Source organism: Artibeus jamaicensis, unplaced genomic scaffold, assembly GCF_021234435.1.
Source record: "Artibeus jamaicensis isolate MK-2021 breed Jamaican fruit bat unplaced genomic scaffold, CSHL_Jam_final contig_387, whole genome shotgun sequence".
Lineage (NCBI taxonomy): Eukaryota > Metazoa > Chordata > Mammalia > Chiroptera > Phyllostomidae > Artibeus > Artibeus jamaicensis.
In genome coordinates, this window is record NW_026521812.1 from 14,369,998 (window position 1) to 14,432,691 (window position 62,694).

Genomic DNA, 62,694 nt, shown 5'->3' on the forward strand with positions numbered 1-62,694 from the left:
TGGCATGAATCATTTAAAAACTAAAAAAAAATGCTATAAACTCCACTTTCAATTTTATAAGGGTATTTACTTATTTTATTAAGATGACTCATTAGCAATTTAAGTAATATTAAAAGTGTTATATATATAACCACTCTCCATATAATAAATGTAGGCATGCCTTTTTAATGTGGATATTATTAATATAAATTGACCAATAAAAGGTTTTATTTCTTAATATAAATTTTTTATGGTTTCAAAACTGTACTGCCATGACACAAAAATTTAAAAAATATTAATTGAGGAAAGTAAGATAATCATGAATATTAAAGTAAATACTTATAAAATACTGATAATAGATTATTCACCATTTATTAATATTGTTATGTGTACACAGTGTTTTCATTTATTGTCTTGTTTATTCTCCATAAGAGTGTGAAAGAATCACAGTGATATGGAACCTCATAAAATCACACCTGAAAGCCATCTTATCTATCACCGAAATTTTCATTTACTTAAATCAAAAAATTATCTTTCTTCTTTGAACCATTAGAATTAGCTCTCCTGTTACTGCAATTGAACCACCTAAAGGAGAGAAAAAAAATCAAGAAAATCATAAAATTGTAAAGACTTTCTAGATGTTCCTAATGCTTTTCCCTTGGAGTTCCCTGGGAAGCAATTCACATCCTAGAATATGGTCAATCACAAAATTCTTATTTCCACTATCAGATTAAAAGTTCCTTGAGCAAAAGTTTTATTTTATTTTTTTAAAGATTTTATTTATTTAGTTTTAGAGAGAAGGGAAGGGAAAGAGAAAGAGAGTGACAAAAACATTGACATGTGAGAGATGCATCCATCAGTTGCCTCTCACATGCCCCCAACCGGGGACCCGGCCCACAACCCAGGCATGTGCCCTGACCGGGAATCGAACTAGCAACCTTCGGGTCGGAGTCCAGGACTCAACCCACTAAGCCACACGAGCCAGGGCCTTGAGTAGAAGTTTTAGATCTTATTCTTTACATCTTTCAGTTGGTCTAGAACTGTATCTTGGGTAGATCCACTGCTCAAGAAATGATTTGCCAATTACTAATTTTCACTTTCACATAAATGATTCTTAGCTGAAAAGATAAAAGAGCTTTTGCTTATTCTTGTCCATGATGCACTGCATCTCCTCTGAGGATTCATGTTTGTCAACCAACTTGCCAACATAAAAGTCCCTGTGTGTTCAGTTTCCTCTGAATCTGCCTCCCTAGACAGGGTAGCCAGGATATGTGACCACAGCACCCACTCAGCCCAGCCGGACCTCTAACAGGTGCCGCCCTACACTTCTCAGCCAGGTAACCCAAACGGAAATGAGTACATCAAAGACACACTGTGTCAGGAAAAGTCCAGGTGCCATAACAGATCCATGACAGCCACATCTGACTAATGCTGATGGGAGAGCAGTTCTAGGGGTGTCAGAAAACCTCAGCTTCATACTTGCAGGAAAATGACAACAGAAAATCTTTTTTTTTTAGATTTTATTTCTTTATCTTTAGAGAGAAAGGAAAGGAGAGAGGGAGAGAAATATCAGTGTATGGTTGCCTCTCGTGCGTCCCCTGCTGGGAACTGGCCTGCAACCCAGGCATGTGCCCTGACTGGGAATCGAATGGCAATCCTCTGGTTCACAGGCCTGTGCTCAATCCACTGAGCTACACTAGCCAGGGCAGAAAATCTTTTATTGAAAGTAGAGAAATAAAAGTCAAACTCAGTAAAATTAAAGTAATTCAAGTGTTACCTCTGAATTAAAAATAAAAACTCTACATTTATTGACTCTTTTTATACATAAGCAGTGAGCACATTTTTTCCCATCCTTTTTCTGCCAACATATAGAAACAAAGACTTGCATGTGATTTATCAAGAGGACACACTGGAAAAGCACTAATGGAAGCTACACCTTGTCACGGTGCGCTTGCTCACTCAAGCAGAGTTATTTGTTTTGGTGGTTGATTTTTCCTCTTAGCTGTCACTAAAGATTTAAACGTCTAAAGAGAATTTAATAAACATTCTTTTTCTTTATGATGCCTATATTTCTGGAGTATAAATGAAACATATCTTTTTTCTTGGAAATACAAAATAACTCTGGGTACATTGACAGTCCGACAAATTATAATACATTGGGGAAAAAAGCAAGTGCCTACTCGCTGCCCCTCAAGCCACCCCCAACACACACAGTTGTTTTCAAAATGCTCTCCCAGTCATAAAGGATTTCCCTATAGTTGGAGTGATTCCCCCTGAAATAAGGGGATTCACAACTTGATAACTTCCATTCCTCCACTTTATTCTTAACATTCTCAACACACACAATATGAAAATCACAAATTAAAGCAAAGCTGTAATTTTTGCCCCTATGCTTATGATGGATAAAGAAATTTTGCAGTAGAATTCACCTCTTCTTCAAAGACTGTACAGTTGGAAAATATTTGTTTTACAATGGTCTTTCTTGACATTTATTTTTCTAGTAGCATCCTTATAGTACTACTTAAAGAATATCTCAATTATTTAAAATGTGCCTTGGGTTAAATATAATTGATATCAATGACAAATCTGGTCAACATTTGCCCAGATAACACATATAAACATTTCTGTATAGATGAATGCAAGTCCAATGATATATTTAGAAATGAAAGATAATTTATTCTATTAGAAAAAATTTGAAACATAATAAAGTCTTACTGCAGGTAGCATTGTAGATGTTTTTCTAGGTAGCACTGAGGTGAATGAACTATCACCAGCTGCCTAGATTAGTTTAAAATTTACAAATACTCATTTCAAATGTTAATCATGCAATTTTCCTTTACAAATTCACAATATTCTCAAGCATCTCACCTAGGAATGCAAACAATTGCCTGTTGTACCATAAGAAGAAGAGGCAAACATTTTAGTTCTGGAAGTCAGAAATCTGGTTTTAACCAGCATAGATATTGTTGAAAAGTCACTACAATAAGGAAAGAAAGTCAAATTAGAGACATCAAAGAAATGGAGATCATGCAAATTTATGAAGGACTCACTACTTAAAGATAGTGACTGAAATTTGGTGCTGCATTTAATCAAATTTAATATTCAATAAATCCAATATTTCTGACACAATGATGAAACTAAAAACAAACAAAAACTAATCTTACCTTACCTAATAAGGGTAAAAAACACTGAGAAACATACATGAAGTTCATAGTCCAGAGACATAAGCTCACTGAAAACTAAGAACTAATCAATCATGAGATAAGAGAGCTCTTCCCCTGGCCCCACAGTGTACCACCATATTGCTAACTACCTACTTACAGCAGTTTCTTTTACCTGGTATATAATGTCTGATGATCAAAAAAATTATAAGAAGTAGTAAAAGACAAAAAACACAAACAACATGATAGTGTTTTCAAACACTATTTGAAAAGATAGAGCAAGTTTCAAAACCAAACTTGGAAGGGATGTTGGAATTACTGGACAAAAATGTAAAACAACTATAACTAATATGTTAAGTGCTCTAATGAGTAACAAAGACAGCAGGAAAGATCAGATGGACAATGTAACCAGAGTTATGGAAATCCTAAGAAAGGAATAAAAAACATGCTGAAGATCCAAAACTGTAACAGAATTGAAGAATGTCTTTCATGGGTTTATCCATAGACTGAACAAAACTAAGAAAATAATCTCTGACCTAAGCATATATTGAAAAAAAAACCCTCCAAAACTGAAAAGCAAAGAGAACAATAGAACCACATAAATATAAGTCGATGTGATCTTTGTAAAGGAGCAAAGACAACACAATGGAGCAAAGATAAGCTTTTCAGAAAATGATGCAAAAAAAAGACACATACCTTACACCTTTCGCAAAAATTGACTCAAAACTTATCAAAGACCTAAACGTAAAATTCAAAACTATAAAACTCCTGCAAGATAACACAGGAGAGAACCTAGATGAGCCTGGGTGTAATAATGACTTTTTAAATATCACACCAATGGAATGATTCACGAAAGATGTAATTAGTAAGCTGGATTCCATCAAGATTAAATACTGCTCTTTGAATGCCAATTTCAAGAGAATGAGAAGATAAGCGACAGATTAGGAAATAATATTGACAAAAGAAACATCTGCTAAAAGACTGTTATCCAAAATATACAAAGAACTCAAAATTCAACAATAAGAAAACAAGCAACCCGATTAAAACATGGGCCAAAGACCTTACCAGACCTTTCACCAAGGAAGATACACAGATGGTAAATAAGCACAAGAAAAGATGCTCCATATCATGTGTTCTCAGAGAAATGCAAATTAAAATAGGAAGGAAATATTACCACGTACTTATCAGAATGGTCAGAAATATGGAATACTGACAACACCATCAAATGCTGGTGAGGATGGGCAGCAATGGAAATTCTCATTCATTGCTAATGGAAATGCAAAACAGTGCAGTCTGTACAGAACAGTCTGGTGAGTTCCTACCAAACTAAAAATGCTCTTACCATGCAATTCAGCAGTCGTGTTTCTTGGTGTTTACCCAAGGAACTGAAAATTCTATATCCACACAACAGCCTGCACGCAGACGTTTAACTGCTAAAATGTGGAAGCAACCAATATGCCTTTCAGTAGGTAAACAGCTAAATAAACTGTGATAAATTCATATAATGGAATATTTTTCAGCACCAAAAAAAATGATTTATCAAGCTATGAAAACACCAGAAAGAACTTAAAGTGCATATTATTAGGTGGGGAGGGCCAAAATGAAAGGAACATATACTGTATGATTTCAACTATGATATTCTGGAAAAGGCAAAACTATGAGGACATTAAAAGTCAGTGGTGCCCAGGGATTGGAGTTATGAGGAGGCATGAAAAGGTAGAGCAATGAGAGTTTTTAGGGTATTTAAAACACTTTATATGATAATATAATGATGAATACATGTTATTTATACATCTGTCCAAACCCACAGAATATACAAGGCCAAGAGTGAGTCCTATAGTAAATTATGGAGTTTAGATGACTGTGATTGTCCATCAGTGATAACAAATGTATCACTCTGGCAGGTGATGTTAATAATGGGAGAGGCTATGCATATATTATGGTAGAGAGGTACAGAAAAGCTCTGTACCTTTCTCTCAATTTTGTGGTGAGCATTAAACTGCTCTAAAGAGGATGAGACTTTTCTTAAAAAAATAAAGTTATAGTTAAAATCGCAAAGCCTTTATTTGTATTTATTGCTGTTCTTTTATACTATGCTGTGACATGAAATTCCCATAAATTTCTGGTGTTCCTTTAGAGGAAACAAAGATATCATTCTCTCATCAGTCATTTGATGTTCGGGTCATCCTGACAAGCAGGGGCATGTTCTCTCTGAAGCTAACTCCAAAACCCTTGGGCAATAGATGAAATTGCAAGAAAGATGGAATGAAGACTTCTTAATTTAGGAATAGTGCTGCTATTGGACACCTGCTTTGATATGAGAGTTCAGTGTAGCACTGAAAAAAAGGAAGGTCATCTTAGCAGTATAAGAATAAAAGACAGTTGAATTAGAAATATCAATGCAAATATGGCTTTTGTATTTTAGAAAAGGTTACATTCTCACAAGACATAAAGGAGACAAATAGCTTTTGTGTCATCCTCTTCTATGTCAAATGCTCATATAAAGTAACATATCCAGTACTTGCTCAGTGGCACCCAGATTCAATCCTTTGGCTACAGTAGAGAAGGCCATATCTTCTTGGAGACCAAATGATTCAATCGATGTAGGGAAAACAATTCAAAATGAACCTGAAATACCTGTTGTCAAAGCAAGCACAAGTTCAGCATAATACACAGGTAATTTTAAAAGTGACAAAGAGCTGTCTGAAAAAAGTTACTAATGGCCAAATTATATCCATAATCTCTTCAAGAGAATCCTCTCTTTACTCTGGACTTTATATAAAATATAAAACTGTAGGATAATATGCTAAAGAATCTTAGAAGCTTTGTTGTTTGATTTAAAGGTTCTGTGAAGCATGGTCTTATGATACTTAAACATCATGGTGTCTGGCTAAAAGTTTCTGATGTTGCTCTACCTTAAATCACTCTAAGGTCTTAGCAATGGTTCTTATCATTTCACTTTGGATTTGATCTTTGGGTTTCCTTTACCTCGAGAAGCTTTTACTGTCTGAAAAAAACAAATCCTTTTTACTTTTTATATTTTCTTCTAAATTCTACTTTTAAAATTGAACAATTAGTTCTTTACTACATCTCCCTCGCTCCTCATTTGATTATTGCTCTCTATAAAAAGCTAGGTGGAACCTGTGGACTATGCCTAGAAATATCTTTAGCTATATCTTGAAGGTCATTTAGAGCATTTTCTTCTTTTTTTCTATGCTAATATAGGCAACAGTTTTGTTAACTTTCTCTCATTATATGACTAGGGTTTCCTTTTCTCCAGCATTCAGAAACATCTTCCTCACTTTTCCTTAGCCCTCTCTGACAGCCTCCTTAAGTCCCTTTGTTCCACTCTCCTCTTGTCCCTTACAAGCCCCCCTCCCCCAGACCCTGCTGATATCTACTTCACCTAAAATCTTTTGCCACTACTTTTGGTGTTTTGTTTAAGCAAAGGCCCACTTCCAAATCCAAAATTCTGTTTCAGTTAGTACTGCTGCATAATAAATGCTCCAAACATTTTAAACAGCAAAAATCAATCTATCGTCTGCCATGTTTTCTGTGGGTCAAGAATTTGGAAGAGGCTCAACTAGGTAGTTATGACTTGGGTTCTTTCAGGTTATCAAAATTAATATCTTCTATAGTTGGAACACTGGAAGCTAGAGCATTCAGGAACTAACCAAGCATTTTTTCTTCATGTTGTCTGAGGGTTTATGCATGCCATCTCTGCTTATGAACTAGTTTTGGCTTCTTCACAGCATAACATCCTTGGGGCAATTGAGACTATTTATATGGCATCTTGAAGGTCCAAACGTAATGTTCCAATGAGAAATATGGAAACTTACATTGTGCTTAATGATGTAGCCTTAGGAATCATGTATTGTCACTCTTATGGCATTTCTTCTGTTACAAGCAAATGAAAAACACATTCAGATTCCAGAGGAGGGAACTTAGACTCTAGTTCTAGTGAAGAGGTCCTATAAATTCAAATGGGGAAGAGATACTTTTGCAATCATCTTTGGAAAATAGAAATTGGGATATGGCCTGACTATGGAGAGCTTCATTTGCAAGGCCTACAAGCTTGACAACTTTTCTGTATAGGCTAGTTCTAACTTTCAATGTTAAGATCAGTAGAAAGGTATATTACAAGTAATTTACTTAAATGGTGGTTGAAACTATAAAAACTGAGATTAAAGTACTTAAAAATGAAATAGAACTCATATAAGTTTATCACTGTTATCACACTCATTCACTTAGACATGTAAGAGAACGGGGAGAAATTACAGTTACCTACTATGCAGTTTTACATATTATAAAGCTAGTTTTGTGTATGCCAGAGGCAGATACAATTATGTTTAGAGTGTGGATATTGCCCCTCACAGGTTTCATCATGAAAACATATTGAAAACTGTTGTTGTGGCCAATGAGAAGCCATTGAAAACTTGAATGTCAATATCAAGCCATTTTCCAAATTTGAAGTGACTTCTTTGAGGCTAAATATGATTTTATTCCTTTTTTGCTACCATTACTACAATTTCTTTCAACTAGAGAGGCTATTCCAAACCTTTTCTACTTTCCTCATACCCTTAAATCACCATTAGCCACTTCATTTTTCAACAGATATTTTCAACTTATTCAAGTTAACATTATCACCATTAACCAGTAAACCAAGCTAGACACTTCACAGTTTCCCTCAATTTCTCCCACTCTTCCGCCTCTAACTGTCTGTTCTTAACTCGTACATAGTCTATATCTAAAACATTTCTTTGATCCTCATAGCTTGGATTTAGCCATTTATAAACCTTCACTTGAATTAATTCAATGAATATTCAACTTGTCCTCTTAAGTCAAGTATCTGTTAGTCAATTATTTTTGCTTCTTTGAACTCAATTCACATTGTTTTCTTGAATGTTTTCCAATCATTCAGTGGATAAAGAAGACCTTCCTTTACATGACACCAATAAATTACAAAAGCCATTCACTTCTTCTCAGATTTGCCAACCAATGAAATTCAGCAGTCCAACTGCTGGATAGAAATTAGTGCAGATTCTATTCTAAGGTTCAAAGAGAGTATGTTTGTTGTGGGGAAAAGGAATAGGAGTTGAAGTCATCATATTATATTTAGATACAAAATATGCATATTAATTATGTACAGAAATCAGAGGAAATAAATATGTTTATTTATCTAGTTTATGAAGCTAGTTTATGAAGCTAGTGATATTTTTAAAACCTCCCCCACTAGCAATCAACTTTACCAGTCTTCTTTAAATATCTATTTTTAAATTTTTTGTTCAAATGTCTAGTGACTCATTTTCTCATTTCTAGCATTCCATCATAATCTTTGCTAATATTTTTTTAAGATTTTATTTATTTATCTTTAGAGGGGAAAGGAAGGAGAGAGGGAGAGAACTGGCCTGCAACCCAGGCATGTGCCCTGACTGGGAATCACCCGCCCGCCTCAATCCACTACTACACCAGCCAGGGCGCTAATATTTGTGTTTATATGTTGAAAAATTATCTTTGTCGGGTAACATTTAATAACTAAAATTTAAAATATCATCACAACATTAAGCCCTTAATATCAAAATAATCAGATCCCTCCTCAGCTAATTATTTTGCTTGAGACAGAAAGAATCCTATGCTGTTATTGTAAAGGACTTTTCACTATTTCCTACATAGAACACTCCATAGAAATTTTTCTTCTGTCTATATTTGCCTATACTGTTCTCTTCTTAGAATGTACTTTTACCCCAGCTGTGACTGACAACCTCATACCTGCAAGAGCTAGCTATAATATAGAGACTTTGGTGATAAGCCAAACATAATTAATTTCACCTTTCTGGGCAACCGGTATGTTTTAGCTATTCTAGTAGCATGACATTTAGACCAAGAACACAGGGAACATTAAACATAATGTTCAGGGACTGTCCTTGGGATATTTCTAGTCTATACTAAAAGCCTCCTAGGTCAGGAGAACCAATTAGTATTAAGGATTAGTAAAACTAACCCTCATGGATGTATTCTCCAGGACGAACTGGTAGGGCAGGGGCAATGACCATTCGACCAAGGCAGTGTTTAGGTCCGTTGCCAAGGCATTGATAGCAAAACAAAAATGGTTTCTGAGACTCAAAATGGCACAGGGAGAAATACATTGGCTCATCTGAGATAAAGCACATTATCTTTGAAGTGAAACTAAAAAATAGAACAAAATACAAATAAAATAAAATATATATCATACACAAAATATATAAACATATAAGATGTAATGTTAAATACATAATACATAATTCATAATACATCATTAAATTATATTTATATACAATTATATATAATATAATATAATAATATAATATATAAATATCTTTATATTATTCTTCAATTAACCACATTTTATTATTGAAATCACTGAAGCTCAGAGAGAGTCAGCACCATGACCAACATCAAACATGTAATCATTGGTAGACCCAACACCCAAGTCAAACTTTCTGACACCCATTTTTTAAATGTTGTTATTTTATTTTTTTGATATTTTCAAGAGAGTGCAGGGGAACAAGAAAGAGAGGGAGGGAAACATCAATGTGAGAAACATCAGTTGATTGCCTTCTGTACACGCCCCCAGAACTCAGGAATGTGCCTTGTTGGGAATTGAACTTGCGACCTTTCAGGTGGCAGGACAGTATCCAACCAACTCAACCACAGTGACTGGGGCCCGACACCAAATTTTTATTGTTCCCCTCATCCCACTACACTTTTGCCAATGTGAATTAGGCAATAAAAATTGACACGTGGATACATTTTCAAAAGTAGTCCAAGTTGAGAGAAAGAATTGCAGCAATTCAATGCAAAGTAAGAAAGAGCTTGAGCATTACATGACAACATGATTAAAGTACACGACTGATCCCTGATGTGTTGAAATAATTGGTTTCCCCAGCTCTTTATCTAAACCAAGCAAAATTACCAGTGACTATATGATAAGAGATAGATGCTTGTCAGAAAGAGAAGTCGCTTGAGTAAATAGCTTACATGGAGGTTACCTCTGATATTCAGAACACTAGTTTTGAAGTAAAACATGATCGAGCTTCATATCTATGCTACAAACTTGAACAAAAAGGTTTAGAAGACAGCTACTGTCAAGGAGAAAAGGATATGCTTTTTTTCCTCCCTGCAAAAGAAAACATCAGATGTTATTACAGCAAATAAATAAATAAAATGTAAATCTGTACAAAAGTCAAAATTGTTCTGCAAGACATGACGGATTTTGATACTTTCTAGTTAGCATGGTTCTGCATCTATGCACAACTCAACAGAGCAGACAAGATAACAAGTGGCTCAGAATGATTTTTTTAGACACAAATAATTCTGACCCTTTGGGGTTTAACCTAATCTTTAAGGTACAATAATCATGATTTAACTGTCAACACATTATATAGCTAATTTTGGAATTACTATAATAAAAATAAGAGAGTGAAGACAAGAAAAAGAAAGCATACATACAATTTAGGGAGCATTAATTGTGCAGAGTTAAATACAATGAAACACATGAACTGGTGAAAAATTAAAAGAAGAATTTTTGTGACTGTAAAATCTACCATGGTATTTACACCATAAAAATAGAAATATCATGTGAGTTGGTAGACACTAATTGAGGTATTCTAAAACAAAAAGCCAGATCCCCACTTGACAATGGCTAGAAAAAAACTAAAAATAAAGAATTTTCATATTTACTTTCCTAAAGTTTTCTATGAGAAAGTTGGCATTATCCTATTCATTTGTATAACATTTCTACATATTTTAACCTACAAGTAGTAATTTTAACCTATAAAACTAATGTAAGTATATGCCTCCCATCTGACAAACATAGCACTTGACATCCAGAAGTGAGATAATAACTCTGCGGAAGAAGACTGTGTGAGAGAACAGCAGGGTAGGCAATTTACACACAGAGAGAATCTAGCCTTGCTCCAGGCAGACAACAGGGTGAGCCTCTACTGCATCTTCGAATGTCGTGATAAATCATAGCTCCGGAACAGAATCTTCCTGCTCTCTAATAGGCTGGTGAGAACTAGTCACACTCAGTTTTATAAAGAGGAGACAAAGCTTGTAATAAAGAATAAGCCTGAGCATATAAATTCACACATTTTAATATTTTACAAGTCACTAAGGTTACAGCTAAATGGAACATTTGTCCTTCCACACCGTTTCTCACTTCTCGGCATACTCCATTCATTTCACTGGTCAGAAAATGACTGTTGAAAATGGCATAAAACATTGAAGATGCAACTTAACTACTATGTAGTTATTTTGTTAGGGTTCATGGCCACTGCAAGAGACAGGCATAATTTACACAGCCATTGTCCTGGCAGAGGGAGTTAACAACTACACCAAGACCCAAGAGGAAGTTGGCTAATTAAGCTGGTATCTAATAAGTCAGCCTCCATAAAATGAAGGCATTCTATTGTTGTAACAAGATGTTCCACACATGTACTTTCTTCAACACTCCTTTCTCTTGTAGTCTGTCCCTCTTTTAAATATGTCTTTGATGGCTATTCCCACAACTTTGGAGCATAATGATGCAGTGGTTGGTCAAGCGAGTAAGCTCTGAAGTGAGAATGGCTTGGTTTGAACCAGGGCTCAAACGTTCCACTTCAGAGTTACAATATTGCCCTATCCCTCTAACTCTCAGTTTCCTTATTGCTTTGGGGTTTTCTTTGTTATTTTGTTTTATTTTGTTTCAAAATCTGAAACAGGAATAATAATATTGATTTTTTAGGGTTAGTTTAACAATGAATTTTTAAAGATCTATGTGGAATACTGAGCATCTTATCTGAAATAATTATTTGGCACACACTATTTTTATTACTCTCATTCACAAGAAGACTCCAGCTCTCAAAATATATTTGACCTAAAATCCACCACCATTACCAAGTATTACCGAATGTTTACCATATGTTAAGTTAAGCACTCTATTGGACTCAAGCTCTTCTCATGCATTTCTACATAGAACAATGTAAAAACTTCTCTTAGACATATTTGGAGCCTAGTACACTACCTGTTCAATGTCACTCCGTGACCCTAGGAACAAAACAAAACAAAAAAGTTTCAAGAACATGTCAGCTAACCCATTTCTGTGCATGAATATTGACATTTACCTAGTTAAAAAAATAAAAACTTTTGTACTTAAGACATCAGTTTATTCAAACATACCATAAGTCTTCTTTCCTGTGACTTACAACTATTATACAAAACATACAAACAATCCTTCTAGGATGTGAGATACATTCTACCTCCTAAGCCATTGACTTTTAATGTTTGCTTCTTTTCTGATTAGATCATTAAAAATTTTTCAATGCCTGTTTTATATTTGATATGTCTTATCAAATCTGCTAGTTTAAGAATTTCATGTGTTACTGAACTACAGGTCACTCACTGTCTCTCTACTTTTACTATACATATCTAGTACATGTTAAAATCTAACATCAAAAACAATGTAATTACCAATCAGTCACTTGGTATTCTATGTATCGAACCACAACATAATGCTTCATCTTATAATTTTGCCTTCCTGGAAATCAGTTGAAATAATCTCATCTCTCTCATACTTCTTTGTCCAATGATTACATTCATTTTTCTGGCCAGAGAAAAATAGATTTAGCCATTCAACCCCCAGAGTCATTACTTAGCTTCTACTGTCTGCTAATTATATGGAGAAGGAACACACATACAGAAAAAAAAAATCATTAGTATGAATGAAAATTCCAAATGAGAAATGAAGCAGTAACTCCTATAGAGATTTTGAGGATGGCAAGATCTCAGAAAATGTTAGGGGGAAAAATTGTATGTCAGGGGGTAAACTCAATCTCTTCTTAGCTTGTTTGGGCAGCTCATCGACTCTAAAGACACTCTGAATTCTTATGATTCAAGAAAACCCATAGAAATGTTTTCTGGCATCTAAAGCTATAACAGATGGCACACCTATCTATATGCGCATTAATGTGAGCTGATATATGCTTTCAGGAAATGAGGATTATGAAGTGGTGTATGCATTAAAGGGCCTTCCAATATTGTAATGCTCACTTAAACTCTTATTTCTTCTGTAAATAAAACATAGGTTTTCTATATTTTCTATGAAGCAGAAACAATCTTTCCACAAAATTTAAGATAAGAACTTAGCCATCTTTCAGATGAAAATATATATAAATTGATTCATCAAAAATATAAACATTATATCTTGGATATTTATTTTTCTCTCCAAATATTCCTTAAGCTTAGGTTTTCATTCTGCCATTCCTCAACTGATCATCCACAAAAGGAAATCTCTCTTCCTAAAAAGCAATTGGACATTCATGTTCATATCATTTTCTCTCCCTTAAGAAGTCAGATATGTTTATAGGCATTTCATCTAAGGAACATTCTGACATTATGTAGAAGGAATTATAAATGAAGAAAATTGATCTGATTTAATTTGGTGGAACATAAGCCAAGAGGTTTATTATAGACAAATTCCCTCAACAGTGAGCTGTTGCCCACTAAAAGCAGTTTCATATAAATGATTACATCGATGGGGAGATGTAAAAGTCTGGCAGACCCAGCCACCACAGTATTATTATTTTTTCCATAAACAGTATTCTGTGCCCCTCCAACCAGCTGCATCCAGGAGAAGTCACTCAAATGCAGATTACAAAAAAATATTCTTATATGTGATAGGTTAACTACCCCATCTAGAGATTTGTGGGAAGATAAGTAGTCAAACTCCAAAAGATATCGACCACAGGAACCTATCAACGTCCAGTCATCTGCTCTATGGATTGAAATCTCCTCTGTCATAAACACTGAGCCATAATCTCCAAAATGCCTCAGTTAAATTGTACAAGAAATGAAAGGAGTAAAGACAGTTCCCACCAAAGACATGGCTTCTCCAGTTTTCACCAGTTTAGATGATAGAGTTGCCACTTTGAAATCTTTACAAGGCACATGAATATATTTATTGACTTTAACAGCAAATTATGTTAGCATGGTGGTCAGTAGTCCTGAACAAATGGGAGAAGCTCCAGACATGGGGTTAGGTCAGATACTTACAGTGGGAATCACGGACATGTGTGGTCCAGGTAAAGTAAGTTTAGAAAGTGACAGTAAATTAAAACCCTTTTTCTTTTTTTTTTAATATTTTCTTAATCTATTTTTCGAGAGAGGGGAAGGGAAGGAGAAAGAGTGGGAGAGAAACATCAATGTGTGGTTGCCTCTCATGCGTCCCCTGCCGGGAACTGGCCTGCAACCCAGGCATGTGCCCTGACTGGGAATCAAACCGCGATACTCTGGTTCGCAGGCCCGCGCTCAGTCCACTGAGCTACGCCAGCCAGGGCTAAAACCCTTTTTCAAAGTTGGATACTACCAGCATATTTTATTGTACATACTTTACAGTGGAGTTCATCCTCAAAAATATTGTAAATTTAAAATAATATTGGTAATGATGATGATGATGATGAAAATTTAGTTAAAATGCCCCTCTCCTACCAATGTCCTGGCCAGAGATATAATGAGGACAATATGAAGTCACAGTAAAGATGATTTGCCCTTTCTCTAAAGTTTGATCTATCATCATCTTGAGAATGATGTTTTTCCGGATTAAGATCACAGGCACAGGAGACAGAAAGATTCGGACTGGAATCCTTACTAGCTGTGTAACTTTGGGGCAAGGTCTTCCTTCAACCCAGCAAGCAGGGCTCCTGCCCTGGGCCCATGCTTAAAAGGCCTTAAATTTCAGAGTCCTGTCCTTAGCATTGTCTAAGACTGCCACAGAGTATCCGGAAGTAAAGCTTTCCAGAAAGGGTGTTCCACACCCAGACCAGTTCTGGGCCCTATTCACCAGATTCTCTCACCTCAAAATTTCCCACACCATTACTCACTACCAGCATGTTTTTCCCCTTCAGAGATCTTTCCAATTTTTTACCTCCACCCCTATTTCATTGCCCACATGTAGGGTGGGCCAAATGCCCCACTGAGCTACAGCACTCAACCTATTGTTTCCTTCCAGGGCCACAGGCCCAGCCTGGCTAGTGGTTTGCTTTCAACTGATTCCAGCTGTCTCAAAATTTTTTATATAAAAAGGGCCCCAGAAAATAACTGTTTGCCCCTACACACACACACACACACACACACACACACACACACACACACACAGAGATACATTTTAGGGGACCACCCAAACTTTGAGCAAATTCCTTAAATTTTGTAAACCTCCATTTCCTTGCTGGTTAAAGGGGAAAAATAATATGTACACCACTATGTTTTTCTGAGAATACAATTGTGTAAAATATGTACAGAACCCACTACAGTACCTGACTTAGTATACTCAGTCACTCTCACTCCCCCTTAAATGACAGCCTAGGGTCACAGATTTGCAGCACATGTCCAGAGCTGCTACAAGCCACTTGGCTTGCAGAGCTCACTTCATTTCATTTACACCCATTTGCATGCCTCCAGAGAAACAGGTACTCTCAAGTTGGTGGCCCGCTTTAATCACCTTATACTGGTCACATTCACAGAAGTATGTATTTCGTCACACCCCCGTAGGACTTTTAGTTTATGATTTACATACAACTCCTTCAGTTTTTATTCTTATTTACTATTGAGGAATATAAGGGCAAACAGTTTAACTTTTTGTCTCGTGACAGACAAAGGTCCTTTGTTTAGATAAACATTTGCGACCCCCAACCCATGGCTTTCTTGGCATCTGGTCCTCTGCTGCCTGCAATGTCCTCTGCTCATTTTACCTACTTGCCTTGATTATACGTTATTCAAAACCATTAAGAATCCTTGTTCTGACTTTACTGTGTAGAACACAGTGCATGGAATATATGCAGGTATAATTACAGAGTTTCATATTGTAAAGCAGCAGTCCCCAACCTTTTTGGCAGCAGAGGCTGGTTCCATGGAAGACGGGGGAAGGGGAGGCAGGAGACAGAGCTTAGGGGAGCTTCGTTGGCTTGCTGCCCAGTACCGAACGGGCCACAGACCCTTACTGGACCACCACCAAGAGATGGGGTCCCTGTTGTAAAGGGTAATAAACATATATTCCCCACCTGAAAGTGCTCCTTTCGTGAGGTCCTTTCCATAGCACTAATCCCACTGCCTTGCAAATGTATCATTAATGTCTATTTATAGTCCTCACTAAATGGACAGCACATTCAGAGCTACATAATCCAGCCTGGGCCTTAGGTAAGGCCTCCCACAGAAATGATACCATAATAAGATAACACTACACACTCATTACAATGGCAAATTTAAAAAAAACTGACAATGCCATGACTTGGCAATGGGGTGGAACACTGGAAATCTCTTACATTGCTTAAAAATATGTATGAAATGGCAGTCTGTTTGGAAAACACATGCCATATAAAATAACAATTCTACTTCCAGATACTTAACCAAGAGAAGTTAAAATCTGTGTCCATACAAAAGACCTATAAACAAACTTTAAAATAGAGTTATTTGAAAAGGCCAAACCAACTCAAATGTCCTATAATAGGTAAATTGTAGTTATTTACATGACAAAACACTCATCATCAATAAAAAGAAATGAACTATTGAAACACAAAATAACTTACATGGATATTAAAATCCCTTCACTAAGCAAAAGGTGCTACAAACAAAAGCATACATACTGCATGAGTCCATTTAACATGAAACTCTAAAAATGACAAATCTAACATATAGGAAACAGATCAGTGGTTACCCAGGCTAAGGTGAGCTGGACTGAATGGGAAGGGACATAACGAAACTTCTGAAGATGATATACACGTTCTATATCTTCACTGTGATGACACTTACACAGGAATTTACATTTGCCAAAACCCATTCACACATACTTGAAAAGGTGCATTTTATTGTTTAAGTCAATAAAGTTGACAATACGAATAGATAGATAAATCCTTGGTCATTTAAAAGGCCATAACTGACCACTCATGAGCTCCACATGATGAAGTTTCTTTGGTTTACCTCTTTGGGGTCCCTTCTAATTGATGTCTAACAGCAAAACACAATGACATATTTTAACAGTATCATGGACAACAAAAATCAATTTTCAAATTTTTTTAACTAACGTGTGATACAAAGCATTAGTGTCCCTCTACCTAAAAAAATATTTAGTTCTGTTCAATTCATTGTATTTTCACTCAGTGAACATTGATGCAGATATCATCCTTTCTAATTAAGAACCTAGTGGAGTCATCTCAAAAGTGAAAACAATAACAAATTAATGTGGCAGGATGAAAAAGAGGCTGTACTAATGGTAATTGTTAACGCAACCACTAAACAGCTGCTCAGCTCTTTCCAGAATCAGCCTTACCCCCGATTACATCTTGAGCCTTTCTCTCCTGGCTTTGGACCATCTGTCATTTGGCAGATAAGCCATATTCTGAGACATCTATATTCAACCACCATTCTCAAACCCTGCAAGTTTGTACTGATTCTAGGCAAGACCATAATTATCTATTTTAACATTTTATTTTCCTTAGATTCACTTAAATCCCTATCACGCAAGGGGAAATTTTAGAAAATTTCAGTAGCAAATGCACTCTAATTGCCTCTGGGAAGGTTTCCTCACCTTCTGGAAGCTTTTAGTAGCAATTCAATAAATTTTCAAACCTTGCAAAGAAGAATACCATGTAATTTCCTCTAGTCAATAATGAGAATTCACTGGGGATTCAGCTAATTCAGAAGCCTCACAGATTTGGAGCATCTGTAGAATTTTTCTCTTTAGCTACATTTTCCTCTCTGTCTTGAATATAATATTTTAATTAATCATGGCTATATTCATTTATCATTCTCTTGCTTTCCACATTTTATATTTCATTTATGAGAAATGGAAACAAAATTCTCTTTCTTGATCTTTGAAATAGCCCCAAGTACCCAGTTAATTTCCAAATCTATTTTCTCAGTTGAGTAGGGGAAAAAAATGAAATAGAACCAGCTTGCTGAACTAAATAGAAAAAAGTTCAGAACTTAGATGAAGAGCTAAATTTATCATTTCTAATACATCAAATCAACAAGTTTATGGACAGCCTAGAAAATTCTACACTCTAATCTTTTCTCCTAAACACCCACTGAATTTGTCATCCAAGGCGAGTTGAGGAACATGGAGGCAAAGTAATCTTCATATACGACTATTCTTGGGGACCCTGTAACAGGGGATCCATTTTGCTTAACACAAGCACATCAAGTTATTACTTTCTTGACAAGCTATCTAATTTGTACTCAGAACAGTCAAAATACTTGATTTAAAAAATAAAAATAAAAAGCAGTTTTTACATGTGATAAAAACCAACTTCGTTTTGATTTAGAGATAAAAACAGACACTATTGCATGCAACCCACTGTTCTCTTCCACCTGCCCATGTTTTGACATTCCGGGGGAGAGAGACACTTCTCTCTGCACAAGTGCAAACATTTGAAATGACCACAGAACAGCAGGTTCTCAAAACAGGATGATTACCTTCTTTCTTCAACTGTGTGTATCCTTTCCCATTTTCAATTGAGCATTGACTGGTCACTTATTCTTATGCCTAGGAATCATTGGCCATAACTATCCTAGGGGATAAGAGTTGCGCTGTAAAAAAGATCACATAAGAGGCAGAGGGCTGGTGCTCCCATCACTAGAGACCAGTCCCCACTTTGATTTATTTGCAGCCCCTGGCACACAAACCTGCTCACTGCAGTTAGTAAACAGAACAACTAGACAAAGAGCAAGGCAGCTCACATGTTAGAATGCTTTGCTTACCAAGAAAGCACCTACTATATTTCAAAGAACTCTTACACTAATCACACAGCCATAAACAATGCATACTTTAATTATACTTCCTCTGAAGAAAAACACTATTCTCACTAAGCATTCAAGCAGATTCATATTACTTTGAGTACTTGGCAGACCTACAGTGGCAGGTGCCGCAGGCCTCAGCATAAGAAAAATATAAAGGCTAACATATATAGCCCGACCCTGGCCCTTCCTGCTACTCCTTTCACTCCTTCCTCTTTTAAAAACCAAGTCAGGAAAAGTCAAAATAAGGATGATATTATTCCTTACTGATGAAAATTGAGTTTTACAAATATGCAGTTCTATTTTTTCCCCAAAATAAGTTTTTGGGATACTTTTATTAAATAAAACAACTCACCATTTCAGTTTTCAATATTGCCACTATTGAACAAACATACACACATGCCAAAAATGTATACACAATTTTCAGGGAATCTCAGGTACCCAGAGTGCACATTCTGTTCAGTTCGCATTTGGGTGCAAGCATGTGTTTGGCCTCTCAAAGTGAGTTCACCTTAGAAAACAGTTATGATACACCTAAGTTATACTTACATCTGAGCTTTTGACCTTGCTCATCACAAACCTCACAAATGAAGCACAGATGACTCCTACGTTTCTCACTGTCCATGATAAGTCCTAAATATTCTAGAATGAAGCTGGAGAATCTGTGGTCCTCATGTTGGCAACCAAACCAATTTTAAAAATGCTTGGCTGACTAGTGCTAGAGTACAGAGTGGCTTTTGGTGCCAACTTCAACACACAGAATCAGCACCCTAAGAGAAATGCCACACTAAAATTAGTGCTATCAATTCTTTTTGATAAGATATCCTTATTTCCTGCATGAGTTTTAAGGAACAAAATTTGCTAAAGAGCCTAAAATTAGTTAGAATCAAATTAGGTTTCACAGACAAAGCTGCAGAGGATATTTTTCTGTGGTTGTGTGTGTGCTCACCGATGTGGTTTTGTGCTCGTCTTCCTAACCTATGACTAAGAGAATAATAACTGCACGTATTTTTCAAGGAATAATTAAAACTGATAACACCTTTCTCTTCAATGAGTGGAAAAACAAACAAGGGGCAAAATTTCAAAGCCGTTGCTGATGCATTAATGGTTGGGATTTTGTTTTCTGTTTCAGATTTTCATTAATGTGCGGTCTTAATAAGTACAAAGGAAATTCATTTAGAAGTGACAGAGGATGAAAATCTCAATCCATGACATTTTTAAAAACTGTGCTTTAATGAATAAAAATACCACTCTCTTCATTTTTCTGCTGCACACATGATTCGGTCCCTAGTCCCTACCCTGCTCCTACTCAGGATAACCCCCCAGGGCAAGGACCTCCCCTGATCCCCTAGAAGACCACTTCATTCTTCAACATGATTTCTCCCATACTATCTACTCTAGACTTGCATCTAGGGCATCTACTAGCCAGGCTTTTCCACCTGTTCAGAGTTTTCAACCACATTTGGAGAAAACAGCCTTTTTGCATCCCTTAGTCCATGTATAGTCACAGCTTGGGACAATGACATGCCTATGCGCTTATGTGCTTAGCTGTACCTGAATTTACATGGATTCGAAAGTGCCCTAGCAGGTGCATCTTTTCACAGACAGGACAATTATCTGTCAGTTTCCCCTAAGGCTCACAGAAAGAGAAGACCACCTACCCGAAACCAGTGCCACCAGCTGGCTCTGCCTCTGGTTCTCTCCAGCCACACAGCTGTTGCAGTGCTAGGAGGGAAAATGCAGCTGCCTCCCCTGACTCACACCTACGGGGCTTTTCTTCACTCCCATTCTCATTTCCATGAGCCCCCACTGCTTGCATCTCACCTTCCCTTTCATCTGTATTGGAGGAAGTAGCAGGCTGTGAGCGGAGTCCCATAAACACCTGTTCAGTGAAGCCTTATAGTAGCATTGCCTAAAAGACGTCACCAAGTTCTGCTAAAGAATTATTACAATTAAGAGTCCTTATGACAAGGCAGCTTGCATACAACTAATCAAACAACAAGACACCGTTTCACAAACCCTCTTGCCTCCTTTTTGGGTGTATAGAAAAATGCTGTTACTTAGCCATAGAAAGCAAGCAATTGCATAAAACAGCCAAGTACACCCATGTTCTCAAAACAGAGCACCATGGAGAAAATCACAGTCCTTTAAAATAACAACGTTCTCTGAAGCAGATAAAATCCTTTTAAAAAAAATCTGCCTTAGAGAATTCAGGCTGTTTTCATCTCTCTCCTCTCAGTTTATTCTGCATTTGCACATAAAAATGAATGTCAATACATTTTTATTAATGAAAAAAGTCTCTTGATATTTTGATTGCCTACTTTATCAGTGCAGAACAGATTATTAACCATTTTCTTAACTATCAATCTTAAAAAAAACTAATAGTCCTTGTTTGTCATGTTTAAAAATTAAAAAAAAAGAAAGCCTAACCTCCACTTATATAATACCAACATAATCTACCTTTATATAAAAATACAATTTGTTTAGGTGCTTCAAAAATATTTTGAAAAGCTTTTAGCCCTCCATTTGTTTTTGGGTCCAAGGCCAAGTGCAGCACTGCCTGGAACAATGAAGTCAATTTCTATGTCCTGTAACTGTGCCCATTTTTCAGCCAGCATGGCGTGCAGGCACGGGCTAACAGCCAGTCTGTAGAGATGGCATTTCGTCATGCTGTGAGTTAGCCGCAGGCAGACCTTGGGCCAGGTCAGCTCAGAACACACTCTTCCCAACTGTTAATCACCTTTCTAAATGTCACAGTGCCTGACATGTGGGCAGACAGTCAGAACTCCACCAGCCAGACTCTCCCTGGAGAAGTCCACACCACCAGTTCACTTCACGTGAGGCTCTGTCATAGCACGGGACGTTCCGTTAGAGCCTTCAGATGGTGCACGTGCTGAATCTTATCCCCTTGTCCAGTTGACAAATCCACATTCCTGGGGCCCAAGCAACTCCTCCAGGGCAAGGCCTTGCTGATGCCAAACAGCACTATTTATCTCTCTTATTTCAATGCATCCAGCAGATTTTGTGCTCACTCCCTAACCTCTACCAAAGCCCTGATTAAACTGGACTGTTGTAGATTTTCTTTTCTCATGTTCATCCCTCTCCCCTGCCTCGGACTTTGTCCTCAGATTTCTTCTAGGGGTCCAATGTCATTGCCCCTCACTCAGCTTTTACTTGAAAGCTCAAAGTTGTTTCCTCTGTTACATGCTCCCATTCTGTCCTGTTCTCTTCCTTTACATAAAATCACATTTGGCAGCCATTTCTCTCTCCTGTGCTGGTAGGGAGCTTGACAGCCTTGTTTACGACTGCGCTCCCAGTGACTGGAATCTGTTCGTTCTCAACTGTTTGAAAACATCAGGTGAATAAATGAATGCATGTTTCCTTCTTGAGAGCTGGGCCCATTTCTTATTTAAGTTATTCTGCCTAGTTCATTCAAGTCAATGATCAACTCAGTAAATTGTGTGTTATTCATTTACACTCTACAAATATAGTCAAGTTATAACAAACTTGATTCTCAAGGAAAGCATGTAACTTAATTTCTCAAAATTTATGAGGATTACAGACATGGAAGGGTAAAGCATTGGGAATTGAGACTGTTAAGTACAATTTATTTTTAACTAGTAGTATCTTGAAAATACTGTACCAGGTCATAGAAAATTGCTCTGATGTATGTCCAGCAGTTAAACAAAAGCCAATACATATTCATACATGTTTATTACCAAGCATGGAAAATTAAATCACAGGTAATTTAGAGCCATTCAGGCTTTTCCTTCAGTCTTGCTTCCAATATTATTTTCTACTTATACTTACATATTTAAAAAAATAATCAGTTAGTCATAGTCAACATTTCTGTGCAGAGACCATATTAGGCAGAGTAGAGAAATGCAAAAAAAAAAAAAAAAAACAGGGGGGAGACAGATGGTTCTATGTAATATGCATAATAAAATGTTTTGCTTTGCTTTGCCTTACTTGGGTATGATGCATTCAGTCTGTAATGCTTTATATTATTTTGCGTAGGTGTAGGGTTTTTTTCTCTGATTGGATGTGAAGTTCCTTGGTAACAAATACCCTGACTTTTAGTTAACTCCTCTTTACCACCATTTGTTCTTATTTCTTATCATATCAATTCATGCATTCATATTTTAAATATTTATTGAGTGTCTACTATGTATCAGTTACTCAGCTAGACTTAGGATATATAAGGGGGGAACCAAAAAAGTACCAGAATTATCTTCTGAAGGACCTTTTGTAGTACAGGTTTCTCCCACTAGGTAAGTGTCTTAGGAACCCATCTATATCAGTGTACCAACTGGTATTGTTGTGAGAGGCTGCGTTTGGCTTCAGTGAATGTTTTTTGAAGACTCAATGCCTTTGCCCATTTCATGATAGGTGATTTATGAGCGAATCTGCCCACACCATGCTGAGTGTTCAGTAGTTTTTGACCAAAAACTGCATGACCCCTGTGCCCCACCCTCCCTATTCATCTGATCTCACCCTGAGTAATTTTTTTGTTTGTTCCTCCAGATGAAAAAAGTCCTCAAAGGCAAATGATTTGTCAGTGTGGAAGAAGTGAAACAAAAAATGGCAGAAGCACTAAGAGGCATAAAAATAGACAAGTTCAAAAACTGTCTTGAGCAGTGGAAAAAACATCTCAATAAGTGTATTGCATCAAATGGGGAGTACTTTGGAAGTGACTGAAGTTTAAACATGCAAGATAAATACACCATTTTTTATAAACCAATTCCAGGGGTGTTAGTTGAGTCCCTCTCATACAGCAGAGAAAAAGATAAAGTCCTTTCTGTAATGGAGCAGTACTGAGTGTGTATGTGGGAGGGTGGGCAGAGCAAAGGTTAAACAAGTAGAAAAACAAATATAAAAGTTTTAGCTGGAAAAAGGGCTATAAAACATGTATGAGATGAAGGGGTTAAAAACTGATAAAAGTAAAAGTTATTTAAAATAAAATGGTAAAGAAACATTTAAGGAAAAACCCAAATGTACTGAGGAAGGCATTGAAAGATCTAAGTAGAGGTGTTTTAGGCAGAAGCTCTGAGGTGTCAATGAACCCAGTGAGTTCCAAGAACATCAGAAAAGAGGTATAGCTAGAGCTAAGGGAGTGAGGGGCAGAGGGGCATATGACAGGGCTGGAATGAGCCAAATCATGTAAGATTAACAGAGTCACTGGTAAGCAGTTTAGATTTTATGTCCGTGTAATGAAAAGCCTTTGATTAAGAAAGTAACATAATCTGATTTGTCAGAAGATAATTCTGGCTGCTCTGTGGCAAGTGGACTGAAGTGTTCATAGAAATGGAGGCTGAGAGACCAGTTTGCTGGATTAGGCAAGAGATAGTAGTGAACTGGAAGTGGTGAGAAGTGGTCAGATTTGAGCATATTTTGAAAGCAGAGCCCACAGATATGACTTGCAAACACTTCACATGTGAGCAATGAGAAAACAAGAAGAATCAGGGATGACTTCTAGATCATTGGTCTAAAAAGGGGTGGATAGTGATACAGTTAGGAGATGTGGAAGACCGGAGAATGCTAGTTTGGTAAGTGGAAAACAGAGGAGAACAAATCAATGCCATTGCAAGGTGTTTCTATAAGTGGTAATAAGTACGTAGCCTCAGATTCCATACCTGTAGCATTTTAGAAAGTGGCAATAGTAATCATAGCAAGGACTAGGAGAAAATAGCATCCTGAGAAAAATCACCCTTAGAAAGTATAATTGAAAATTATTTCAGACAAAGGTAGAGAATTAGCTTCAAAATTTACAAATTCTACCAGCTCTTGTATTAATATAAATTAGTTTTGTGTTATTCTTTGAATGATTAGCAATGGTTTAGTTCATTTGTCTCTTACTTATTTAGAAGACTTCTGTTTAGTATTAGAAGATTTTCTAGATACTCATGTTCTCAGAGTTGCAACAGACAAGCTAAATCATCTTTATTAATTGTCACGATGGTAATCAGATGAGAACTTTCAACTTGACCTCTATGTAGCACTCAGAACAGATGAAGATTGGTTGCTATGATATCTTAATAACGTAAATATCCATTCCATCAAGCCATGCTTTTGAAATTCATCTCAGAGTTTAATAGCGAAGTGCCAGTTCCTTAATTGGCGAGGTTTGATTAATACGTCCTTTCTTACATCCACATGGCCCATTTGCTGTAGGTTAAATTTGTTTCATTTTTCAAGTTACAACAGTTTAGGGATTTCTGCTTCTCTCTCATCTCTGATGTAAAGTATCACACCTAGGCAACCTCACTGCTTTAATTCAAGACTCAAGACATTTAACAAAGCATTTATTTTTGGTGTCCAAAAAGCAGACACTGGGGCAAGAAGCATTGTTCCAATTGTGCACATTTTTTGAGGAGGGGGAAGGTTTTGTTGGTGGTGGTGGTGGCGGCGATTTGGTTTTTTTGGGTTTTGTTTTATTTTTTGCTGTTTATCACCTAAGATTTGGAACTTTTGCCACTACACTGCTCAGTAAACCCTAAGGAAAGTTTCCAATTGGTCCAAGTTACAATAATCCTGTGAATATTTACTGCTGAGTTTCATGTTATTGTAAATAAAAAAAGTTCTACTCAGAGTCCAAATACCAAACGCATCTTCACATGGGGTCAGGCAGCATCAATGTGCCACAGGCTTTCATCATAAATCAAATACTCTGAAAAAAACTTGGAGAGTTAATTTCCAAAGTTTCCATGTAATTTACTGTGCCTTATTTTTTTCTTTGAACACAGAGAGGACAGCTGTAAATTACACAATGATTTAAAAACTAAGAGACCATTTTGCCTTCCTGAAACAAAAACTAAGTTAATAGCTGATTCAGGAAAATACTATGTGGGCAGAGAGTGGGTAATCCTTAGAAGAAGCAGAGGCATATTCATTCCCTGGCCATTTAAAATGATCTGCCAATTCTATGCTACATCTGTTCCCCGAAGTTTCCTGTCCCACATTGTGCCATGTACTTGCTTTCATTTTATTTCAAGTGGAGAGGTAGCTTCCTTTTCTATAACTGCTGGCTGGCCATTTCATATGTAACTTGCATAATCGTGTCCATAGGCTATCAAGATGCATTGTTGGTATCAGTAAGAATCCCATAATTTGTTTTCATTCTCTCCCTATCACATCAGCATTCCTCTTCTGCTGGGATTGTCTCACCCTTTGAAGACTGTATTTAATATTGTCTTTTCACATCACGTACACTTTCCTCCCTGGAACAAAAAACTAAGGGAACATTTCCCTTCTAAAATGTGTATTTAGCTCTGGTTAAAAAGTTGGCCTATTTGCCCAAAGCTACCATGAAACATTGTGTACTGAGTTCACCACACAGTGCTATACAAATGAGGAGCCCTTGTCCTTGACATTGAATTCTGAGTCAGATAGCCAGTGCAATTAAATTAAAAAGTGAAACGTAAGTAAAAAGTACTGAACTATAAGAAAACACTTAAATTTTATCTATCTAGAAAACATATAAATGAATTAACTAAGAAGCTACTAGAAACAGGAAGTGATTAGTAAATTGCACAATTAAACCAAAAATGTAATATGTTTCCAAAATTAAAAAATGTAAAACAAAAATATTTCACATAGAATAGTAACAATAAATGTAAAAGAACTACAGAAGGAATTAACTTCACAAGAAATTAGATCACTTATTTCAAGAAAATTATAAAAGTTTACTCAGAAGCACAAGAGCAAAATGAGTATGTAAAAGATATACAGATTATGACATGGAAAGGAATATCTTTATAAACATACAAATTCTTCCCCAAACAAAGCTATAGATTTATCTCAATTTCAGTAAGGATAGCAATATTTTTTAGTAAATTGATAAAAATCATCCTAAAGTTCCTTGGATATCCAGGAAAAATTATGAAAAATAACAAAAATGAGGGAGGGTTTGCCCTTCTAGATTGTAAAATGTAGCCTCAATTTATCATGATTAAGAAAGTGTAGTACTTTCAAAATGAAAAAGAATAACACAAATATGTAAAACTTGGTAAGAAAAGACAAAGATGGTTTTTCAAGTTAACACAGGAAATATGAATAATTAATAAATAGAGACAACTGGTGAGCAATGTAGAAAGAAATCAGGGAGATTCCTGCTTCATCCATATCCTAAAATAACTTGGAAATACATAAAAGATTAAATTTAAGAGTAAAACCATAGGAGTACTATAATCATATAGAAAGAATATTCATATACTTGCTATTTACATATTTACAGCATATATTTTATATTACATTACATTTTATTATACATGCAAAAATAAAACTGTGACATGAAAATTAATAATCATAAAAGAAAACACCTTTGACCTTAATTAAATTTAAACATGAATTATATGCCCATTAAAAATGATAGTATTGATATATATTCAAGCAAAAACTATGAGCATCTATAGCATGATCTCATTTGGGGAAAAAAATCAGTAAATATATGTTTGAATAACATGATTATCTTATAAAATTGCAAAGTTGGATATTTAAAATATAATGTTTTTTTACTTGAACGAATTTCACTTTCTAATTCTGAATCTCAAACCCACCAACCTTATATCAGTCAATTTAATTCAATATTTGCGTCATAATTCTGTCTCATCTAGTGATGTAACAGTCAACTGAGGCTGTGTAAATCAGTTACAACTTGGTTCAGTAGGGCAACCTCTCCGCCTCTCTCTAGTGGGAGACTGTGAAGAGAAGTAGCAGTCTGCTTTCTGCACTGTGCGCCACTGCTGTGTTATTGTATTACACTCTGCTGTCTCTCAGCCATGTCAGGAAGGGCTCAGGCACCGCCCACATTTGGCTGCAGGCCGCAATCTAGAAGGGTGGTATCTCAGAGATTCGGCCATGCTGCTTCTCTCTCCTTTTACCCTGCCAGCTCACACATCAGCTGCATCTCCCAGGTGAGTCATGAAGTCCATGTTTAACCCCTGTAATGAGCAATTCTCTGACATGTCACTCTTGAATCAGGTGAAGTACCCTGGAGACATGGAGTTACTAGAGGTCCCTCACATGTCTAAATGAACTGTGTATCCATCTCTCTTGCTTTACAGGATTGTGTGGGGCACAGCTTCCTGTAAACTGTCCTGGCTGCGTTTTTTAAACTGCAGCCAGGACAGTGCATTAGTTGTCCCATTTTCTCAAGTATTTGCATACTCCCTGGGAGCTTCTCGTCTTTCTGTCCTGTTTCTCCATTTGGAATTATGCACAAGAGGTCAGGGGGGAAATAATGCACCGGGCTGGTATTTCCTCTCTCTTCTTCATCGAAAACTTGATTGCACTTTCTCTATACTCAGTGTGCTTCAAAAGCTTTAGGATGGAAAGGGGAGTAAAAAAAGACTCCTCAGTTCTTTACCTCAACAGACAGACATGCTTGGCCTCAGAAGCCCCTTCCTGTCCCATAAGAACTAATGACCTACTTTGAGGATGGCTGTGAGCAACAGAACAGATTAGCAAATTTTGTTTGATACTGAAGTTGTTATGATACATTATTATTATTATTTCAAATTTCATCCTTCTACATATATATCTACGTGCATATATACAGATATATATGTATCTGTACATATACAGATACATATGTAGACATCTGTATATACATAGATACATATATGTATACATATTGATCAACATTGTTGCCATAGATACAGATGTATATTTGCCAGTGATGAAACAGCACCAGGACATTACAGGGGATTGGACCTAAGTGGAGCAACCTTGGTACTTGAGTTCTGGCTAAGAAAAAATTCAGATCCAAGACTCAAACACAAGGAAAATTTATTTAGAAAGTCACAGAGGTAGAAAAGATGAACCATGGTAGAAATGAGACAGCTTGACCGTGTGGGCTCGGGAAACAAGTAAGGAGGGAAAAGAAGGGTCCTTGGAGTCAGGAAAAACAAAGGCAGGGAGAACATGCCTGAGGGAAGGAGGGGGGAAGGCAGGGGCCTGCTCCAAAGAGGGAGAGATTGCACCATGAGGGAAAAAAGGGGGTGGAGAAAGGCAGGGGTGGCTCAAGACTGACAAAGAGCAAGCTGAGTCCTTTGTGTTGACAGGTTTTATCTGAAAGTCTCAGGGGAGGATCTCAGCAGAACATCCATCAGCTTTCCAAATGTGTCCCCTCTGGGCCAGTCTCCACTGATTGGTCGGGTGTCATTAGTCATCACAGCTGGTCCCGGTGTCAGCCATAGCATCCACACACCTAGCCTTGCAGTTTTTCTGGGTCTGAAATATAACTGAGGCCAATATGTGATTCTAGTTCAACCAAAGCTCTGTCTCTGACATGAGGTTTTGTTCTTAACATTATTTGATACAGGCCAAAACCTCACTGTTCTGAGATCTTAATGCTTAAGGGAATGGTCATGCAAGGGTTTGTATGGGAGTCCTATGAGGCTGTTTACTGCCCACCTTGTTCCTCCTCTAAAAGGGTCTACCACATGATTAGTGACACGTCAGGGGAGGAAAGGTCACCCTGGAGGCAAGGTCCCCCCTTACAATTGTACCTTGTTAGATATCTGGGCTTTCTACCCTGGTGACTTTTTGCACCTGGCCTATCGTTCCTACTCTGCTCATGTCTGTCTTACTGACTATCATATCAGATGCAGTTATAGATACAGAGACATTAGATAAATGAAGAAAGGTAGATAGATGATAGATGGAAATTAGCTTGCAGTCAACACATATATAAATACTAATAAAGGTTGAGGCCTGCTTCATACTTTTCCAACACATGACATTTTTAGATATATATTAAAAACATTTTTAAATGTGATTTTCTCAATTCATAGCCATCCAATCGATCTTCTAATTCACCTGAGTAACAATTTATGTTTCAAAAGTCATGGAGAAATACCACTGAATTATGTAGGTTCACCACATACATAACTGTGGCTTAAGCATGAATTTGGAAAAAAATTTTCTTGGAGAAAAACAGACATTGGAATTTGTACAATTATGTGTTTCATTAGGCAAAGTAGAAAGAATCTGTGAAGTAAAATTCTGGTTTACTCCTCCAGATATTAAAGCCACCGGGCAGTTAGCAGGGTTTATGAGGCATCATCCTTCAGTTCCCACCATGTGCTGCAGTCGGAAACCTCTTCGGTATCATTGTGACACGTGGCAGCATGAAATATACATATTCATTCCATGTAAACTGACTTTCATTTCTTTGCAAGTGCCTGTTAATTTAGAATAGTACTAGAAACATCTTTCTGTAAAATGTATTATTTGATCAGAGCACTCCACTAATTATAAATCTTATTCTGCCTAACGATGAGGGAAAAATATGATTAACTCACCACACTAATCACAAATCCAAAGCTACAAATGTTAAAAACCAGCTGTATTAAGTGAATGGTGACACTGAGGTAAGTTAATCGTAACTCAGAAATCTTGAAACCCAGAGTGCTGATTTAGCACAGAAAACTTTCCTGTTATGTTTCAAGAATCATCATATTTTCTAATTGAATGATATGATTTCTTTACTGGGATTGCATCTTGGAATAATCAATGATGTTAGGAATTGGTTCAAGCCTTTATAATTTTAAACCTCTAAGCTTAAGTCTCCCAAGGGACATACTTAACAGAAAAAAGGGAAAGCAAAAAACATCCCTTTCAGAAACTTCAAATTCACAGTGTTGCAGAAAATTAGAGTTAAAGAGAGAAGGGATCAGGAATAGAGTACAAGAGCAAGGAAATTACTCAGAACCAAGTGCTCCTTCTCAGTCAAACCTCAGGATCTTCAAGAAGCATGAAGAGGCTTTCCCCCTCTACCTCCCAGTCTACTCTGCCCTTACCCGACTGGCAGAACCCAAACAGAAAACTTACTGTGACTTGGTTACACAGTTACTCTTTTCCATCTGTTCAGAGTTACCCACTTAGGTATAATTCCTTATAACCTTAGGGTGCATATTATCAAATAGGTTTCAGATAAATTCCACTAGTCAAATAACAGGTTAAATTGTGTGTGTATGTGTGTTAATTGCAATAAATCCTATGTCCACATAGCATTTTAACATAACACCTTAAATACACAATTAATTCCATGTGATCTTCACAACACTTTAGGCCAAGTGTCAGCATCCAGTATGATAAATAGAACAGTTTAGGTGTGTTAAGAGAAATGAGTTCAGTACAAGACATTAGATGCTTACAAAATGACTACAAGTCTGGAAGGAGCAGGTTCCAGGCTGGGCCTCCAGGAATGATCTCGACACTAAATGCCAAAACACCAGGAGGGTGACTGATTCAGCAACAGTCAGAAAGTAAGAATCAAGAGGCCACCACTAGAGCTATTAAGTAAAGAACACAGTTCCATGCCTGTGACCCGAAAGTGAGGAAGCATCCATTGCTGTCACCTTAGCTCCTAGCTAGGACTGGATGTTGGGCACTGCTGGAGAAAAACCCACATCTTTGCAACCTGTTTTCTGAAAGAGAACAACCAAAGCTGCAGGACAATGGCTTCCATGTTACGCCCACGTTACAAATCTTGAATAGATACTTCTAAGTGACAGAATCTACTTTGATTAGCAGCAAACATTGCCAAACATTAGCAGCAAGGGAACCTGGGAAATATGGGTTTTTAGATTCCCAGCCTCTGCAGGACAAAAGAGCATTAGAAACGGATGCTGAGGACTGACCACCCAGAGCCACCACCGGCAGGAGCTGGTACTTCGATGTCACAGATGGGGAAATGAGATTTAGAAAATTTAAGTGATTTGTGCAATACAGTGGTTCAATGTTAAATGAATTGAATCACCAGGAAGAGAACCTGGGGGTCTGTAGACCACATTCAGTATACTTTCCAATTCCATTCTGTATTGATAATAAGAATTATTAAACTAGAGAAGAAATAAGTGATCATATTCTGTAAGGAGGACTAACATTTCCTAACATTTATTTGCTCATCTATCAGGCTATTATTTTGTTTCAGAGAGGTCAAATTAGAAAGAATATCTAGATATATATAGCACTCTTTCTCAATGGATGTCAAACAGTTTGATTGAGTTTAAGGTACAGAGGAAGCAAGCTTGCAAACTGGAAGCTCTTGCCTTCCTTTGAAAATTCAAAACCCACTCAGGACCTAGAGACAGAAAAAGACATCTAAAAAGGCAGAATTCACATTCATTTTTTTATCCCCAGCCCCCCAAAATATTAAAAGGAAATTTACAAAAATTTAGAAGACACCAAGGAGTAAAAGAAAAAATTATTTATGCTATCTGAATTAAATTCAGAATTTCTATTTGAGCCAAATATAATATAAATGTAAGGTAAATAAACACTGGTGAAATTATCTCTTAAAGAGGTACCAGCTTTAGAGCTGTAACTACAAAGCTGCATAATACAATTTGGCTTTCTTATCAACTTTCATCTTCTTTTTAGTAATTGCTTTTTTACAAGAATTGTTTTTCTTATCTTTGCACCCGGATTTTAATTTAATCAAACATAACATTTTAGGTGAATTTTTAGCATACTCAAAGTCATCTCATACTTGCCAATAGACATAAAGAAAATGGCTCTGCCATCACTTTGCAAATCCTCAGTGCAGCATTCAGTGCTCATTTTTGTGACTATCTCTTTAAAGGGAAGCATTTTGGAAGGTCTCCTGAGAGTATTTATAATAAATCTTTCCTGCTTTCTTTTAAGCAGGAAAGTAAAAACCATTTAAGACAATGCTTCAAGGCAAAATGTTACCTGGCTTCAGATTCAAACTTTTCATTTATTAGGAAAGAAGTTAAAGTCCTCAGGGTGTGCTGAATCAGTCTATTCTGAGAAGTGGAAATGGAAAAGCTACTTTAGGTAAATGGTGTCTAACTCTGGCAATATAGACAGGTTCCTGCTCTGCCAACCTACTCTCCCTTGGAAGTACCAGCACTCTATTCCTCAGGGAGGGTGTATTGATTCCTTAAGTGAAAAATACAGTGATGAAGAATTGCAACAGCTTTTATTTATTGAACCCAACTATATGCCAGCCATGTTAGATGATCATACACACAAACCCCCCACTTAACCATCAAAACATTAAGCATTAATAATCCCATATTACAGAAAAGAAAACCAAGGGCTCCTAGGAGCTAAAAATGTGCCCAATGCCACATAGCTAGAAAGCACAGAAAGCAATATCCAACTGGCTTCAAAGTTTGCATGCCATTTCTGATAGGATAGAAATGAGAAATCCAGTAACTCGATTAAAGGCCACTTTCTATTTAGAGGAGTTACTTAAATAGAGATAGTTTGAGGCAAGCAATGTAGATTGACACAATGACCAAAAACCTACACTGTGTAAAACCGCAGCACCACAGAAAAAGCTTTGCAATTTTACCTGGGTGTCTATAGCAATCAATGTAAAGGTTATTCAGGTTCAGCAAACTTGCCTCTAGCAAAACACAGCTAAATTTGTTCTGCTTATGGGAATGGAAGGAGAGTAAAGATTCCTCTTTACTCATTTGCACATCTATCTCAAGTTTGAATTTTCACCTTCACAGAGTTAAAGAATACTTCATAGAAAGGGATGCACAACTATGAATAAAAAAGTCATTTTTGACATGATGACCAACATGCCCTCTACTCATTTATGCATCACTGATATTTTTTCTCAAGAACAGATTATTACTGGTACAGGAGTGCTCATTTCTTGTTATTTTTCTCATGCTCAAGATATATGTTCCCTATAGTCATTGAAAATGTGTCTTAAACATGTTATACATTTTATGATTATTAGGATAGACATTCATTTTCCAGTTACAGCAGAATCAAAAGCCAATTAATCTATTTCACTTTGTTGTTGTTGTTAGGATTTTTTTTGGGGGGTGGATATTTTTGAGTACTAAGGCTTTTTAACTTTTCTTTAATTGCACATTTTTCCTTTCTGGCACCAATTCTTCCACCAAATGTCTGCAACTTATTGTAACGCAGACATTCAAAATGAGATGTGATGTCAGAAGCACTGTAACTGAATTGCGTGGGAAGAAATACTCAGGACTGTGATTATTCTTCATACAGTTCTTCAAGAAACATTTAGTTTTCTGATGCCATAACACATTATAATTTAATTTTGCTTCCAAGTAATGCTCACCTCAATTTTCTTTGACTTCACTACTCTAACAGGTTACCTTGGCTCGGATTCAGAAGCACTAAGCCACAGTCTCTCTGGAAGCTTTCAGATGCTATTACCATGTACAATCACCTTAACTGTCTGAGAATTCTTAAGGATATTCTAACAGTTTTTGCCCTATTTCTTGACTTGCCTGGAGAGTATGGAGTCCCATAGGAATGAATTTCTGACATACTGGGGTAGATGTGCTATGGAGAGGGATTGTTAGGGTGACATACGAGTCTGAAAAAATATATTCTCTACCTGGAGCTACACTAAAAGAGAGTAGTACTTCTGAATACAGACAGTAGGAAGACTGTCTTTGAATTCACAACTATTGCATAGGCAGCTCCAACCATCATCACTACCACCAGCAGCTGCCCCTACCCCTACCACCATGTTAATTTACTCCATTTGCCATTCACCATTCTCCACAGACCTAAGTCCATTCTCTGTCGGGTTCTATATATGCTGGAAGGGCTGACTCTTGCAAACTACACTGTCTGGACAAATGCAGAATCCAGTATGAAATTAAAAAGAGAGAGATTAGAATTACTCTTGGCTTGGTCACACCTGCATCAATCTAGGGTCTGAACAGTGGCTACAATTGCCTCTGACCATAACTCTGGCCAGGTAAACCCTCCACCAGTGTTTTGACTCTCACAGCTCAGGGCTTTGCTGAGCTGTCCCTCCCCTCTAGGGTTAAGGATAGTAACACCTTCTCGTACCTGTCTGTTACCTCAGCTTGCCTTGTTTGTTATCTTACCCAATGCTACACATCTCTAACAAGTACTTTGATTAAATTCTCCTCAGAATTCCATCAAGTGTACCTTCTGTCTTCTGCTGGGTCTCTGGCTGATACAGTAATTGGTTAGAGGAATAGTCTCAAAAAACAGAACTTCAGGTTGAAATTCTAGGGGTTTTTTTCATACATATTATTTTATAACATATAGATGGCTTCTTATTCAGGTGGGAGAAGGTGAGAGGATAACCAATGGAGGGCAAGTTTGGGGGAGATTTAGTATCTGTGTCATGTAATTATGGTGATAAGGATTCTAGACTCCTTACTCTACTGGGGATCTCACAGAAATAAAAATATGAGCTTAGTACCTTGAATTTTTAACTCAAGACATGATGGAGAACTCAGATGGTTCTAATCAGCTTTAAATGTATCTTTCATGTTGTGTACATATAGGACAGACATAGTTAATGTCCAGTTAATGACTGGAACCAAAACTTAATGGTCTAGGTTGAAGAGTCGCCATAATGATTAAATATGTGCATTCAGTGGGCTTTGAAAGTTCAAGTTAAGATTAGCAATGCATCTCAAGTCTCAGGGCCCCACACTTACTGGGTTCTAACTGTAATCTGAGAGGCTTTTAATAATGAGACAATGATTGAAAAATGTGGAACACTGAGACTTGAGATGAAATTCTTAACTTGAACTCTCAAAACTCTTTGAGTTTTCCTTGCTAGTTGAAGCAGTCCCTCCAGCTTGTCTGAGAAAACTATTTTTAATGACTTCATCTGGAACACCTGTCTAGCAAGGACATTCCCATTATCCTCAAGGTTAACCTCTACCATCATTCATTGCTTCCATGGCCAGGAGGAGAACTGCAAAATATTCTCAAAGATGAGATAGATTCTCCATTAAGGGGATGACAGGATGTTACCAATTTTATAGCCAGAGAATGGGAGGAGGGGGAAATATGTTTAGAAATATACTCCAAAGGAGTAAAATCAAGGAGATAAAAATATGAATTTGGTTCAAGGTAAATTTATCAATATGGGAAAGCTTACCTAAGATTCTAGATATATTGTTTCAGCTGAAACACCTTGGGTAGACTTGAAGCCTGGACTCAATGATGACCTACAGAAATTAAAGATTTTATTTATTTATTTTTAGACAGAAATTAGATTGAAATGCTGGGACTTCTCTGCAACAAAGAGGAAAGACATCAAAGGCAGAGGGTAAATGGGAACCCTGGAGCAGACCCGATTTGTGTAACTAACCCTTCTGTACCTCCAGGAGGGACCGAAGGACAATTTCTTCCCCAAAGAAATATGAATACTTTGGTAGTGAGCACCAGTATCCCCCACAAAGTTCTGTGTGGTTGCTCTCTGCAGGCCGGAGCTGTTGATGAAAAGTTGGGCTCCCTAAACTCAAGGAGAATGGTCGGGTCTTACAGTGGTGGAGACAAGATGGCAGTGCTCAGTTTTAGGGATAAGGTTGACACAATTAGTGCAATAAACCACAAAGACAGATGGCAACCTGAGTGTACTGATTCACATGAATATATGGTTGCAGCTAATATTTTTTGTGAGAATCTTAGAAATAAAACAGATTGTCAGACTTCTAAAATATTACTCAGTCTATGTTATCTGATGAATTCTTCCTCTGTCAGGCAATACCTGAGTCAAAAGCTATAATAGGAATTCAGAGTCTTCTACCCAGTTCACGAACCTAGAGCTTTTTGAGACAAAGGCTAGTGTCTTTTAAGATATTACCATGAAATGTGTGGACACAAAAATATACTGTAAATCTTTCTCCAAACTCTCCAGAAGATCCATGGCCATTTAAAAGGGTAATAGTGAACTGGACAAAAGAAGTGACCATATCACCCAGGAGTTATTAATTACTGCCCACAATTTAACACTAATCAATGTGAACACATAATTAGAAAATAAATGAAGTCTTGATCCATCTCTGCCTTCAGTAGTCGACTGGCTTCTGGTGCTTTTTACTCATGTCCCTGATTGTATGCTTGAAATAACCACACTTAACAACTGGAAGCATCCTTATTTTGGTTCTCTGACCCATGCAGTAAGTGTTAGTATGGTAGAAAGAGCCAAGTAGGGCTCCTGGAATTTCTTCTGTCAAATAATAATCAGAAAGCAATACCCTGAAACAACTGCAGAAATTTGTGCTACTATCAAAGCTTGACAGAGTCAGGACAATAATCCTTCTTTAACTCTTCAGCTTGGCTGGTACAAAAGCCAAATGGATGCTTTAGAATGATCCTGATTCCTTTGGTGCCACCAGCCACAGCTGCTGATCCAGATGCAGCGCCCTTACTGAAGCTAATCAACACAGCAGCTGGCTCCCGGTGTGTGGTTATCAATTTAAGAAGTGATTTGTTTTCTTGTGGTTTATTTGTTTGTTCATTTCTGTTTTGAATTAGTAAAGACAATCAGGAGAACTTCATCTTTATCTAAATAACAGTAACAGAATTATACTTTAAGTTTCTTACCTCAAGACTATATCAGCTGTCCCGATCTCTGTCATAAAACAGTCCAGAAGAATCTTGACCATACTGAAATCCCAGAAAGCATGATTCTGATCCATGAGATTGGAGACATTCTGCTAATGTGCCTGATAAGCAGGTCACACGTACCTAGATATTTAAATAAAACCATGTGTGCTCCTGAGTAGGACATAAACTCTACAAATGTTAAACTGCAAAAATTCCAGTAATACTTTGATGGTGTATAGCATGTGTAGCTATCCCTTGTAAAGTGAGCAATAATTAACTGCTCCCTGAACTTCCCGCTGTGATGAAAGACACACCACATTTAGCATTAAGTCTTTGTATTTTGGAGAAAGCATACAATACATTTGAGAACGCTGCTGTAACCCATTTCCTGAGTAAACTACAGGATATCAGTTTTAATTGTTGCCCAGAGCGAGAACCGTGCAGGTTGCTGCTCTTCAGCCCCACTTGTGGCAGTCTGTGAGACAGTCCTAAAAGGAAATACTCCCAGTAAGCAGAATTTTAGGTTGCATATTTGGTTTTCTATTTTGTGTGAGATGGAGAGATGATCTACTCTATGGATCGAGAATGACTACTTGGAGAAGCTAATGGTATGCCTGTTCCACCAGAGACCGGAAACACAGGATTAGAGGACTGGTGACAAGGGGTTGTGGGGATGAGGTATGTGGATACAGTTCTTGGAACAGTTGCGGACTCTTAGAATACTCATGTCCTGTACAAAAGCCCACCTAAGGGCATCTGCTACAGAGTTGTCTCCTAATAATCAGTGAGATTGGGTGACTCCTATTGCAGAAACCATCTGGCTTCCCTACCCAATCTAGGGCTTGTTCAAAATGACAATGGTGACAAGGTTGGAAGTTACACACAGAGCTCAGCAACATGAACTTTCTCTTCTCCAGGCTGGTCTGGATATTACATTTACTATGTACCCAGCCTCTCAACCATAGAGGAAAATGATCAGCTCCATATTAGCATACCTTTCTCCATGGGGACCAGTCATCTCCCTGCTGAAAAAGTGATGATAAAATCCTTTATATTTGGAGGTGCAAGGAATATTTTCTCTTTGTAAACCTAAATACCTCTCCCAGATATGGATTGGACTCCCAGTACATAATGTTTTTTCTAGCACCCTATTATAGGTTGCCATATTGAACTGTGTCCACTTCAAAAAAATATGTTGAAGCCCTAACTCCCAGCACATGAGAATGTAATCTTATTTAGAAATAGGCTCATCAAAGCTGCAATTAGTGAAGATGAAGTTACACTGGAGTAGGGTGGGCCTTTAATCCAGTATGACAAATCTCCCTGTAAGAAAACAATGTGAGCCCTGGCTGGTGTAGCTCAGTGGATTGAGCATGGGGCCTGTAAACCAAACAATCGTGATTTGATTCCCAGTCAAGGCACATGCCTGGGTTGCAGGCCAGTTCCCAGCAGGGGACTCACAAGAGTCAATCATACATTGATCTTTCTCTCCCTCTCTCCTTCCCTTCCCCTCTAAAAATAAATAAATAAAATTTTTTTAAAAAAGAGAAAACAATGTGAACATAGGGGGTGTCATGTGACAATAGGCAGAGATTATCCTTCTGCAGCTACAAATCAACTAATGCCAAGGACTGCCATCAACACCAGAAGCTAATAGTATGGAACTGATCCTCTCCTATACCAGTGAGTAAAGGTGACTGTACTGATATCTGGATTTCAGACTTTTAGTCTCCAGAATGGGGCAAGAATAAATTTATGTTTTTTTTTAAGCTACTCAATTAGCAGTACTTTGCTATGGTAGCTCTACAAATCTAATATACACTCTTATTCATGTCTTATTCATTGACATGTTATACCAAAAATCATCACCATTTACCAAGCAAATCATTTTAGGATGCAACAAATGCAGCAATAGGCTCATGTTCATGTTCACTGGCCTTACCACACATTCCCTCATCTAGAGGCAGTTGGCCTAGGAAGACTGAGCAATGGCACCAGCTAAAGAGGGTAGGATTAGGGTACTTTAAACCAGTGACCAATGAATGATAGTGTTCCCCTTCCCCTGCCATAGCCAGGTTCAGGAACTAAAAGTGAAAGTGGGAGTAGCCTCATGATACTAAATCTGAAACCTACATGATTGAAAAATTTGCTTCTTGTTCCTACTCCCTTGGGTTCCATCAGATTAGAATTTTGAGTTCCTGAGAAAAGAGTGCTTCCAACTGAGAATAAAGTCACAATTCCATTATATTGGAAGCTAATTCTACCACCTATTAATTTAGGATTCTTATGCCAATTAATTAACATGCAGAGAGGGGGCTGGTAAAATTGTTGGGGTGAACTAGTCCAATTGCCAAGGGGTGACTCTGTTGCAGCTACACAATAGGAACAAGTAAAGATATGTGGGGAGTCCAGTATATTCACTGAAGAACTTTTACGACCACAATAATTGTTATGGGGATCTGCAGAAACTCAATAAAGGTAAGGCCAAAGGGTTCAGATCTTTTTGAGAACAGAAAGGTTAGGTTCACTTCAATAGGAAAAAAAAATCCAAAAAGCCAAAGCACTGGCAGAGGCAAGAGAATACAGAATGGGTGGTGGGGAAAGGAGGTTCCAAACAAGGAATATGCAGGTTTGGAAGGAAAAGCTGAGCAGAAAGTCAGGAATTTCACTGAAGCTCTAGGAGACAGCTGCAGCATGGAGGCTCAGAGCCACCAAAAGATGAGAACGAGCTGCGTACAGCAGTTCAAATAAATGTAAATCAGATCTCCCCCCACCCCAGGGTGCTCTAAGGGTATTTCAGGAGAGGAAAGCTGGGGTCTGCCAGGCATGATGTATAAGGTTCTCATCAGATTTGGGGTTGGTTTTATGTCAGATGGTTGCTGGTTTTGTTTCTGTCAACTTGGCTAGGCTTAGTATTCAGGTATCCAAACAAACAATTAGGTGTTCTGTGGAGGTGTTATTAGATCTGGTTAACATGTACAATCCTTGACATCAAGTAGTGGAGATTGTTCTTGACTATGTGGGTGGACCTTATTCAATCAGTGAAAAGGCCTTATGAACAAAACCGAGATTTCCCTGCAGAAGAACTTCTTCCTTGAGATTGCAGTGTCAGTTGCTGCTCCCAAATTTCTAGCCTTCTGGCCTGCTCTACAAATTTCAGAATTGTCAATCCAGAGTCAAATAGCCAATTCCAAGAAAAAGAAGGGAAGAGAAAGGAGGAGAGGGGAAGGGAGGGGAGGAGCAGAAAGGAGGGGAGGAGAGGAGAGGGGTGAAAGTAGAAATCTCCTATGGGTTGGTTCTATTTCTCTGGAGAACCCAGACTGGTACAGAGACAAAGTGTTGAGGCGAGCTTGTCTAGGACACAAGGAAGTAGACCTATTTTTAGACCTCCTCAAACATTTGTTTCAGAGAAATCCGTATTGTTCCCCAGACACTGATTCATACTTTAAGTTAAAATGTATATGGGAGCTAGTGAAGCAGTTCAACTGTTAAAGGAAAAGTACTATTTGTTTCTCTAGTGTCTATATGATGATTCTCTTCATACTTGTGCTACTTGAATCACTCTTCTGTAAGTCACAGTGGTATGTGGAACTGAAAATATAAAAATGATGTTTTGGGTCTAATAAAATGAGCTATGTTACTTGCAGCTGAGATGCATTACTGGCTCATGGCTCCCCCATGAACCACAGCACATCTCTAGGACAGCCGGCCAGCTGACCTGGCAGAGAGTGAACGCCAATGGAAACCACTTTGTTTCCTATCTTCACAGCCCAAGCTTGGCCTCACTGATACAGTGTACAAACCTGGCAAACAGACCAATGGCCTCTTGGTTTGGGGCAGAAAAAAGGTCAAGATCTACTGAGGAAAATGCTTTCATTAACTGTTTAAAACAAAACAAACTTATTTGACCTGTAAGATGGCCTACCACAATGCACATAATAAAGCACTCCAAATTACAAAAATTGGCAGTAATATTTCAGTATCGTTCAGCAAGAATGTCCTCATTGTGGGTTTACTATGGCAGTGACTGCTAATGTGCTTTGGCACATTACTAAATACAGAGACAGAACCCACGAACTCTTAATTCACAGCAGGAACATGGAACTGTTCTGATGCGAGTTATTCTGAGTTTGATATACATAGGATGGAGGGAAACTCTACCTTATGCTATAAGGTCTTGGATACAGGAATATATAGGAATACAACCAATACAACTTGGCTTCAGCCCAAAGAGCTGTACCTCAATTCTCATTGTGTTGGGGATGGTGGGGTCAGGGGAAAGGGAGAAGGGTGGCTGTGGAATCAGAAACTGGAGAGTCATTAGGATCTGGAGCAGCTATTTGGTCTCTCTCTCTCTCTCTCTCACTAATTGATATGTCTCCCTCTATTTCTGTATTACTGGGTGTGTCTGCCTGTCTCCCTTTATGTCTGTCACTCTGCCTGTTTTTGTCTCTGTCCCTCATGCCACAAGGTCTTATCCTTGATTCTGTCTTCATGTGTCTATAATTTTCCCCCTGTGTTGTCCAGATTCATCCACCCATTTACACCTGAATCCCAGTTCTGGCTCAACATCTTTTATAAATTTAAAAAAATGGTTGGCCAAACAGACCACTGATGTCAAGCTGTGGCTGGTTTGGGGTGAGTTTCACCTGGGTGACTGACCACTCAACTGTGGCTGTTGAACACACTTTCTAAGAAGGGCATGTGTATTATAGGAAATTTGTCTATATATGTGCATCATTAAAAGCCCAAAGCATCAGTTTCTCCTAGCAACTGTTCATTGGGAAACTGGAAATATTCCGTTGATTTTGACTTTAAGGACAGGATCTAAAAACCAGTCCAGGAAATTATACCATAGGACAAAAACTATCAAAAGAGCCCTTGACATCTCCAGTCACAAGGACTATTGGACTGCTCTGCAGCTCTGGCAGACGCTCCCTTGAAGCACCTAGAAGGAGGGCTGCAGTGGTTATCAGAGGGAAAGGGGTGGAGGGAAGGTGGAGAAGGGAAAGGGGATCAATATATGGGGACAGAAAGACACCACTCTGGGTGCTGAACACACAGTGCAATACAGAGATGATGTAGTATAGAATTATATACTTGAAACCTATATAATCTTGTTAATGAATGTCACCCCAATAAATTTAATTAAAAAATTTTAAAGGATAACTGAACATCAGGTCTTTGGATGGAGATCCCAGCCACCAACAAATATGTCTTTTTCCTGGCACTTTTTCTGGGAAAAGAACATGAGTAAGAATAACCATTCCTTAAAAATTAAACATAATATTATATAATTCTTCCAATATCAGTGCATTCTGTAGCATTTTATCATACAGTTCAGTAGAAGCATAAAAATTTAAAAAACTGAAATTATATCCTCATAAAAATTAATGTTTATTCAGCCCTGGCTGGTGTAGCTCAGTGGATTGAGCATGGGCCTGCGAACCAGACAATCGCGGTTCAATTCGCAGTCAGGGCACATACCCGGGTTGCAGGCCAGTTCCCAGCAGGGGATGCATGAAAGGCAACCATACATTGATGTTTCTCTCCCTCTCTCCTTCCCTTCCCCTCTAAAAGATAAATAAATAAAATCTTTTAAAAAAATTAATGTTTATTAGATATAGGCAGGATGGGTATACAGTTTATTAATGTTTATTAGATATAAACAGAATGTATAATATTAGAGAGAAGGGAAGATAGGATTAAAATTAACATGTAGGAAAAACATAAAGTTAAAGCTAAATTTTAACAAGGAGCTGAAATATGGAGATTATAGATAGAACTGTTCAAATGAGGTAACTCACCCTGAAAACGCTGGACTGAGTCAACCAATGGAAAGGATGCTGAGAGATAGGGTCCAATAAGCATATGCCAAGAATATGAATGACAGAAAGAGGAAAGTTGGAACGAGAATGAAGAAGAAAGTCCAGAATTTCATTTGGGAGCAAGAAAGGTGCTAAGGAATCAAGTTTGCACAAAGCACTACCTGGAGTTTCTGAAGGGCTACCAAGAGATGGGAGATAGAGGCAGCAAATTTGGTAAATTAGTTTGACAAAAATATCTCATATAAATTGGACAATGGAGTGCACAAGGATTAGAACTTTGCCTTGTTGCAATCAGCATGGTGCTTCTGCACCAGAACACACCCATCAGCCCAGGACCTACAGATCTGCAGTGTGCATTCCCCGTCACCTCACCTACCACAGCAGCCCTCTCTCATCACTCTTGTCCCTGCAATTGAAATTCTGCTCTCCTGAGCATCTCATGAGCATTCCTGATTATGGCAAGAGACAGATTTTAGCTAACAGGACACAAGGCACTCCCTATACATACTCCCTGCCTTAAACAACACTCTCCTCTGCTGTCAAAATAGGACAGACCTAAATGAGTTTCAAGGTTCACAGTTGATGAAAGTGTAGAAGTAGCTTCTTGTGGGACAGAAGGAGGAGAGAGGATGTAGCAGAAGAGAAACAATAATGGCAGAAAGAGGAGGAGAACTATCGGCACTGCCCAGAGGAAACAGTGAGAAAACAGGACTTTGAGGGTGACATGAGGGGAAATGAGAATCATAATGTCAAAAAGGCAGTGGGGAGAGTACGAAGGACATGGGAGAAATACTTGAGAAAATAAAAAGAGAGTGTGGGGTCAGAAAACTTAAAGTTAATAAAAACAGACATAAAAAAGGAAATACAAGAATATCAAGAGAAAAGCACAGCAAGTGAGCTGAGGAAGAGAATAAGAGAAGAACCTGTATAGAGTGTGCCTCCTTCGGGCCACCTATGACTACAGTCCTGTTATAAATCCACATTTCATCTGAAGAATCAGGAAAATTTAATTATGCAGTTACATAATTTGCTTGCATTAGGAAACTAACCACCTTTTGAAATACATGGCTTTAAATGAATAAATAGTCTATCCTTTCACATGTGACTAATAATTAGCCTACAAGATCTAAGGCTTCATACTAGTGAGGCATAAATAATTCATTAATTTTCCAAGAGCAACAAATCACAAGGACCTTAAAAAATGATTAATCTCACAGTGATATAAGTCCAAGCATCTTGTTCAACCTCCTCATCATTGATATAAACACAATTACCAATGGGAAACTGCTCTGTAGGAGCTACAGGAAAATAACTTTTAGCCTGTGATCTTGTTTTTTCTGACAAAAGAAATTTTGAATAAAAGAGAAGGATAAAAGTTTCTCAACAGCCATTAGCATTATTGATTATGTCATTTGTCTATTATCTAGAGTTAAGTAACATTTCAGATGGAGTATATCCATGTTTTATGCTGTTAGTGTTGTGTCTCACATGTGATATTTAATGAGTCCTTCTCGGTACCTTTCAAAATTTATCTGTAAGGGAACCACAGACATGGAGCTCACATGGAGGGCTATCAGCAGGGTAGTGGGAAGGGGAGAGAGGAGGAAAAGGTACAGAGAATAAGTAGCATAAATGGTAGATAGAAAATAGACAGGGGGAGGTTAAGAGTAGTATAGGGAATGTAGAAGCCAAGGAACTTATATGTATCCATGGACATGAACTAAAGGGAGTGGGGAATGTTGGTGGGAGAGGGTGTGCAGGGCAGAGAGGAATAAAGGGGGAGAAATGGGACAACTGTAATAGCATAATCAATAAAATATATATTAAAAATTATCTTTAAGGGATGGTATACTGATAGCTTTTATATCCCTACTATGCCACTCATAGTAAAGCATCAATACTGAATAACCATTTAAAAGCTGAGAGCCACATTTGCTTCAAAAGCCCAGGTGAAAGACAGTCTACGAAAGTGTTTACAGTTGTTAAAATGTTCTTCCTACTCTGTCCTTATTTTATTCATATTTCTCAAGTATTTAAGTAGGAGTTGGAAACTTCTCAGAGTCACTTGTAGATATTAAGATTAATATATTTCAGATTTTGTTGTTGCACATGTTTTCATCTTTTAGAAAATCCATCCAGAGAAGAACATGATTGATCAGAGCTATAATGGTCCATTGTGTTCTCAGAGGCTGTGACGCTTTGGGAGGTTGGGAGACAGAGGACCGGAGAGGAGTCCTAGCAACCAGATAACACACCCTCAAGATGCCTGAGTGACTTGGATGACAAGACTACCATTTCTTCTGCCCAATTGCTTTGGTCAGTGATATGGACCGAATGTGTGTGTCTCCCCCAGCTTCACATGTGAAAACCTAGTGCTCAATATAGTGCTATCAGGAGGTGGGCCTCTGGGGGGGTGTTTAGGTCATGAGGGCGGAGCTCTCACCAGTGGGACTAGTGTTCTAACAAAAGAGATCTTGATCCAAAGGAACCACATTTGTTGTATTTTCCCCAAATATTATACCCTACCTATTTTTTCACATTTTTATTGTTGTTCAAGTACAATTGTCTCCATTCCCCCCCCACCATTGGCCCCATGCCAGCCTATGTGTTTTTAAATGGAGGATTCCTATCATCATTTAACCATTTCTTGAAGAACTATAACCATCAACTATTATGCCATGGATCAATAAAATCATTCTGTGTCTTGACTTTTGGATCACTGTCCTTGTGGCTACTGTTCCATAGCTGCTTCAATAGCTTTCTACTTGTTTCTTTCTAATTCTAATTTACCATGGGACTGAAAACTAGGCTCATCAATGTGTGCATGTTAAATAGGGCCTCGTAAATCTATGCGGGAAGTATGTGAGTCAGTAAATACCCACTGATTTTATGTAACATCTGCCCATACATCGACTTACATAATATGTATAAAAACCTGTAGATAAGTATTAGATATCTTATGCTATTACAGAAGAGGAAACTGAGACTGGAAGAAATAAAATAACTTACCTAACATTATCTAGCTGTAAAATTCAGCATAAAAGCTCCAACCCAATTCATCTCATTGCAAATCAACTTTAAATACTTTGTTAAAAGCAATTTTAGGTTTCGTTTGCTTCTAGCTAAGGAACTGTAATCCAGGACAAAGTTTTCTAAACATGTTTCATTAAACACAAATGATACAAAGTGTAAGTGTTATGCACTTAAAGGAAAACACTGGATCTGCTTTCCTGTAGAAATCTTTGAATATTTTAATAGGCTACCATGCTTCATAAATCTCAGAAAGCAGCACAGTTCCATAACTACTTGGACCTCGACATGACCCTCTGTACCAGTAACCACTTCAGACTTCCAAGGAGCACACAGCAGAAAATAATGTCCTGGCGGGGGAGGTTGCTCACCAGACCGGGTAAGTGAGGTCTGGCAGTCTTAGTATTTGCATTCCCTTCTCACTTACCATCTGTTAACATATCAGAGACTCAAATATAAATTCTGGGGGAGCTTGATGTTTATGCAAACTATTGTCTTTTGGTAATATAGAATTACTTCAAATAAAAGGGATAGATAAATCTTGCAGATGTAGTTGCAGACTATACCTATAAACTCTTGTGAATAACACGCAATCAGAAAACATGGATGTAAAGCAGAAACCCTTAGGCTGGATTTGGAATTAAACCATGCACCATGACAGACCACAGCGCTGTTGTCCCATAACCTTGCCCTGAGATATGATGTGCTGTTCTTAGATCCACATTTATAATATCCAAAGTAAGTCCATAATTCTACCTTCACAAACTGCACAAAATCAAAACACTTGAGCAATGCTTCAAACTTCAACAAATAATTTTTCAAGTAGCCAAATTTATTTGTAGTTTATTAGAATATTTTCATGAAATAGCACCATTTTAGAATAATAACAGAGAAGGTCATATGTAGCCCACAAAGATAAAAGATTATTTGAAGGGAAATAGTTCCCTGACTGTCCTCTTGATGAGGTTTTGCCTCACTGAAATCCTCCTGGCAACTTGTTGCCATCAACATCTGTGAGTGAAAATTTTTACTAAGCATTTTATATTTATTATCTTATGTAATATCTAAAACAGCTCAACAAAAGAAGTACCTTAAAAACAATCTCAAATTTTACAAATAATACAATTGAGATTAAGAGAGATTAATTAAGTTTCCTAAGGAGATAGATCCAGGATTAAAGCCAAGCTTCCTGATTACTCACCTCTCTCTGTGATGCTCCTCCTATTCACTTACTATCTCATATATTAAATACATGTAACACCCTAATGTTCCTATTTAAGTCAAATAGTAGCCACAGAAGGGTTAAACGGAAGAATGTATTCTCAGTATGATTCTCAGTCTGTTATTACCTGAGCAAGCTACTTATGACCACAAAACTTCCCTTCATTAGCTTTGACCTATAACTAACCTCCCCTCTGCAACTGGAAGTCAAAAGACCATGACACCTCATGATTTCTTCTTCTCTCTTGACATTTCTGCTGTCTCATCAAGGCCTTTACAAATGGAACTTAAATGTGATTAACTAAAGTACAAGCTTAATTTCAAATAAAAACCAACAAAGGCTATATTAATGGCAAAGCAAATCAGATCTAAAACTCACAGTAGCTTTACCAAAAACCAGTAGATAATCAATATGTGATTCTAGATTTTGCATAAGTTAATTTTAATCCAAAACTCAATAAAAGGGAGAAGGAATCATAGGACTAATTTGGCCTTCAGTACAGGAGATATTGGAAGGGGCATGATTGAAGGAATCTAGAAGGGTGGACTATCAATCAATGAAAACACAATTGTTTATTGAATATTTACCACCACTACCATTAAACCACAAGGTTTAGAATCCCAAACAATGAATTCTCAATTGGGGTTAAAGCACAACCAGAGAATGAGAAGTGTTAATGTGAATATATTACTTGGAGAGAGGATGGTAGTAACTGCTCGGAGAATATTATTACAGTAGCAAGATATAATGCAGAGCCCGAGGGGATAGAATGAAAGATACGTAAATTATGATTGAATCTGGAGAAGTCACATTAATGAAATGAAGCTCTGTATATCCAAAGATACACCAGAGCTATAGAGTTTCATTTCAGAGGGTAGCATCATTGTTCTAGGTACTGGGTACTAGGAAAGTGAAATAACAGATAGTGTTGAGATAGAATACTGAGGCCAACACCGCAAGCTTACCTACAAATGAGAGGTTTTTTTGGTCCTCCATTCATCTGTGTAAGTTGGTGACTTTTCACAATGTAAAACACATTCCGGCATTAGAAGCTGAGACTCCTCACAAATAAAAAAGAAACCCTTCCCATACTACAGGAAGAGTTCATAGAGGTCTGTTGCATCAAACTGATATCACCCTGGCTAGTGTGGCTCAGTGGATTGAGTGCCAGCAGGGAAATCGAAGGGTTGGAGTCCCAGTCAAGGCACATGCCTGGGTTGTGGCCCAGATCCTCAGCAGGGGGGGCACAAAAGGCAACCACACATTGATGTTCCTCTCTCTCTCTTTCTCCCTATCTTTTGCTCTCTAAAAAATAAGTAAATAAAATCTTTTTTTAAAGAAGTACAAATAAGAAAACTGATATAATTATTTATACTTAGTACTCCATGTTTAGAGAATTCCAAAGGAACAATCATGGATTTTTCTGGTATCCTTCTCATTGCTAAGAGTACACATCATGCCCTTAATCCTATGGTGTTCTGGTGAGAATTTAACAGCTGGATCTCCAAGAAAAAAGAAGTTTATTATAAATGTCACTGCTCTAAGAGCATCTAACATGCAATTTACAAAAAAGTAAAATATATAATAATCGTCACTGTAAATTCCATTCCACTGATTTCAGGGTGACCTGCTATGTCTTATAAAATCCGCCATCAGTTTCTTTTTATTCTGTCCCAACAACAGTTCTACAAAATTGAACTATGTATAAATGCTTGATTGCAATCTGACTCAAAAAGAAGTTACTTGAGTCGCTAATAAATGAGTGTAGCTCCATCACCAGTGTTGGCTGATACTTTCTTTCACATTATGGAATGAATCTACAAGGTAAAGCTAACAGGACAAAAGTATGTCAGACTTCATTCCATGTTCAATGACACGAGCAATTTCTTTGCTGAATCAGATAATAGTTTTAAAATACCAGAAGAATATTTTCTCAAATGTATGTGCCATTCACAATGTAACAGCTACAGACATAAAACAATTTAAAATTTAATATTTTCTCCATCATTTTTAAGTGTATGCAATGAACAAAACAAGAATTTGTAGCGCTTGTAATTTTCACGGTGTACTTCCATCATGATTGATTCAAAGCCAACAATGCGGATAACATTACACAGTATTTCCACCCTTCAAATGTTATAGATGTAAATAACATCAAAAGCTTAGACACTAGTAATTAAAAAGTAACAAGTCTTAAACATTTAGCATTAGTTTTTAATATTGTGTTCGATTATAAGTTTACATAAATTAATTTTCAATAATGGCAGTTTAATAAATAGCCAAATTGCCTCAGATTAACCAGTCGGCTCCTGAGAGCCAGTCAGAGCCTTCAGCATGCCCCCCTCTGCCCATCCTGGCTGCCAGCAGAACACCAGGCGCACCCCCCTTAATAGCATCTCTAGGTGTGCTTCCTTAGTTGCAGCATTATTTTGAAAATTCCCGACTATAATCGCTCCGGTTTTTTAAAATTCCCATCGTTATTACCAGAAGTGAAATGAAATTTGAGAAATAATAACAGGAGGCAAAGAAGGCTGTGCCAGTTAGCCATTAAAGAGCAAAAGCTGCAAGGACAAGAGCAGTGGGACTGGGCCTCAGGGCCCCTGGGGCTCCGACCCGGCCCTGCCATCTCACACATGTCTGTTGCATTTTGAGATTCCCAATTCTTATCTACAAAATACAGTTAATTGCCGCTCACTTCACAAGTTTTTGTAAAGAGCACACACAAAGAAAAATCTGTGAAAGTGTTTTATAATTAAAATATATGATATACAATAAATCACTTTATAACATGTTATTCTTTCAAATGAGTTTAACCTCTTAGAACTTTTTTTCCTTCATGAAAGAAAGTGGTCCTAATTTTTTTTGCTACTTCATCACAACTGACAATTTATGATTATAATTTCTGCATTGTAAAAAATCTTGTATCTATTACAAAATAGCTAAATTTGGTTCTGAATAGTTCCGTTACAGGAGGTACCAAACATGTTCATGAGAGCTTGAATACAAAAATGATGTTCAGGAGAACAGGATTTCACAGCCAGCTTATACAACAAAAACTTGTAAGACAATTTTCAGTTCCTCAGAGCCTCATTTTTCTTATCTTTCAACTGCAATGATTGAGTGAAACAATATGATGTTCTTTCTAAATTTGAATTTTCCTATTATTTCCTTATAATTTCCCTAAAGTGTCCCTCTAAATATTTACTCATTCAAGTGGTTACTATAAAATATTGCCTAGCATTTCTGATTTTTAGATTTCTAAACTCACAGTCAGTCCTTACAGAAGAACATGCTTTGAAATAGGTCCTTTCCTTAGAGAGGAGCAGTCCACAGTCCCTGTGCTATCATAGCTACACAGTGATAATCGTTCTGTTTTTTAAGCATTGGCATGTATAGAGAAGGAATATGAAAGTAGAATCATTTTAAACCAAACTATGAGAAGCCACTTTCTCAAGACAAATAATAAAACATCTCAGAAAGTATAAAGCAATGGAACACAACATCTAATTTATTTTTCTCTACCTTGGTGTTTTACCCTTAAAAACATCCATTCCATGAAGAAGTGTGGAAAGTTTGGAAACACTTGCTTTTTTTAATTGCAACACCCAACTGCAAGTCCTTCTGTTTCTAAGAGCTGATTCCTAACCTCTACCTGGTCCTCCAAACGGCCTGTTCTCTCTAACAGCCACGAGCCCACAGAGTCTCTGCCCCTGGCCACAGAGCTGCCAAACCCACACTGCTAGCACATTTCAGAACAGGTGCTTGCAATTCAAGCAAAAAGAACACTAAAGCAAAATAACTAATAATAATAATAATAATAAAATAGTATAAATAATAATAATAATAAACAACCTTCAATCCAAATAAGAATCATTTTACATACACGTGACCATGAAAACCATCTGACTCCTGCAGGATTAGGTGCAGAAGTGGAAAGCCCACCTGGGTAATTCCTTAGACAATATGAGTTTTCCCTGGAACCTATTTATTACACAGTAAAGAAGAGCAGGATGTTCTTTATAAAATATTTTTTTTCTTAGGAACTCAAAATGTAAGCCTCTACCACTGACAAGGTGGCATTTTTAGATTAAGCCATGGGAAATCTAGCATGATTTACAAATACAGCAGTCCAAGAATAACAGCCTTCCTGCCATTCGTGATTGGCATCGTTATTATAGACTCTATTATATTCTTATCTCACTGTCCAACAAAGCTATTCATTCAGCAACTAAGCTCACATCAGAGACAAGGCAGAGTCTACTTATTTGAAGAAAAAATGCTTTTGAAAAATATAGTCTCATTGCTCAAACTGAACCAAGAGTGTACATGACATGGTACAAGGTACTTACGATAGAAGGTGGCAAGAAACAAAGTCGCAACAGAAACACTAGCTGAGAAGGTGTTTAATCTTCAAGGTGTGAGGTATTATTACATTCTAGCACTCTCTCTGACTGCTATCAGCCATGAAGAGAAAAACTATCTGAAACACACGAGGAAAAGTACACTTAGGTCTTTTTGATGTTTGTGTTGGTAAAGCACTTCAGCTTTCATATCCAGTCTTTAATAAAACAGCTGAAGTGTCTGGTTTATAAATAAAGGAAGCTATAAGATTGCTGAATAGGGTCTGTCACAGACAAAAAAAATTCAGCTTCACTTTAGTATATGCCCAGGACATTCATCTCAACACAGACACACACGCACACACACACACACACCCCTCAGAGCTACCTTGTAAGCAACTCCATAGGTGTTTTTAACAAGGCCTTCAATTTTCAAATAATTTTTACCGTGGAAAACTGATCAAATCTTAGAAATGCATACATTCAGAGTGTTGAGGGAAGTAACATAGCTCATCTTTTGTCACAAGGCAGAAACTGAAGGCCATGTGCATGATGGTGGTGAGGACAATACAGGTCTCTCTGCTAGAGGAATGATCAATAAAACACATAACTGGCTTTTCAGTGGATGTGAGGGGCAGACACAATAGCAGCAAACAAAAAAGGTTCTGTCAATGATCCATGTACTTCTCACACTCTCCTGGGCCTCCTAATCCATATGAAGGGCAAGGGCTTTTCAGAGATTGTATGTGAGGTGGATAAATATTAATACCAGCGGATTCACCTCCCATGAGTCTTCCTCTGGATCGTGCTGATAATCCAGACAGCCCTCTCTGTAGAGAGCAATTCCTTCTCTGCCCCTACACTCATCAACGATGCACACATGTGTGCTTCCACAATTTTCCAGACCTGCTCTCTCACACTGTCCTCTACTAAGTTCTAATGGGACAACCTAGAGAGCAGTCAAAGAAAGCACAAATTCACCCAAGACAAATAAACAGAGCTCCAGGAACTAAGAATTGGGACAGAAATTTGAGATCACCTAAACCCAGTCCCACACAAAAACAACCCCCTCAATTCCCCTTCAAGACAATACTGACCCTGCTTCAATGCCTATCTGCTGTGGACATTCAGAACATGCCAATCATGATGATGGTGCATGTTGGGGCCACTATAGATTTTGATAAAATTCAACTCACCTTAAATTGAGATCTGGTTCCATGTGGTTTTCACCTAGAGATTCAGGCTGGTCCCAGGGAGAGAGAGATACAAAAGGTATTTTTGTAAGACAGAAAGTCAACTATTTATTACAGCTTTTAGTTCTAGAAAAGTTTTAACATTGACATGTAAGTATAGAATCACCCAATTATTAGAACTTACTCATACACTTTTTTAGAGAATATAGTTCTCTCTGTGCATGATGCCTCAAAGCTAATCACGATTTCTTAAAGTTCACCATGAAGTTTTTACAACTGTTTGTAAGTCCTTACAATAAACTGTAGACTAATTTATTGAAATTAAGTTGATTTTATGTAAAAGAAATTAGTGCCTTTTACTGTTGTATCCCATATTTTAGACTCTAATTTTACTTTTTTTAATCAGAAAGCCAATTTCTTCATCTTGAATATGAAAGAAAGGTAGTTGAGTATGAATCATCTCCAGTAGTACAGAATCCTGGGAAACCCTTGGCTAGTTTCTCCCTTGTCTTTGCCCCCTGCCCTCTATTGCAGTCCTTTCTAGTTCTCTACTATTCTAGCCTTCTTCCGGTTTTCATATTTTTCCGGGCTTCTGCCACTCTCTTACAGGCATGTGGCATTGCCCTTCTCATTCCATTTGTAGGTCCTTCAGAACCTGAATTCATCACAGCATTGTCTGTGAAGTGTCATTGATTTTTTTTGGTTGTCTCTCCTTTACTTTTCTCCTAAGAACCATTAGGAGTTTTACTGTGCGATTTTCAGTTTTCATTTCTAGAAGACCTAATCCTTCGTTAAGAGTGGCTCATTTTGTGATGGACTTCTCTCTCCCTACCTACTTCTCGCACCAACTTTTGGAGCTGAGCTTGTACAAAATCTAGAGCTATGCTTGACTGGGATTGATATATCTCTACTTATTTTTTATGCATCACAAGACATTTTTACCCAAGATTCCTATCACTTACACATTTCAACTTCAAAATTGCTTTACTCCATCCAGGAAATAAAGTCTTGGCAGGGGTCAATGCTGTGACTATCTCTGCTACCATTAGAACATAGATTTGAGAGGATTTCATAAATGCACATACTGATGCATGGAATTAAGAGATGAAGTCACTTTTTTGTGAGAGACAGTAAATCTGATTGGCTGATGGGTCTGATGTGAGATCTGGCTTTGCCAAATAAGTAAAATAAACACTTTACACAAATTAGCTAATTCTGTAGTTCTGAGATTTTTGCAATAGTATGTTTAAAGTACATAAAAGAAATCATTTCAACAAAACTGTTTATTGATTAATGTGTACCAGAATTAAATAATGGTTATTGAATACATATCAGGAAGGACTCTGGTATATTTCCTATAAATTGAGGAAGAAAATGACTGTAGTGACAGGACGACAAATATCTCTGCAAGTCAGGATCCAAATTGAAGGGAACCAAATTGAATTGTCAGCTGATAGATTAGTAAATACATTTTTGATGATAGATCACCAAACCTAATTTTGGCATGTACTTGAAAGGAGTTCAAAGAATTGAGTGATATTGGTATACTAAAACCCCTTTCCTTTCTATCTTTTTATGTACGATGATGCAATGTTAGTGCTTAGATATACATTTTATTATAAAGATATAAATATAATTGTCAAGAAATATTCAAGGTGGTGAAAAGCAAGGATCTACAAGCAAGATTGCTCTACCCGTCAAAGCTATCATTTAGAAAATAAGGACATACAAAGAGCTTCCCAAACAAGTAAATGTTAAAGGAGTTCATCACCACCAAATCAGTATATGAAATATCACAGGGTCTTCTTTAAGAAGAAAAAGAGATAAAATATATGAATAATAAAGTGACAATAAATACCTATCTTTCAACAACTGAATCTTACAAACAAAATAAATAAGCAAGCAGAACAGAAAGAGAATCATAGAGAGAGAGAGGATATTTTGATGGTTGTCAGATAAGAAGGAGCCTAGGGAGATGGGTGAAGAAGGCAGAGGGATTAAGAAGTACAAATTGGTGTTACAGAATAGTCATGGGGATGTCAAGTACCACATAGTGAATATAGTCAACAATATTTTAATAACTGTGTATGGGGCCAGATGGATATGAGATTTACCAGGATGATCAATTGGTAAATTATGTAACACCTAATCACTGCACACCTGAAACTAATATAATTTTGCATGTCAAATGTAATTGAAAACTTAAAAAGTGATTTAAAAATAATCTTAGAAATATAAATATAACTGATGCTGAATTTTGCTTCAATCAAATAATAGCTAATATTTATCCAAGAGTGTTGGGAACCGCTCTGCCTCGTTTCAGGAGTTGTAATTGCCCCCCATGGTTAAGGCTGAGTGAGCAACCTCCGGAGTGCAAGCCACTAAGGAAACAAAGCTTATCTCTGGCAATAACACTGCTTCTGCTTCATTCCCTGCCCCCATTGCTTGGTCAGTTAGTCTCTGATGGGTAAGAGTCCTGGGGCCGGGCGGGGGGGGGGGGGGGCAACCTAAGCCTGACACGATCACTTGGGAGGCCATCATGGAAGGACTCAGGGGGCTGCAACAAAGAGGGAGTGACAAACCTTTGCCCCCTGGCTATTCTGACATAGCCCAAGTCCCCATTTCTGTCTGGGAGAAGCTCTTCCTGGCTCTAATCCACTTAAGCCTAACTACCTATCATGGGGGAGGTGGTGCAGCCCCTTGCCAGCTAGACTGGGATCTGGGGTGATCAGGCCTAAGAAAGAATATGTAAAATCCTGTAAAACCTGCTTTGCTTAGAATGCTCTCATTTAAATGATAAGGGTCCAAGCAAGAAGTTTGTTCCTCCAAGTTTTATGGCTCTTTAGCTATCTGACCCTGAGAATAAGCCCTCATTGTTCTTTGAATGATATCTATTGTTTGATCCTTACCTGTATTCTTGTGAAAAACGAACCCAATAAAAGCCCCTTGAGGAAGGGGCTCTTGGCCCTTCTTCTTTGAGAGATTGGCCACCTTTCCTCCTTAAGCAGATCATGTCTTGGTAGTTTGACTTTCATCTGTGGCAGACGGAGGTATTTTGTAGGCAAAGTTGCCCCCACACAAGAGCAAATAAGCTATTCTTATTATTCAGCTATTCATTTAAAATAATATTTTAATTTTTAGATTTAATGAGTATTTACCAAAACTTACAATATGTTGTTTTGGACAATTGGGTAATAATAATTTTCATAAAACTCAATCTAGAAATAATTTTTAACACTGAATGTCATGGCCAAAAAAATAAAAATCATTAAATTGTAATTTACACTGCTGTTTTTTTGTTTCAGAGAGATATGATACATGATCCCCTAAAAAAGACTTTCAGAGGTACAAAAGTATATTGTATTAAAGTAAAAGTTTACTAGAAAAATATAATAAAATACAAGTTCAAAGAAGAAAATGAAAGATATACATTTTCAACTAGTAAGTAAGTTTGTTTATGTATTTTAAGTAACTATATCTTGAATCACAGAATTTTAAAATCAGAAGTGAAACTAAAGGCTAACTGTTAGATCAGCCTTCACTCTTACTTGTCTGTATTATCCCAAATAATTCTGGAAAATTTTGCATTCCTTCAAACATTAAATTGACTTCTAAACTTTTCCATTTTAAGCTTAAATGGTTAGCAAAGATGAAATTTTTGTCACAAAGTAAATATTGACATTTAATTTTTTTTTATTTTTATAAGAGTTTGAGCCAAACTGATGACACGTTGGGAAGCGAGATCTCAAATGCTTTGACATTTAAATTTTTTTTTAAGTTTTAATTCTTTCTTAAATATAGCCAGAGGGAGTTCATATGCTATTGCAATGTGATACCACCTTCCTTCACACCCTTCCTCTCAATGGTGTGCTTGTGCAGTCACTTCTCTCCTCTGTTCCTGCTGCCTGGCCTCTTCTGAAGGTTTCCCACTGTGCTTCTGCCATCATGAATTTCCACACTCAATTTTATCCAAACTTATTTTCTTAATTCTTTTTTTTTAACCATACACACTTTACCTAAACCATAAACCACTTATTTTTACCAGTGATCATGACCAGCCTCTCGAATTTTGTTGATAACTATAAATTTACATTTACTGTGTATTCATGTATATTTCTGCTTACAACATACCTAGGACATAGTAGATGCCCAGTAAGTGTAGGTTATTACAAATATAATATAGGCTTCCTTAACAGATATTTCAAGTATACCTAATTATCAATCTCATACACACTGTTACGCATAATTTTAAGATTTTTTTAAAGGTTTTTTTAGGAGTACTAGTCAGTTTGCTGGTTTCAAATTTTCATTTAAACATTTTCTTTTCCACCTCAGATTATGACTTAAAATAGATATTCAGAACTAGGATATTATCTCGATGATTATGGATATTACATACTTGAAAATCTTCATTTTGTGGATGAAATGTTAACATAGAATGATTTTTATCTGGTCTGAATATGCAATACAAGAAGTTAATGACCAAGCTAGCCCTGAAAACAATAGAAAGTGGGAGATTTATTTAGCTGTTTACTTAAAAAACCATTACTATTATCCTTCTGTAAATATTATTCTCTGCAGAACTTGGTATGGTACCTGTACAAATACAACAAGATAAGTGATTTTATTCTGAACACTGCACTCCTTGCAGAATATTGAAAGTTCATGGTCAAACTGAGACCAGAAAAGCTAGTGCTCATGCTGCCTGTAACCTACCAGACCCAATAAGCAAAGACAGGGATCAAATCTTTCTTATTTTGAACACAGAACTATCCTATTTTAATTTTTCTTTCTGAAAGCAAAGCACCACTGAAAGTTGTGAAGCTGCTTAGGTGAGGGTGTGTTCATGCTGAACAATGATTATTAAATGCTTTTCTCAGAATACATTAGACCAAGTTTTAAAATCTTAGGTACACCACCTATGAACCCTCTGGATACAAATGAGATGGGAGATAACTTAATAACTTGCTATAGCTAGAGTTTCTCCATGTTAACTTTTAAAAAGCATTCTATTAGTACATGTTTTAATATATTAAAAGAACTTTCCTTTTGCAAAATATACTTGAAGTGATTAAAAAATACTAAGCACACAATTTCATCCTAGAAAACTGTCAGATAATTAAGCCCTGGCTAGTGTAGCTCAATGGATTGAGCACGGGCCTGCAAAGCAAAGGGTCACCAGTTTGATTCCCAGTCAGGGCATATACCTGGGTTGCAGGCCAGGTCCCCAGTGGGGGATTGGGGGGCTCAAGAGGCAACCACACATTTATGTTTCTCTTCTTCTCTTTCTCCTTCCCTTCCCATCTCTAAAAATAAATAAATAAAATATTTTTAAAAAGAAAATCATAGTACTAAAATACTAAATTACCCAAATACTAAAAATTATAATAAACATAAGCTCTCTCGTGTACAGAAAATTGATTAGTCAAGGCTAGACAATTGTTTGTATCTGAAATTCTTTTTTTTCTCTCTTTTTTCATTTTTGTTCAAGTACAATTTCCTCCATTTTCCCCCCACTACTCCCACTCATCCCAGCCATCTCCACCTCCTACCCTCAATCCTACCCCACTTTGGCTTTGTCCATGTGTCCTTTATATGTGGTCCTTGATGACCCTTCCCTGTCCCCTGGCCATTATCGCCTCCCACCTACCCTCTAGTTATTGTTAGTTCTTTATTTCAGTGTCTCTGATTATATTTTGCTTGCTTGTTTGTTTTGTTGATTAGGTTCCACTTATAAGTGAGATCATATGGTATTTGTCTTTTATAGCCTGGCTTATTTCACTTAGCGTAATGCTCTCCAGATCCATCCATGCTGTCGGGAATAGTTGGATTGAATCTTTATGAGCACTTTACTGAGATGGCCAGCAACCTGAGAAGACAGATTAGGGTCTATTGTACCCTAATATACCATCTTACATTTCCTTTCAAGCCAGACTTTTTATAAGGGGGCAAATGTGTATATAAGGGGTCTAGAATTCAAGGGGGAAAAGTATAGGTAAGGGATTTTGAATACAGAAAAGAGTTTAATCATATAAAAGCTATAGTCCAGCAATTTCCCTAACATTCTTTCATCTGCTGACTGGTCATTGCCTTTATCTGTGTCCTGTGTCCTGTGTCCTGGGCAGCAGACTGTCTCTCTCTGGAACCCAATGTCTCAGATACCACCTCTATTGCTTATGGTGCCTGGAGCACAAAGGTCAATCACCTGTGGTCTCCTAGAGTCAGGATGGGTCATACCTGCAGTTCCTGAAGCAGTAGCTTTTCACATGCATTAACTACTAGGCTTATTAACTGTTACCTTAAACTACAATTTTCCCAATTTTGAGTTTCCCCATCAAAATCAACTAACTATTTCAAACTGTTACTTGATTTGCTTCATTGATCTAGGGCAAATTTATTAGTTTGTTTGTTTTCCCTTGAAAATCAACTATTTTCCCCTGAAAATCCCCTCACTCACACATTTATTTTATTATTTAGAAAAGAAATGTCTGCCTCCTTAGACAAATAAATAAGTCATCCAGCTTCTTAATCAATAAAATGTGTTGAGTGGTATATTTTTTTTCTTGAAAAGACTCTTCTTAGAGACCTGCTGTTGCGTTGTCTAAACTTGATGCATGTTTTTCATTATAACATTTCCTTTTATAGTATTCCAACTATAACCCCATGGGTTTTTTTATTCCCATGTTGTTCTCTTCCTTAGTTTCCATTTATGTTTTGTTGAAGTACATTCTTAAATTATTTTTAAGTTGATGCTAAGCAAAATCTTTTCATGTTTAAATATGTTCTTCCTTTTCCCCTCACACTTGATCAATAGACTAGTTGAGACAAGATTTGTAGGTTCAAAATAATTTTCCTCAGAACTTCAAAACTTTGCTTCTTGGCTTCTAATATATATATAACTGGTAATAAATCTGACAACAATCAAGTTATAGTGCCTTTTTAAATTGTTTTATTTTTCTTGATATAAAATAAAGTTGGTTGTTTTTTTTTTGTTTGTTTTAATTCTAAACCTTCATTGATTTAGGTCTAAAATGGATCTAGCTTCATTCATTCTATTCAGTCTTCAATTAATTTGTAAATTTTCTTCATCTTGGTAAAGTCTTCCTACAGTCTTTTTGGATTACTTTTTTACACCTATTGCCTCTGTTCCCTTATTTATGTAAATCCTATTAGAGATATATTGGACCTCCTACATTTTCCTCTATGTATTTCTTTTTGCTCTTTGTCCTTATTCTTTTACATTATTGATGATTTCCAAACTGTATCTTCTAGCCCTTTTTCCCTAATTTTTATTTTACTGGTCATATCTGTAGTTTGCAATAATTACTTTTTGCCATCTGGTTGATTCTTTACATAGCAGCCAGTTTTAAATCAATGAACAAGCTATTTTTTTAAATTCTCCAAATATACAAATTAGAAGTTTTTTAAGTTCTTTTTATTTGAGAAAGATTACTAGTTTTTTTCTGTTTATTTAATTGTCTTTTTCTTTTATGCTTTGAATTTTACTGAAAAATAGGTACATCCTCAACTTCCCAGTTATATTTATGAATCACATATTAAGATTATAATAGTCTTCAATCACCTACTCCTTTGGTGTATTTCATAGTTGTGCTGTTCCAACAGGCTTCTTCACAAACCTAAAGACTGGTTGCTTATAAATGCTTAGACATGAAAGCCCCGAATAATCATGCTATGGACATTAACCATGGTAGCCCTAAAATTCAAAGGCTAATAATGTTGATACCAGATTAGATGCCCTTATACAATGGCTGCAAGTGGGAATGTAAATTGCCAATCTCTGAAGGTATAGCTAAAAATCATGATAGCCACTGATGCGATGTTATGAATAAGATCATTTATCTTCCTTATTCACCAAGAATATTTACTTACCATAATTCTACCAATTTTGTTCTCTTTTCTCAAAATCTTCTTAATTCCGGAATGCAGATAATGGGTAGTAAATAAACAATATCTCATTGGAAATTTCAATACCTGTGTTCTGGGCCTAATTCTGTCTAAAACCTTGGATCATAACATGATGATGCTTGAGGTCCTATCCATACCAATATTCTACAGTATCAGAAATGAAAGTGTCCATCAATGATTTTTCTGGTCCTGGGGATGTATAATCAAATCAAACATTAAGCCAATAGAAATCACATGTCAATATATATAACATATTTATATACATATATTTATTTATTCAAGAGGCACTATATTTAGTGCTAACAAGAATCTTCTTCCTCTCCAGAATGCTGTAATTGGTCTTCACATAATTTTTTTTTATCCTATACAACATAATGATGAGTTTTTAAGCACCTAGGACTCAGAGGAATACTGGAATTATAGTTTCATACTATACTTAATCCATAATATGAAACTACAGTAGAGAGTTTTCCAAATGAAACATTGATGTCCATATATAGCTTTTGTTTTTTTCTTCCTAAATAAATCTCACATCATCTATCTCCACAAACTCACCTTGTATATCTCACCGGTTCGGTCACAGCTACGATCTCCGAGACCTCTGTCAGTATTCACTCTTTTTGCCACTGTGTAGCCCTGTTGTCACATATGTGATCCTTCTTACCTCCTATTCTATCACTTCTCTCTTTTATAAAATTGCAAAGTACCTTTCATGTTCTTATCAATCAAGAAAAAAGATTTAATCCTTGTAATTGACAAATATGTGTGTTATATGCACAGATGGCAAAATTTATCATTTTTCCTATTTGCCATATAATCTAATTTTATATACACCAATATTTTTGAGTATATATATATATATGTGTATATTTTTTAGTTATTCAGTAAGAACACTTTGTGATTTCATAATGCGATGTGTGATCTGCAAGCTTTACTCTGATACATGACCTCATTTGAATTAGTCTGGGACATACAAAAGCACAGGTAATCCTTGTTTTACAGATGAAGGAGGGGAGGCAAGCAGGCAGAAGGATAAGTTACAGTCAGATGCCAGTACGCCAGAGACCAGCCTCATTAATGTTTGCTGCATCTTCCCAATACCAAGTTTTGAGTTATATCTTTCACCTTTTCTAATGTCAGCTCAACTTTTTCCACAATCTTTTTTTTCTAAATTTCTTTCATTCATTAAGCAAACATTAATCAGCTCCTACCATGTATGTATCCAGACTCTGTGTTAGTCACTAGGGCTGCAATGGTATGCAGAATTGTGGTTCCTGCCACCAGGGAGCATGGTTCAGTGAGGAAAAGACCTTAATCAAATCCTCGTGGAAAACAGATTGGCATTACAACTATGGAAAATACTGCAGAGTAGAAGCACCCAGTGTCATCAGCCCTGGTACGCAGGAGATTGACCTGAGTCAGAGGGGCCAGAGAAATCCATCATGAAAGAGTAACATTCGATATTTGGTTGAACAACAAGGCAGAGTTTAACCAGAAGAGAAAATGAGAAAGAGAAAACTACAAATGCAAAGACCTTTAGTAGTAGGAAGCTTGGCAAGTGAGGAATAAGGAAAGAAGCCCAGCACGAATGGAATCAAGAGAATGGGGGAGAGCACAATTTGAGAGGAGACATGAGAAGAAATGGAGGCCAGGATCTACAAGGTTTCGAGGTCATAAACTTTGTCTTTATCCAAAAAGATTTCTGATTTCATATACATGAAATATATAGAATAGGAAAATCCATGGAGGTAGAAAGTATATTAGTGATCGTCAAGTGCTGGAAGAAGGGGATGATAGAATGTGACTACTAATGCGTAGAAGGTTTCTTTCAGGGAAGATAAAAATATTCTAAAATTAGAC

The 62,694-nt window shown here is 37.1% G+C and overlaps 1 long non-coding RNA gene across 4 annotated transcripts; it reads right to left on the reverse strand.

The window, feature by feature from the left end:
• Positions 1 to 3,735: 3,735 nt before the first annotated feature.
• On the reverse strand, positions 3,736 to 52,968 carry LOC128627342 (uncharacterized). Of its 4 annotated transcripts, none has more exons than XR_008391512.1 (7): positions 52,912 to 52,968; positions 51,725 to 51,855; positions 12,184 to 12,206; positions 10,169 to 10,296; positions 9,142 to 9,326; positions 6,980 to 7,111; positions 3,736 to 5,777 (listed from the first exon to the last, which is right to left on the reverse strand). It is a non-coding gene; the product is annotated as an uncharacterized LOC128627342 (long non-coding RNA). The 4 variants fall into 4 exon arrangements; XR_008391513.1 differs by having other exon boundaries at positions 6,980 to 7,037; positions 10,158 to 10,296; XR_008391510.1 differs by having other exon boundaries at positions 10,158 to 10,296.
• Positions 52,969 to 62,694: the final 9,726 nt, after the last annotated feature.